This window comes from Ruditapes philippinarum, unplaced genomic scaffold (genome assembly GCF_026571515.1).
Source record: "Ruditapes philippinarum isolate M1 unplaced genomic scaffold, ASM2657151v2 ctg5365_1_1_1_1, whole genome shotgun sequence".
NCBI lineage: Eukaryota > Metazoa > Mollusca > Bivalvia > Venerida > Veneridae > Ruditapes > Ruditapes philippinarum.
The window spans coordinates 10,685-82,773 of NW_026856631.1; the positions used below are offsets into that span (position 1 = coordinate 10,685).

The 72,089-nt window shown below is 33.6% G+C and overlaps 7 protein-coding genes and 1 long non-coding RNA gene across 15 annotated transcripts in view; 3 read left to right on the forward strand and 5 right to left on the reverse strand.

Annotated features, from left to right (window-relative positions):
* Positions 1-520, reverse strand: part of LOC132747165 (zinc finger protein 93-like) — a 2,827-nt gene extending 2,307 nt beyond the window's left edge. The window contains exon 1 of the mRNA XM_060736486.1: positions 280-520. The gene's annotated coding sequence lies outside the window, so the exon portion shown is untranslated. The remainder of the gene's footprint in view (positions 1-279) is intronic.
* An 8,594-nt stretch (positions 521-9,114) lies between these two features.
* LOC132747167 (glycoprotein-N-acetylgalactosamine 3-beta-galactosyltransferase 1-like) lies at positions 9,115-38,019 on the reverse strand. Of its 5 annotated transcripts, none has more exons than XM_060736490.1 (5): positions 37,863-38,019; positions 22,878-22,964; positions 17,397-17,555; positions 14,015-14,673; positions 9,115-12,793 (listed from the first exon to the last, which is right to left on the reverse strand). In XM_060736490.1, exons 2-5 carry the CDS (start codon positions 22,957-22,959, stop codon positions 12,650-12,652), a joined length of 1,044 nt encoding a protein of 347 aa, XP_060592473.1. In that variant the 5' UTR covers positions 22,960-22,964; positions 37,863-38,019; the 3' UTR covers positions 9,115-12,649. The 5 variants fall into 5 exon arrangements, with proteins under 5 accessions (XP_060592473.1, XP_060592472.1, XP_060592474.1 ...); XM_060736489.1 differs by lacking the exon at positions 37,863-38,019 and adding an exon at positions 32,385-32,568; XM_060736491.1 differs by lacking the exon at positions 37,863-38,019 and adding an exon at positions 30,951-30,997.
* Positions 24,725-25,904, reverse strand: LOC132747162 (uncharacterized). Its single transcript, XR_009628089.1, has 2 exons — positions 25,667-25,904; positions 24,725-25,521 (listed from the first exon to the last, which is right to left on the reverse strand). It is a non-coding gene; the product is annotated as an uncharacterized LOC132747162 (long non-coding RNA).
* A 6,513-nt stretch (positions 38,020-44,532) lies between the features above and the next one.
* LOC132747169 (gastrula zinc finger protein XlCGF57.1-like) lies at positions 44,533-45,796 on the reverse strand. Its single transcript, XM_060736496.1, has one exon. It carries the CDS (start codon positions 45,666-45,668, stop codon positions 44,964-44,966), a length of 705 nt encoding a protein of 234 aa, XP_060592479.1. The 5' UTR covers positions 45,669-45,796; the 3' UTR covers positions 44,533-44,963.
* Positions 45,797-45,920: 124 nt separating this feature from the next.
* Positions 45,921-52,091, reverse strand: LOC132747168 (zinc finger protein 271-like). 3 transcript variants are annotated; one of them, XM_060736494.1, is made up of 3 exons: positions 51,957-52,091; positions 47,833-49,155; positions 45,921-46,088 (listed from the first exon to the last, which is right to left on the reverse strand). In XM_060736494.1, exon 2 carries the CDS (start codon positions 49,006-49,008, stop codon positions 47,956-47,958), a length of 1,053 nt encoding a protein of 350 aa, XP_060592477.1. In that variant the 5' UTR covers positions 49,009-49,155; positions 51,957-52,091; the 3' UTR covers positions 45,921-46,088; positions 47,833-47,955. The 3 variants fall into 3 exon arrangements, with proteins under 3 accessions (XP_060592477.1, XP_060592478.1, XP_060592476.1); XM_060736495.1 differs by having other exon boundaries at positions 51,981-52,073; XM_060736493.1 differs by lacking the exon at positions 51,957-52,091 and adding an exon at positions 49,867-50,292.
* A 7,441-nt stretch (positions 52,092-59,532) lies between these two features.
* Positions 59,533-60,528, forward strand: LOC132747170 (zinc finger protein 271-like). The gene has a single exon (XM_060736497.1). It carries the CDS (start codon positions 59,594-59,596, stop codon positions 60,389-60,391), a length of 798 nt encoding a protein of 265 aa, XP_060592480.1. The 5' UTR covers positions 59,533-59,593; the 3' UTR covers positions 60,392-60,528.
* A 6,228-nt stretch (positions 60,529-66,756) lies between these two features.
* LOC132747163 (uncharacterized) lies at positions 66,757-69,328 on the forward strand. Of its 2 annotated transcripts, none has more exons than XM_060736484.1 (2): positions 66,757-67,000; positions 68,304-69,328. In XM_060736484.1, exon 2 carries the CDS (start codon positions 68,318-68,320, stop codon positions 69,065-69,067), a length of 750 nt encoding a protein of 249 aa, XP_060592467.1. In that variant the 5' UTR covers positions 66,757-67,000; positions 68,304-68,317; the 3' UTR covers positions 69,068-69,328. The 2 variants fall into 2 exon arrangements, with proteins under 2 accessions (XP_060592467.1, XP_060592466.1); XM_060736483.1 differs by having other exon boundaries at positions 66,758-67,000; positions 68,299-69,328.
* A 699-nt stretch (positions 69,329-70,027) lies between these two features.
* LOC132747171 (uncharacterized) overlaps positions 70,028-72,089 on the forward strand; it is a 2,255-nt gene continuing 193 nt past the window's right edge. The window contains exons 1-2 of the mRNA XM_060736498.1: positions 70,028-70,426; positions 71,323-72,089. The exon at positions 71,323-72,089 is cut by the window's right edge and continues 193 nt beyond it. Coding sequence (XP_060592481.1) covers positions 70,090-70,426; positions 71,323-71,756 — 771 coding nt within the window. The 5' untranslated portion in view covers positions 70,028-70,089 and the 3' untranslated portion in view covers positions 71,757-72,089. The remainder of the gene's footprint in view (positions 70,427-71,322) is intronic.

Here is a 72,089-nt window from a genome sequence, read left to right on the forward strand (position 1 = left end):
TGAACTCATAGCAGTGAGGAAGTAAATGACTTCAACCAGTCAGTCATTGATGCCCCCCCCCCCCCCCCCCTCCCCCCTACACACACACAAAATGAGAACAAAGCTAGAAAGACAGAACTAATTTAATATGTGAAACACCTATTAATTACCCCACCCACTACTAAAATTACTTCGGGAATGTTTTTTATTTCAATAATACAATGACATCTATAATTAAATAACACTTATTTCTGTTCATAATTATGGAATAGTTTGCATATATTATATTTTGTTACTTACCTTAACATGTTATTTGATGGTGAAATATTTATTATCTTGATCGATGAAATCATTTACGCGGAAGTTAACCGGAAATCGGGCCTTACGTATCGACAGTCTCCGGTCTTCGACGGTCCCAATCGCAACTTTTCGGCTCTTTCCGTCAGTCTTTTAAAATAACCAAGATGTTCCGACAATCGCAACTAATCGGCCCTTTTCGTCAGACTTCGGATAAGGACCTCGAACACAATAGTATGAATGCGGTATTTCGGTCTAACCTACGCTAAGACACTAAACATGTAAACAAATAGTAATTTAATGCTGGGAGTTGTTGACAAGTTCATAAAACGATTGTATATATTTGACATCTAATATCTGTTCCGGTACTCTTTTGCTTGAAAATATGTCTTATATGCCCACTGATGTTCAATTTTAAACAAATCCAACTAAATGTCAACAGGTTGGTTTTTTGTACTTTCGGTTTATTTTTTTGTTCTTTCGGTTTATACAACCATAATAATAAATATATAAATAATGTATTGTTTGCTTTTGTACCTATGAATTCACTTACTTAAGGTGGACTTTTACTACATATGTTGGAAATAAACTTGTCAACAACTCCCAGCATTAATTTACTATTTGTATACATGTTTAGTTTCTTAGCGTAGGTTAGACCGAAAAACCGCATCCGTTCTGTGTATTCATACTATTGTGTTCGAGGTCCTTATCCGAAGACTGACGGAAAGGGCCGAGTAGTTGCGATTGTCCGATATTTGAATACTCTTCAAAGCGGAAGTAATGCATTAGGGAGTATACAATGGCATTAGAGGTCATACCTAAGGTAGAACTTCACAAATTTCACAGTAATAGAAGCTACAGGTTCAAATGGCCTTGAGGATTTTTATGAAAATAGTGACTAGTCTGGATTTTAATGACTGGTTGTTTTTAAAAGTGCAATTTAAGCATGAAATTTGTGTTTGTGACATTATTTAAATTATGATCACTGGCAAATTCGAAAACATGGCCAGAAATCACATGCTAGGTGTTAGTTTAAACAATATTTTATTTCTATTTTTACAACATATATATGTACAGTAAGCATATTTAAACACACTGATATATTTCGTGGATTGGAAAACAAGTCAAATGTGACTTATGTAAATTCCTTTCCACACATAATGTACTTGCAATATAAAATATGCACATATTTGGTTAGAATAATACAGAAAAGAGTAATCATATAAATAATTAAAATGAATAAATTTGTTAGAACAATATTATCTAGAGTAGCAGAATAAGAAAACTTCTGTTTCAAGATTGTTTCATATTGGGAAATTACTCCAAACAATTTCTGTTACAAAGTAAAATATTGTTTTTAACTAGTATTCGATTTAAGTTAGTTTTTTCAAATGATTATATTTAGAATGTTTCGAGAAAAAAGAGAATAAAATATTTAAATAAAGTTTTGAATTTAGGTAAAGAATAGAGAATATATGTCTGCACACAATATAATCGGGAAGTGATGGACAGAAAGAAAAAAGTTGATATTAGTTAGTAAAACGTTTGGAAGCTAGGATAAACTGTTGTACTTTAAGAATGATTTTTTCGTTCGTGTTAAAGCTCACGCGCTCGTCTCCGTACAGGAGATTGTTAAGTGTCAAGGGACATGGTAGGGGGCATAAATACATGCTTCTGATGATATCATAACGAGGACATGAAAAGAAAAAGTGATGCACGGTCTCTATTTCGCCACATAAACATAATGGAGACTGGACAATAGACTTTCTATGAAGGTCAAAGTTCAGGGAGCTACAATCTAAACGAAGACGTGCGTGCAATATTTGGCCTATACGACTTCCTACATTAAATAAAGGGGAGGCTTTTGTTTTGTTTTTATTAAGACACCGTTTAAAGGCAGCAACAGAAGATGAGTTTCTTGTATCTACAGGTAGTAAGTTCCATTCTCTTATTGCAGAAGGAAGAAATGATGAGCTATATATTTGTGTCCTTGAGTTTACTTGTCTGTGATTTCTGAGGTTGTAGGACTCGTTGTGTTGGGGTATCAGGTCAGAGAGATAGTTTGGAGTAATTCCATTGTACATTCTAAAGAATAAAACTAGTTTATGTTGTTTACGCCTTTCGGCCAGGGTATCCCATTTGAGGTCGTTAAGTAATTTACTAATATTGCATAATTTTGTAGCACCTGTTACTATTCTTGCTGCCTCGTTTTGAACTGCTTCAATTTCATTTTTTAACATGTTCGAGGAGTTATCCCATGTAACATCGGCATACTCAAGGATAGGGCGGATAAAAGACATATACATTCTTTCCAAGCTTGAACGATTAAGGAGAAATTTCAGTGATCTCATGATGCCTACTCTCTGCCAAGCTTTTCGCAGTATTATGGATATATGAGTATCCCATTTAACATTTTCAGAAAGGGTAACACCAAGATGTGTGTGATTTTGTACACGTTTGATGGGAATTCCATTCATTTGGATTGGGGGATGGTTTACTTGTTTTATTTTTCTTGAAAATATCATGGATTCTGTTTTGGACGGATTAAAAGTAACCAGCCAAGCCTTTGACCATTCATGAATTTTTTGAAGGTCGTCATTTAAATGCTTTGCTGCATCTATGGGATTCTCTACAATGATATAAAGGCTCGTGTCGTCTGCAAAAAGTCGTATGCTCGAATTTACATCGTCAACAATATCGTTTATATATATCAAGAAAAGCAGAGGTCCGAGAATAGAGCCCTGGGGGACGCCGGCATTAATTGATGACCAGTTAGAAGAACAATTAGCGTATACAACGCGTTGTTTGCGATCAGAAAGATAGGAAGTGAACCAGTTAAGAAGGGAGCCGTTTATTCCAATAGAGGTAAGCTTATGTAAGAGACCTTGATGCCATACTCGGTCGAATGCTTTAGAGATATCGCAAAACACAGCGCGAACCTCCAAGCCTTCGTCAAGAGCCTTGCAAATATCGTTATATATATATGTAATTTGATTAACGGTGGAGTCACCTTTGATGAAACCGGATTGATAAGACGTGAGGAGGTTGTTGGCAATAATATAGTTGTACAAGTATTTGTGAATACACCTCTCCATTAGTTTACCTATACAGCTTAAAAGAGAAATGGGTCGGTAGTTCGAAGGCTTAGATGGGTCATTCTTTTTAAATATAGCAGTGACATTAGCTATTTTCCAGGAGGTAGGAAAGGTACATTTTGAAAGTAATATGTTGAAAAAGTCAGCCAAAGGTTTAGACAGAACAGTAGATCCTTCTCTTAGTAATCGGGGATGAATAAGATCTGGGCCACATGCTTTCGACGGGTCGGTTAACGAGATAGCATATGTGACATCTTCTTCTGTAATTGTAATTTGGGGAAGAGATGAGTTTGTATGCAAATTCAGATTTGGGAGTTGTGTGTTTTGACTGTCAATGTTTGATTGTGTACAAAAGAAATTATTTAGTAGTTCTACCTTCTCTTTGTCAGTATTTGCAGTAATCCCGTTATCAAGGAGGACTGGGATTGCTGGTTTTGATTGTTTTTGTGTGAAAGATTTTGTTAGTTTAAACCAGTTTTTCGTTGAAGTATTTGATGAGTTTATTTGTTCAATTAATTTATGTTTATATTCATTTTTACTTTTTCTTATTTGTTTTGTAACCGCATTTCTGATTGTTCTAAATAGTTGCCAAGATAACTCTGTATTCATCTGTTTTGCTTTTTTGTGGGCCCTTTTGCGTTTTCTTATAAGTTTACGTATTTTATTAGTCATCCATGGAATATCATGTGGTCTTATTGTTACTATTTTATTAGGAATATTGTTGTCTGCGGCATTTAATATGGTACTAGTTATTCGGTTGACTGTTTCATCTATATCATTGTCAGTGTTTATTATGGATTGCCAGTCTGTTGAGTTAATTTCATTTCTGTAGCCAGAGTAATCACCCCTGTCATAAAGCCATATTTTGCGTTTGTATGTGGTACCTTTTGGTTTCGAAAAATTTCATTACTGTTACGATTGGACAATGAAAACGAATAACATCTGGAATGAATGGGTCTGCAACAAAGCTTGTTAAGATATGATTTGTGTTCTTTACGAACATTACATCGAGTAATGAGCAAGAGCTTTCTGTAAAGTGGGTTGGTGTAGTAATAAGTTGCTCTGCGTTGTAAGAGGCTATAAGATTAGACAATTTGTTTGAATTAGAATTTAGAAGATTTATGTTGAAATCGCCAGCAATCAGGATATTGTCGGATCTCTCGGAAAATGCTTGATCTATACACTGTTCAAGAAGAAGCCAATGCTGATTGTTTGAGTCTGGGGGTCTATAAATACCACCTAGAAGAAGTTTACGACTGTTTATATCAAGTTCCACCCATACACATTCGATACCATGAACAGATAAATCAGATCTTGTATGAAATCTTAAGCCCTCTCTGACATAGATCGCTACTCCACCACCGACTCTGTCTGTTCTGTCGCAACGAACCGGGCATTGGAAGTTTGGTATTTCAATGTCATTGTTATGCACTTCAGGACGCAGCCAGGTTTCAGTAAAAACAAGAATATCATATGGCTGTGTTTCGAGTTCAAGTATATCAAGCTTAGGTCTAAGACTCTGAATATTTAAACACATAATACTTAACCCACTATTTATAAGCTCAGAAGTAGAAGATGCAAAAGATGAGTCGGTGCTAGAGTTGCTTTCAACAGATGGACCAGGATTAGGATGAATGTCTCCAGCACAAAGTAATATTATTGATAGCCATTGAGGAAGTATAAGTACAGAGTAAAAAAGGGTGATGATTTCCAATGTGTATTTGTCATTGCTTCCAAGTTCTGTCTGTGACACTGTCTTATTTGCATGCATAAACGATATCATGGGGGATGGTATCTAACAATATTTAATAAGTAAGTTATCAGAGACAGAACTGAGGATATATATGTTTTATGTGTCACATCCTCCACGAAAATACCGTGTGCAGGTACATTAAAAATGAAACTTATAAAAAAATGAATAAAAAATGAATCAATGGTAGTCATAATAAGAGTGTTGGTGCAGCGTTAATGATTAAGATTACTACGGAAATGTGTCTTGAAAGTTATAGAGAATTGTATCTTTAGTGCCGATAAATAAAAATGTTTCCTATAAACTTTATATTAAGTCAGTAGCAAAATGCATGATGACACAAAAAGGGACAATTGCTAACATTTACAAAGTATGACAAGTACATAAAGACAAACAATTGGCATTATTTACAAAGAAAATCATATACATGTAAACAAAATAATTACAGGTAATTAAGTTGAGTATGGCTCTTTTGGTTTTTTTTAAAAAAAATGTTTTGTATCTTGTTAAATTTGAATTTAAAAAAGATGTAAATACTTAGTATTTTATGCAACTGAATTCTTTACCAAAAATGACTGGTGCATTATTACTTTTAATTTAAACAAAAGACAATATTTATCAGTTCAATAAATATGAAAAGTCTGAAAATTTTGTATAAAATTTTGCAATTATAAGTCCATTTTCAAAACAAGAAATAACAAGTTAAACAACATGGTAAAGACTAATAAAACTTTATCATCCATAATGTAGTATTCAGTTCAAAATAATTAAATTCAGAATCGAGGATGTTTGTAGAAGAAAATTATTACCTGGCACAGTAATTTATGAGTTTTTGGCGCCAATTTTGCATGGCTTAGCATGTAGATAAGATTATTTGATCATTTACAAAAATAATGGTTCAATATTAAAGCGGTACAGAAAAAAAAAGAAAAGAATAAAACAAACAAATAAAGCACGAGACAGGATAAGATCACTTACAAAACGAGCGGTTCAGTTTTAAGGTGGTACAGAAAGAAACAACAACAAAAAAATCAATATAGAAAAACAGACAAAACACGAAAAACAGTTAAAATTAAATAAGATAATTGTTATCAATTACATAATCATATGACAGGTATGGAAAGACAAGTCCATACTTTTTTACTGAAAATAAACAACAACAACAGATACTTATAAAGAAACCAACGAAAAAAAACAGACAAAAACAACAACAGGGATTTTACAAGTTTATGAAACTCGATTATATGTTTGATTCTTTCCATGTGTTATATTTTCATGATATATATACACATACACATTCATATATACATATAAACACACATATATATACACACATATATATATATATATATCTATATATATCTCTCTCTATATATATATATATATACATACACATGTATATGTAACAAGGAACTTTTAACTAGGTACGTCGGAAACTTCGTAAACAGGACAAGTCAAGGGAATCAATCCTGATAACAAAAATATAGAGTAAGCAATTGGTTGTGTCCCTTATATAATCGTCAGCGTACCGTCTATTATAATTGTACAATCAATAGTTTTACTGAATAAATATCGTTTTTACTTGAAATATGCTTCAAGGTTATTGTTATTATATTTCCCGTGACATTTTATTAAATGAGATATTCACTGTATGAAGAAAACATGTCTTAAAATAAAACTACACGTATATAGAATTACGAGAGAAAAATAGTCTATAATCTAGTTGAATAAGGATTCTAAGGCCTTCTTTAAAACGAAAGAAAATAATAAGCTGGTATATTCGTAACGGTCAGTTTGTGAAATATTTGACTTACTGTTATAAAACCGTTAAATGATCGGTATTACAAACACACAGGGTGATCAAAACAAAACAGATCAAACACAACGTGACATACTATATTTTACACTGTTAAGCCGTCAACATTATAACTTTGACAGGAAAGAGTCTAAGTCTTTCTTTGTTTCGATGCGGGCTTTGTTGTCAGACTTGTCTTTAATCATAATTACACCGTCTACCGTCCATGTTCCGCTCACAATATTGTCTTTGACTAATTTGCGAGTCTGTTGAAACAACAGGCTACGTGTATGTGTAAGGTCTTCATTGAGGTACACGCCTTTAAACTTTGAAACTTTTAATTTGCTAGGTGTTGATTATAGATTTAAAGACAAACATTGCTTTTAAACAGCATGCTTATTTGAAAACAAATCATTTTATAGTGGGTTCAAACTTTAAGCAGTAGCAAAATATCTGCAAGGCGTAGGACATTGGCAGCAGGAACTTGAAATTTACTGCGGGGTGCTACCTAAAGCAGCATGACTCCATGCAGTGTCATGTTAATTTTAATGAATAAGGAAAAAAGTTATATACTGTCGTTGAATGAACAAAGAAAGTCATTTATGCATTGCAAATACCACGTGCAATCCAAGTATATTACTATAATTAGGTAAAATGTTACAAAAATGACCAATGAACCCCATAGTCACACAGTAGAAATATGGTTATAGATACAGCAAATCAGTCAATAATCCCATACAACATGTAGGTTATTACTTGAATGTTTTTGATGTTTTTTTTTTTTGTTTCTTTGAGTTTTTTTGTTGTTGTTGTTTTAGTTTTCTCAAGTTTGATATTCTTGCAATATTTTGTCAAACAGATTTTGAGGTCAAAAGGTCAAGATAACCATGACCTATTATAGATAATAGGTTAATGTCAATTTTCTCAGAAACTGCCTTAGGTATGCGCTTTAAACTTGGTGTACTTGTTCATTATCATCATTTGATGTGATATCACAGGGGCAAAAAGTCTGAAAGGTATATTTTGCAAAGTAATGCCCCTTTCGTCTTAAAAAAACTTTTGTGTAGCCCATTATTCAAGGATATCATGAACCTTGGAATACTTGCTAACCTTGACAAGGGGCATAATAACATAAAAGTAATGTTTTTGAGTTATGCCCAGTTTGAAATTGGCTTAAATCGTCATAACATTTTTACAGCGTCATACTTGGACAAAAGAGAGCATATGACAAAACAGAAAGATAAAATTATTCTGAGATGATGTTTACCTTTAATTGACTTTGGTGGTCAAGGTCAAATTTTAGAAATTTGATTGTCATAACTTTATTATTTATTTAAGGTTTGCCTTGGTTTATTCTTGAAAAAAAAAGAACATTTTTGACAAACCTGACATGATGATTAATTCAAATGAGTCATCGGCTTTTGAATGACCTTGTCGGTCAAGGTCAAATATAAAATATATATTTTTACAAGAAAATTATTGAGAAGTTTTTACTACGATAAAATATAATTCAATACAATATATGCAATATACAATGAACAGAATACTTTAGACAAGACTTTCAAGTTGACCAGACTTAACTTGACCTTCACTCATGAATGTCCATGACCTTTAAAGTCATATTAATCAGTCGTGTATGATTTTAGCTTCAAGTGGCTACACTGGCTGCATGTTCAGTACTTTTAATATCTGTTTCACAGTAACATAAAAATGTTAAAAAATACAACGACAACAATATATTGTGAAGTATAGACAGGGTCGGTCTGCATTTGTTCTGCAAAGCGATGGCACATCTTTTCTTGTAGTTAGGTTTATTATACTGGTCGCCTAAATTAATATCTGGACATTTTTGGTCTGAATTTTATACTCTCACCATCGGCAACTGGACTTTCTATACCATCTCGTAGTTCGTTTTTGTAGGATGCGTCGACAACTCATTTCATTTAGTAAAATGACTCTTTGAAGAACTACCGTCCCATTGAGTCATGACAGGTCAGCCAATCGTCCTTTGTACTAAGGATGAGTGACATTGACCTGCCGTGTGCACGCTTCGTAAAGAGCCTGCCTCGGGCCGGTTGGGGGTAGAGTCTATCTAGCCCTCTTGTTTTAGGATGTAGTAAGGTAGGGGAAAACGGCTGATTGTGAGGGTTTTACTGTAACAAGGTATATACGATAGTATATAGATAAATAAAGTCATCTTAAAATACTTTAATTTTTATTTCACATCTCTATTTATACAAAATGCATATATCTAAAGCAACTATTGAACAATTTTCGTTGGAAGCAAACAAAACTACATGTAATTTTGAACCCATAATCCGCTGAGCTAAAGAATAAGTAATATGTCTAACAACTATCCCAAAAAGGTATTCACATTTTAATGGTAAATGACGACTTTTATAATTTAGTAAAAATAAAAACATATAGTTTTTATAAGTGTCTATTGAAACAGGTGTAAAATAAAAATGTATTTTGGAAGAACATTCAATATGACTAGAATTTAAACGCCATCCGGAATGTAACATACAGTTTAGTTAACGACCGGATAACGGAGTTTAGGTCTAGCTCCAATATGGTTTTCTACAGATCCATATATCCCATATCAGATCAGTTACTGTAAATGTGTAACAATTATATCCCCCTGACCACCTTCCTCAGCAAATTAGCTAGGACAGTCTATGTATCGACGATTCTAGTGGCAGTTTTTTCAACGTTTTTTCTTGCCCAATAATAATGAATATAATGATACATTGTACCCCAATATAGGATATATTTGGTCTCTACTTGACGCCATAAATATGTAACGACCAATGAGTGCGCAATATTTTGTAGTCGGCGTATGACATAATGTTCATATTTTAAAGGCACATTATGCCTCAGAAATCTATATTATCCTAATTGTTAAGAAATGTCAAAACATGTGTTAATGATGATTTAATAATTGAGTATGAAATATATTTAACAACTGAAGAAAGTAGCGCTGAAATGGAAGTAACGTGTCATATATAGGTAGCAAAATGTAAACAAAATAGTATTTTGACTTCAATACAAAATTCTAATTCACTAAAATTTTACCAATTGCAAGCAAAGAAAGCAAAAGATATATAGTTCTTCTATGTCGCAAATGAGTATTTGCTTTTTCAACTGGAACAATGAACCAAAATTAAAGTGTTTGAGAAATGAAAATGATTGATAGCATTTCTGTGGCATAATGGACCTTAGATGATTCTTGTAATGAAGGCTATTATGAAACTTTATTGGGCATCCAAATTGCTAATTTTGTGAATTCTACTAACTTAAGGAAAACAAATATCACAAAAATCACGCTCGAGGATATTGTTGTACAGAATTCTCTAAGAAAACATCATTTTGATGTTAAAATTTGATAGTCAAGGTCAATAACAGATCAAGGTCATATTTGAATTATTCAACATATGGGTGTCGTCATAAGCGTTGCTTTGTTCAAATATGCATCTAATCTGTACATAAATTACCGAGTTGTGACAAAACCAGACAACCAAACTTCATACAGTTCCATCTCGGTTTTTCATTTAAATACAAGTTATTATTTAGATTCTAAATGATAATTTCTATGACATTATAGATTCATAAAGTTAGTTGACAATACAAATGCTCAAGAAAATATTTTCTCTGTTGAATATCACAGTATCATGGCATTAACATTTAAGTTGTCTCTGGTAGTCTAAATGGTTTTTCAATTTCAATTGTTTTAAGACATTGTCCCCCAGGTAGTTGTGCTCAAGTATGAAGGCAATGTATTCGAAAATAACGAAGTTAGAGCAAATTATAGCAAAAATTAAGCAAATGTAATTAATTTGGCCTTTAAAGTCAAGGTCATTGATGAGTGAAGGTCATAATCAATTTGGACTACTTGACGGTTTTGTCAAAAGGATTATTGTTTCTTAGTATGAAGACAATTCATATCCATTCATTAAGTTGTAGCCAATTATAGCAAACTGAAGGCCTTGGCCTTGTGGGTCAAGGTCATTTATCAGTCAAGGTTAAGTTTTGTCTGGTCTACTTGAAGATTTTGTCCAAAGGTTTGTTGTTTCCAAGTTCCAAAACTAAAAACAAGGCGACCATTGGCCCAAAAGCGCTCACCTGAGGACAAACTTATTTGTGTAAAAGTAGTGAAAGCTAATATTTATTACAAGAATTTGAACGATGTTTTTAACTAGACTATACTTCATGCAAAATATAAATTTTAATTATACTATATACATAGTCGTTATTTCAAAGCTGTATATAAGGAAAATGTGTCACTAGGTCAATATTTAGGTCATTTGATATTCAACACCTGAAACTGTGCACATGGTGATGTCATACTTTTGTTCAATTTTACATCTCAAAATGTGCACAAGGTCTAAATTCCATAGATGTATATCTAAGAACAAGACAGTAGGTCACAGTGGCCCCTTTGACGCTAGAGGCAAATTTTGAACAACTTTGATAGATGATATATAGCTGATCTATCAAATAAAAAATATTAAAGCTCTAAGCTTTTTAAAAGTTTTACTATATATACATAATGATAACCAGTGACCCCCGGGGCGGGGCCAATTTTGGCACCAAGACTATAATTACAACAATCTTGGTAGAGTTCCACTTCATAATGTTTCATTCAAAAAATTCTAACCTTTAGCCTTCGTCAATTCAGAATTTTTTTTTAAAGTTTTTATTATATACATATAAGGAGAACCTATGTCCAAATTTTGACACTAGGGGCAAAATTTGAACAACTTTTGTAGATGACCTACAGATGATATTATATACCAAATATTAAAGCTCTAAGCCTTGCACCTTCAGACAATAGGGTCTTTTAAGATTTTACGATATTTACATAATGAAAATCAATGATCCACTGGGGCGGAGCCAATTTTGGCCCAGGGCTATGATGTGAACAATCTTAGTAGAGGTCCACTACACAATGTTTCATGCAAAAATCTAACCTTTAGCCTTCGTAAATTCAAAGAAGATTTTTAAATTTTTACATTATACATAATAGGAAATCCTATGGCCCCCGGGATTTGACCAATTTTGACAGTAGGGCCAAATTTAAATAGCTTTGGTAGAAGACCTGCAAATGATATCATTTACCAGATATTGAAGTTCTGTTTCTTGTACTTTCAGACAAGAAGATTTTTGTTTTAATTTGTATTCATGAAACTCCTTTTCTGGCCCGGTGACCTACTTATGCATCAGAGCACGACCATTTGAACAAATCTAAAAGGGGACTACCTAAGGATCATTCCTGTAAAGTTTGGTTACTAGACAAACATTGGTTTCAGAAAAGATGTTGTTTAAAGAAATTGTTGACGACACACGGCGACGGACGACGGGGGATCATAATAGCTCACCATGAGTATCTTGCGCTCAGGTGAGCTTAAAATGGCCAAAGGCAACGGCAGCAGGATCGACTTCATCACTGTAGCAAGAGCTCGAAATTTTTCTTCAAAAAAGTCGAGCTAAAAATTCCAAGTAAAATTTATTATTGTAAAATGCACGTAAAATGTGAAATAAAACAACAGTTTAGCTGTCGAAGGCGGTCACTTTCGGACCGCTGACGTCATCTTTAATATTACACCATTCAAATGCCCACTGCTCATTTATAATGTATAACTTTAGAGGGAACACATTTATGTAAGGTAGATAGTATAATAATGTAAAATATTGTGGATTTATTACAAATAAATTATCACATGTTTAAAAGCGCTATGATATGTCCTGGTTTAAATCCTGGTGTCCGGAATTTATTCCGTATGGTCGAAGATGATATACATAAAATTCGAGGCCGTACATTTTTGCTGGCGGAACATAATGAAATGAGATTGCGTAATCGCTTATACTTTCTTTCCCCTGAAATATAAAAGGATTGTCTATTAAAATTGATAAATATATAAATACATATTTTCAAGAAACATAGAAAAAAGATCAATACTCCATAAAAGAGATACAAAGGTAAAGTATTTTATGCATAAAAGAATTAAAACGATAAAAAAAACTTCCATTAATACAGATTTCGTTCGGTTTGTTATTTAACTACATGTACTTGTCACTATTTGCATTCAAGATGATCAATTTTGATGATCAAACAGATTCGTTGTATAGTTAGTTTACAAGACAAATGCACGAGAAAATTTCTTCTCCGTTGTGCGTTGAAGATCACAGCGGCATGTCATATCTTTAAGGTAGTCTAAATGGTCTAAGTGACTTTTCATGACTTTTAACGTTACACTAGATCTACCTCATAAGTTTTACATTTTACCGAAATTAACTTAAAACCTATGGTACAGTATGTGAGCATTGTTACCAATCACTACAAATAAAATAACAAGAGGACCATGATGGCCCTAAATCGCTCAACTAAGAATATCGTCTACATGGATAAGATTGCATTACCAAGATATTCCTTGTTCAAATGACCGGAAAAAAAATTGAGCAATGTTTGTAAAGGATCTACCTAATGATCATTGATGTATAGTTTCATCTAAATCTACCAAGTGGTTGAAGAGGAGATGTTGTTTAAATGTGTGGCTCTGTCGGCCATGTTATTTAGAAAACAACAGATCAATTTTGGCAATTTTAGTGTACGGCAGATATATCTTTTTATTTCCACTCAAGGTAACCATAAGGATCATCTCTTTAGATCTAACATGCTACTGAAGAGAAGATCAAATGAAAAGTGTATTTCTGTTTTTAGCTCTTGTGACCATTTTGTTCAACAGACCGAAAGAATCTTGGCATTTTTTTGTAATGAAATGCTTAATGATCGTTGCTGTACAAGTGTACCCGAATTAACCAAGTGGTTTAGGAGAAGATGTTGTTTTAAGTTTTTTTTCTTTTTTCAACTTGGGTGGCCATCTTGTTCAGCCGACCGTAACCATTTGAGCAAGTTTTATGGAGGACCTCCCAAGAATCATCCTGTATAGTTTCATCACTATTGGCCAAGCTGTATGTATACGAGAAATTGTTGTACAAATCAAAATGTTAAAGACTGAGGACGAACATTGAGCTATCACAATGGCTCACCTTAAGCACTTTGTGCTCTGGTGAGCGAAATATCAATAAACTTGGTACCTTTTTAGCACCATGAGCATCATATTTATAGTACCAGTCAGGATACCCTCCTCGTAAATGGGTTTCCGGGTCAAAACAATGAAATCTACTTCTTCCAAGTTTATCTGTGGAATTCCCAACTTTCACTCCTAAATTTTGCATACATTTGCCGAATTCAGCATCTTCTGCGCCGCCATCTTGGCGACATAATTTTGAATCGTTCCCGCGCGCGCCAAATCGCCGCATTGCCTCTTTGCTAAGAACATATCCCGCACCCCCACTAAAGTAACCTTGCTTCACAATAGTTTTAAAATGATGTCCAAAATAAATTGGGTCGTCTTTATTTTGACTAGAAAGGAAGTAACGTAAATTTTCTAAAATGACGTAGGTATCATCGTCTGCTTTCATAAACCAGTCTGCCTCATCGAAATGATTCTCAAAAATGAATCTAAACGCTTTCATCGTTTTACCAGTCAAATGATCTCTTCCTTCTGGGACATCAATACCTACAGTGGGAAAACTTGTGTTTGTTTCGGAACTGATGAAAATAAGTTTGTTACACCGATGAGCCCAAGTATTCCTGACGTGAATAGCTTTCTTCTGTAAGTTTTGTGGACTGGTCATTACCCAACAAAGGACCCGGATTTTGTTTTTTAAATCCACCGCTTCTTTGTCGTCGTCTGAAAGAAAAGAAGAGATATGTTGTTTTTTTATCGAAAACACATTTCGCACACAGAGCTATGGGGTGAACAAGTGTGTTAAAGTTAAAGATAACAGACTATCAGTGCAGCGGTTCATTTTAATTCCTTGACTGCTGGGACCAAAATCGATCAGTCTTTGACACCAGTAAAGAGACGGGGACGTTTGTAAATCCGTGACGTCTGACCACACTCTATACTTCTGCCTGACTAATGGACAAGCTGTATAGGCCACAGTAAGTAAGTACATTGTATCTTGTAATAAAATGGTCCAATACAATAAGGCATTTACTGTTAAGCAAATATGCTTGATTATATTAAAAGAGCCCACAGCGTAAAATGGATCACTAACTCTAAACTCAAAGACGGCAATGTTTTGATATTAGGTATTTGCATGAAAAGTAACTTTGTCCCCATTCATCGTAGAGAAAAATAATACATATATCCTAAAATCCGTAACCGGTATAAGATGATGGTCTGAACTAAAGAAATCGCCATCTGCCGCAAAATTAGAATAAAAATACTAGTAAAATCGACAAAGGAAATTAACACATACATGTACATTGTAATTTGAAAACAACGTAACATTGACGGAGGACAATAAAATAAATAATTTGAAAACATCAATTAGAAACATCGACAGAGGACAATAAAACAATAATTCGAAAACATTGTACTAGTAACATTTACGGAGGATACTAAAACATCATTGAAATGTAAAAAATATAATCGATGGAGGACAAGAAAAAAAATCAAAAACAAAGACAAAAGTCGCTCACCTGTATATAGGCCCCGGAGTGGGGCCAGTTTAAACCCCAGGGCTGTTATTTGAACAAACTTGGTAGACACCCATTAGGAGATGTTTCATGCTAAACATCTAAGGTCTAGCTGGTCAAGTTTTTTCTTTACACATATAGTTAAAAACAATGACACACCTGGGGCAGGGCCAATTTTGACCCAAGGGCTTTTATTTGAACAATCTTTGTAGACACTTACTAGAAAATGTTTCATGCTTAATATCTAAACTGTAGCTATTCAGGTTTTTTCAAAGAAGTTTAAGTTTTTGCTATACACATATAAGGAAAGTCAATGTCCCCTGGGGCGGGCCAATTTTGACCCCAGGGTTTTCATTTGAACAAACTTTGTAGACACTCACTAGAAGATGCTTCGTGCTTAATATCTAAACTCTAGCTATTTGAGTTTTTTCAAAGAAGATTTTTTAAGTTTTTGTTATACACATGTATATAAGAAAAATGAATGACCCCCGGGGCGGGTCCAATTTTGACCCCAGGGCTTTTATTTGAACAAACTTGGTAGACACTCACTAGAAGATGTTTCATGCTTAGAATCTAAACTCTAGCTATTTGGTTTTTTTCAAAGAAGACTTTTAAGTTTTGCTATACACATATAAGGAAAGTCAATGTCCCCCGGGGCGGGCCAATTTTGACCCCAGGGCTTTTATTTGAACAAACTTTGTAGACACTCACTAGAAGATGCTTCGTGCTTAATATCTAAACTCTAGCTATTTGAGTTTTTTCAAAGAAGATTTTTTAAGTTTTTGTTATACACATATAAGAAAAATGAATGACCCCCGGGGCGGGTCCAATTTTGACCCCAGGGCTTTTATTTGAACAAACTTGGTAGACACCCATTAGAAGATGTTTCATGCTAAATATCTTAGCTCTAACTCTTTGGGTTCTTTAAAAGAAGATTTTTAAGTTTTTACTACATGTATATGCATATAGGGAAAATCAATGACCCCCTGGGGCGGGGCCAATTTTGACCCCAGGACTTTTATTTGAACAAACTTGGTAGACACCCATTAGAAGATGTTTCATGCTAAATATCTTAGCTCTAACTCTTTGGGTTCTTTAAAAGAAGATTTTTTAAGTTTTTACTACATGTATATGCATATAGGGAAAATCAATGACCCCCTCGGGCGGGGCCAATTTTGACCCCAGGACTTTTATTTGAACAAACTTGGTAGACACCCATTAGAAGATGTTTCATGCTAAATATCTTAGCTCTAGCTCTTTGGGTTCTTTAAAAGAAGATTTTTTAAGTTTTTACTATATGCATATAGGGAAAATCAATGATCCCCTGGGGCGGGCCAATTTTGACCCCAGGGCTTTTATTTGAACAAACTTGGTAGACACTCACTAGAAGATGTTTCATGCCAAATATCTAAGCTCTAGCTCTTTGGGTTTTTTTAGAAGAAGATATTTAAAGTTTTTTCTTTTGGTTGCCATGGCAACCAGAGTTCTGCATGGAATGAAATTCTTTGAACAACTTTGTTAAGGCTTCACACAAGGAACATCCCTGTGAAGTTTCATTATGATCTGCCTTACGGTTTCAGAGGAGATGTCGTTTTAAAAGTGTGAACGGGACGACGGACGACGAAGAGTGATCCTAATAGCTCACATTGAGCATATGCTCAGGTGAGCTAAAAACACGAAAGAGGACAACGTCAAGAAAAGACATAATAGTAACAAAAGAAAACCTAATCTAGGGACAAAAAAAAACAATTGAAAACTAAGAAAACTTAATTGGAAGACAAGAAACAATTAAGTGGAGGATAATTAACGATTATTAAGAGAACACATATAGTAGGCAGAAAAACAAATCGGAAGATAAGAATAACTAACGGAAGACAAGGACTTGTACTAGTAAATGGAAGATAAGAAAATCAGATGATGTGATATTACCATGATGAGCGTGAGCATCTTCGAACTGGACTGGACGCACGATTTGTTGAATCTTATCTAGGTCTTCATGTGTCAAGACAGAATCTGGCACGTTGTTAAATTTGCTGACTTCTTCAACCGGTATTCGACGTGGTGTGTGTATGGAAATGCCGGACGACCCTGTTGGAAAAAAAATACGAAAAATGGAGAGTTTCTGATAATAAATAGAGAATTCTACAAAAAGGTTACAAATTGGTCATCACACATTATTTTTGTTGTTAAAATTATATTTGTAAGCACTTGAATTAATTAATTAATTAATGCAATGGAAAGGACGTTTTAGGTTTTTGTCTGGAAAGGCGTCATATGAGAGTTATAGAATTGGTTTGTCTTAAAGTTTAACTAAAGGTTTCATATTCCGACAGAACTTGAAAAATACTGGGCCAATATTGACGCATTAATAGTAATTATACATAGAGCAATTTAAGTATCAAATAGCATGCCTTTACCCAGTGTCTCCACGTGTCAATTTCAAACAAGCAAATTCGTTGAATTTATATCCCCCGCCGAGTACTGGTTATTATTAACACAACAACTGAAGACATAAGGCTTTATTTATATATTAATCATGGCATAAACTGTAATATTCTTTGAACTTGAAGCCTTGTACTTTCAAACAAGAAAAAATTTTAAGTTTTCACTTATAATATACATATAACATTGATTCTCCACTAAACGTGCAAATTAGAAAATATTTTGTCCCTCGAGTATATTTTGTTGCACTGCAGTTGAAAAATACTTTTTGGGCATTCTATTGCTTCATTACATAGTCATGTATGTAAAGCATTCAAATTAATGACTTAGTCTGTTGGATTTATACGAAAATATTATCATGCAAAGGTGCTGTATAACCCATTATGTAATGTCCCCAGGCTTGGGTCCCATATTACTGTTGGTTTTACATATTCTCACCTGAAACATGTGTTGAAGAAAAACTGCTTTAGTATTAAGTATTAGTTTAAATGTCTAAGTGAGCGATTTTTATTGTTTTCTACAGTGAATTTGAAAAAAAGTTACCAGCTGAAATGCATGTCCCTCATATATTGAACAGATACGTTACCAAACTTCAGGTAAACCTGAGTAAGAGTAATATGAACTTGTAACATATTAATAGTTTGCTATTGAACTCAAGTTTTATCATATTTCATTATTCAAAAATAATTTTGACGACAACATACATGCTAGAACCACAATGACTTTGCAATGATGAGGCAATTTGGATTATACTTTAAAGTGAAACAGATACGTTACCATGATATCCCACTGAGAAACATTTACTATTACCAGTACTTAAAAGTAGGATCGCATTTATGCATTATTCAAATATATGCTTTACAAAACTTAATATTTCAATATATTTGGCAAACATATGTGTAAATCTGATATATTTTAGTTTTGTGACCAACAGATACGTTACCAACAGATACGTTACCAATATTTATTGTTTGAATCTTAATTGACGATTTTGCTCAATTTTGAAATGGTTTTATGTAAAAACTTACAGAATAACGTACGTGTAGCCGATAAATGATGCTTTGATCTCGATTTTATTTGAAACTGAAAATGTGAATCAGGAATTTGAAATTCAAGGATTAGTTGAGTTTTCTAGAAAATAAAATGTTGAAAAACAGGAAAGAAACATTAGAGATTTACTGTTTTATTTCCTGGAATAATATATGTTGATATATTTTTGGTTTGCAAAATTTGTATTAAAAATAAAATGTAGAGGACTGTATAACTTCTGGTAACGTATTCTGTTTATCATAGTAACGTATCTGTTTAGAAAGAGATTTGAGTACTGTTTAATATATATAACTAAATCTTCAACGAAAAAAACTTTGGTTTAAATAAGTAATACATGTATATGGTTAGGCAATATATGACAGCATTGTAACTTAATGAAAAAACATATTAAAGTATTTTTAAATGAATGCACGTTAGTTTCTAAATTTTAGTCAGGGTCGTATCAAGATTTTCTGTCTATGGTAGGGATGGACTAATTGCATATAGCTCAAAATCTTGGAGGTGCACATATATATGGATTAATTCTTACTAAGTTGGTTTTCTTTAAGCGGTACCATTGTTTCTGATATAATTTTGTTAAATGTAGATAAGCAAATACATGTAGGCTTACTCATATCACGAAGTATGACAAAATCAAGGATCGAGATAGTACCAGAATATAAAGAAAAAGTATTAGAAAAAATAAAGACAATTGAACAGCAGATGAACCAAAAAGACAACAGAATGTCAATTCACACTAGTCTATGAAACACTCACATTAATCTAGCTAATACATATTCTAATAGATGAGTGTCTTTATTCAAATGTTCTTGTTAAGTTCAATCTGTTTCTTAAAGTCACAATGGTATTTGACTATTTGAAGCTACACATAAAACAATAAAACCTAAAAAAAACTTTAAATGATATTGTGTGTTCTGTTTAATATTAAAAGTACTGGTTCAGACATATTATTTATTGGTCAGTTGTTTATAAAACTTTATGGATATCTATCTATGTGTTCAGGGTTTTTCATAATTTTGTTCATAGAAGAACTGTGAAACAGATACGTTACTATGATTTAATATTTGTTTCCACTTAGCGGAATAAATTTATACTGTTAAATAAATTCGAGCTACATTTTGTCAATAGATAAGTATGGAACATAAGTATTTTTATTGTCCTAAAATGCTTTTATAAGTAACTCATGTATTTGGAATAAACAAGTCTGATTAATAAGTAACATTTTCATCAGCTTCAGTTCACAAGCTATTCATAGACGTTGATTTTTTTTTAAAATGCATATTAATGCATAATATTTTGTAATATATACTGGTGCTATAATGCTGAAAGTATGATAATAAATTTCTAAATCGTGTATATTCATGCTAATTATTTCTATCTAGTCTCTGAAAGCAATTGGAAAATGGTAACGTATCTGTTTTTGCACAAATCTCGAATTCTTGGTAACTTAATTTCAGGAAATATTACAAGTTTTTTGGTGAAATGTTAAAAGAACCAGTATGTGTTCAATGTTATACATGAGTTGTACCAACTAAAAAAGGTGTCTGGGTAACTATTCGCAAATGTCAATTATTCACTATTACTTACAGCCTAATTTGAATGTTTAGTGGAGAATCAATGTAAAGGAAAATCTATGACCCCCTGGAGTGGGGCCAATTTTGACCCCAGGGCTAAAATTTGAACAATTTTGGTAGAGGACCTATAGGTTATATCATATACCAAATATCAAAGCTCTAGGCCTTGTACTTTCAGACAAGATTTTTTAATTTTGCATTTTTGAAAACTAAAAATCTTTTTACTAAGTAAAGGGCAAGAACTTTACAAATACTGAATAAATCCCCAAGCAAACCCCAAGTTGAAAATTGCAAATTTATACTACTGTAATTCAAGGGCAATAACTCTAACAAAACTGAAAAAAATCCACATGCAAAGTCCCAGGTTCATAGCTTCACAGTGAGGTGAATCATTATTCCTGTAATTTAGTGATGTTGATCATTATTCCTGTAAAGTTGGTCGATTCTAACACTCAAGGATCAAATAACAACATAATGAAACAGTTTTTACTAAGTCAAGGAAAAAACTCTACAAATACTGGATAAATCCACAAGCGAAACCCCAGGAACACACTAAATATGCTGAGCAACTTTCCAATAAGGTTTAATGACTCTATGTCAAATCCTTTTTGAGTTTACATGCGACACATGTTAAAAATTGCAAAAATTTTCTAAGTCAAGGGCAATAACTCATAAAAAATACTAAATAAATCCAGACAAAAATACCCAGGTGCACAACTACACATGCTGATCAACATTCCTGTAAAGTTTCATGACTCTAGGTCAAATCCTTTTTGAGTGACGTGCGACACAAGTTGAAAATTACAAAATTTTACTAAGTCACGGGCAATAACTCTAAAAATACTTATAATATCCAGACGAAAATACACAGGTGCACAACTACACATGCTGATCAACATTCCTGTAAAGTATCATGACTCTAGTCAAATACTTTTTGAGTTACATGCGACACAAGTTGAAAATTGCAAAATTTTACTAAGTCAAGGGCAATAACTCTAAAAAATACTAATAATATCCAGACGAAAATACCCAGGTGCACAACTACACATACTGATCAACATTCCTGTAAAGTTTAATGACTCTAGGTCAAATACTTTTTGAGTTACATGCGACACAAGTGGAAAATTACAAAATTTTACTAAGTCAAGGGCAATAACTCTAAAAATACTAAAAATATCCAGACGAAAATACCCAGGTGCACAACTACACATACTGATCAACATTCCTGTAAAGTTTCATGACTCTAGGTCAAATACTTTTTGAGTTACATGCAACACAAGTTGAAAATTACAAAATTTTACTAAGTCAAGGGCAATAACTCTAAAAATACTAAAAATATCCAGACGAAAATACCCAGGTGCACAACTTCACATGCTGATCAACATTCCCATAAAGTTTCGTTGAATTCCAGCCATTAGTTGCAGAGAACTACTCCGGAAACGAAAAAAAAATTTTTACTAAGTCAAGGGCAATAACTCTAAAAATACTAAAAATATCCAGACGAAAATACCCAGGTGCACAACTTCACATGCTTATCAACATTCCCATAAAGTTTCGTTGAATTCCAGCCATTAGTTGCAGAGAACTACTCCGGAAACGAAAAAAAAATTTTTACTAAGTCAAGGGCAATAACTCTAAAAATACTAAAAATATCCAGACGAAAATACCCAGGTGCACAACTTCACATGCTTATCAACATTCCCATAAAGTTTCGTTGAATTCCAGCCATTAGTTGCAGAGAACTACTCCGGAAACGAAATTCGGACGGACGGATGGACGGACGGACGGACGGAAGGACGGAAGGACGGACGGACAACGTCAAAACTATATCCCCCTCCCGATTTCATCGGCGGGGGATAATTACCAGACTATTTTCCAATGCCAATTGCAAATATGCTTATTTTGTCCCAATCTTTAAAAATATTCCCAATCAAACTGAAATTCCCGTTATCTAAACTGACAGATTTTCTGATTATTTCAGTACTGTATGGTATTAAAAAGAATAATGATTCCGCACATTTCATCTTTGAATGATATTTGCAATCGTTGCACAATTCAAAATACTATGCTCAAAGAGCATGAAGGAGGTTTCAAAAGGTACCAAATATATTTTCCCAATTAAGTAATTTTATGACATAAATTTACCAATCTGGGGCTCTGGGCTCGATACTTTTCCCCAAAATGGTTAGGAAAAGGCCTGCCTCACTACAGTAGTGATCCATGCAAAATTCTGTAAATAATACATGTATACTCTTATAATTTAATCTTTATAACATTCTGTTATGACAAATGATGCAAAAGTTTGAGTCATTTTCAACTTAATTATCTTTGAACGATAACTTACCTGACATGTAAGACACTGCAAGGAATGCAAACACGAGGCCGACCGACAAACCCAACACAAAGTTGACTGTTGCATTCTGCATTGAAACTGAAAATATAACAACATTTTTTTTTATAATCTGTTCAGAAAACATTCGGACATGGCTTGCTGCTTTTCTTGCTTTGAAAATCAACATTTTCAGTGGGTATTATCATGTGATATATCAAACTCCTCACAGCGGTTACGTCACGCTTTGCTACTTTAACTGTACAGATCAGGGGAAGTAACCGCTGCGAGGAGTTTGGTGATATATATTTTAGACCGAAGAAAGCAGCCATGATGATTCCATGAAAATGTCAATACATGTATGACGTTTACACTACATGACGTCATATACATTACGGTGTACCTCATTTTTTATACGAGTTGAAATAATTAGAATCTATTTTATCGATTAATGTACATCAGAAAACAGAGAGAAAAAATATTCATATCTGATTTCTGCAATGTTTGCTATAATTGTAGAATCTAATGTTTGTTAGGAAATGACGCCATATCAATAAACCACGTGGTATTGCCACAATCTTTTAAAAAGGCCGATGCACTTCATACTGTAGATATGGTAAACTATGATACAGAGTCGATAATGTCAATATAACTACCTGGTTAAAAGCTTTTAATGATAGCCTTTTACAAATTAATTTTCAAACAGCTGTCGATAATTTTATACCCACTGCAATTTTCTAAATACCATTGACCAAAAGCACAAAAAATAATCATCATTTATAAATAACATACAAAATAAAGGCCTAGATCTAGGATTCACTGGAAGTAGGCAAAATATGTTGCGTAATATACAAACCGTGAAGTTTGTAAATGAAAATCTTAACAATTGTCATAATACGTGCGTTGCAAAATAACAGTTGGTGTACAGTAGGGCCGCTCAAACTCCGCCACGGCAATCTAATCATGTAAGGTGAGATGACTGCGTGGGAGATTCAGGGCCGCTGTCCAGGTTTACAACATGTTTTTCCAGACAACAGGAAATTATAATAGCTATTATTCTACGCGAAAATATTGCATACATTTTATAAGGATCTTAACCTGACTTTCAAATTATAATTGTCATCAAATGCTCTGGTGCATATTTCACGAATTTAAGGATTTGATAAACACTTATAAGTAGTAGCTGAGAAGAAAATGATATATGATTATTGTAATTATAATTATATCTGTTGAGCTGTTCTGCAAATGTTCGACACTGTCCACATATTTCATAAAGGAAATGACTTGGTGTTTCGAGTGTAACTATAATAGACGCTGTGATGAAATAATTGAATGCTTGCGTTACAGTACTCTCCTGCGCATGGGCCGGATGTTTCATTATCGCTCACGTTCTTGTGAAGCTACGTGATGGTATTCACTAAGCGGCGAGTTACAGATTATATATAAAAGTCGATATCTGCCATAACAATGGTGATCGTTTGCATATTTTATCTATGAAATAAAAAAAACCCTATACAAAGCATGTTTATGCTATAAACAAAAGTAGTATCACAAGATCAGATATGATATTCTTATTCTTGACAGACAGAGACACAGATGTTACATCTATTGACAGTTTAAAAGTGAGCCGTGCCATGACAAAACCAGCATAATGGGTTTGCGACCAGCATGGATCCAGACCAGCCTGCGCATCCGCGAAGTCTGATCAGGATCCATGCTGTTCGCTTACAAACCCTATAACAAGTAGGGAAACTGATAGCGAACAGCTTGGATCCTGATCAGACGGCACGGATGCGTAGGCTGGTCTGGATCCATGCTGGTCGCAAACCCATTATGTTGGTTTTGTCATGGCACGGCTCAAATATAAATTGACTTAACATATAACTAGAGGATGCTTTTGTAAAAAAGCGCATGTCTCCCCCACTGCACTGTGACCTTGACCTTTGACCTACTGACCCCAAAAACAATAGGGATCATCTGCTCTATAAGACCAATCATCCTATGAAGTTTGAGGGCTGTAGGTCAAAAGGAACTCTAGTTATCATGCGGAAACGAGAAATTGACCAACGGTCACTGTGACCTTGACCTTTGACCTACTGACCCCAAAAACAATAGGGATCATCTGCTCTATAAGACCAATCATCCTATGAAGTTTGAGGGCTGTAGGTCAAAAGGAACTCTAGTTATCATCCGGAAACGAGAAATTGACCAACGGTCACTGTGACCTTGACCTTTGAACTACTGACCCCAAAAACAATAGGGATCATCTGCTCAATAAGACCAATCATCCTATGAATTTTGAGGTCTGTAGGTTTAAAGGAACTCTAGTTATCATCCGGAAACGAGAAATTGACCAACGGTCACTGTGACCTTGACCTTTGACCTACTGACCCCAAAAACAATAGGGATCATCAGCTCTATAAGACCAATCATCCTATGAAGTTTGAGGGCTGTAGGTCAAAAGGAACTGTAGTTATCATCCGGAAACGAGAAATTGACCAACGGTCACTGTGACCTTGACCTTTGAACTACTGACCCCAAAACAATAGGGATCATCAGCTCTATAAGACCAATCATCCTATGAAGTTTGAGGGCTGTAGGTCAAAAGGAACTCTAGTTATCATCCGGAAACGAGAAATTGACCAACGGTCACTGTGACCTTGACCTTTGAACTACTGACCCCAAAAACAATAGGGATCATCTGCTCAATAAGACCAATCATTCTATGAAGTTTGAGGTCTGTAGGTCTAAAGGAACTCTAGTTATCATCCGGAAACGAGAAATTGACCAACGGTCAGTGTGACCTTGACCTTTGACCTACTGACCCCAAAAACAATAGGGATCATCAGCTCTATAAGACCAATCATCCTATGAAGTTTGAGGGCTGTAGGTCAAAAGGAACTCTAGTTATCGTCCGGAAACGAAGAATGGACGGACGGACGGACTGACGGACGGACGGACTGACGGACGGACTGACGGACGGACGGACGGACAGGGCAAAAACAATATGTCTCCCCCCGAGGTGGGGGAGACATAATAAAACATGTATAAGCCATACACAATGCCTTCAATGTGATTTTAACATTCTATCGCATTCGAAACATCCCGCCGATTGCACATCTGCTCACAATCATTCAATCGTAACTTTTCACCCATTTCCGTCAGTCTTCAAATTATGAATATTAGCCGAGGTCGTTCCGATTGACAATCAGTTATGACGGAAATTACCGAAAAAATATTATTGGTGAAATCTATGGGGATTTATTGCACGGATAAAAAAAAGACGCGGAACTTAGCTCTTGGAGTGTTTTGATCCTTCATTACTTCAAAATTCAGCTCCCATGTCGTGTGATATATTTTGTTGTTTTTCTTCAAAACAGTTTACCCAACTGGCTTTGAACAAAAGGAAATGAAAACATACCAAAATATAGAGGGCAATGCAGGGCACCAACAAAATACATACGAGCCGCGTCACGACAAAACCAACGTTTGTTTGTTTGATTGGGTTTTACGTCACACCGACACAGTATAGGTCATTTGGCGACGTTCCGGCTTTACTGGTGGAGGACCTCAGGTGCCCCTCCGTGCAATAATTCAGGCACGAACGGGCATCTAAGTAGAACCACCGACGTTCCGTAAGCTAGTTGGTTAGCTTCCTCACATGAAAGAATCCAAAGTCCCTGTCGGGATTCGAACCCACAGTGGTGAGGGGCAAATGGTTTGAAGTCAACGACCTTAACCACTCGGCCACGGACGCCCCCAAAACCAACGTAATGCGTTTGCGACCAGCATGGATCCAGACCAGCCTGCACAGCAGTCTGATCAGGATCCATGCTGTTCGCTTACCAACCCTATAACAAGTAGAGAAACTGATAGCGAACAACATGGATCCTGATCAGATTGCGCGGATGCGCAGGCTGGTCTGGATCTATGCTGGTCGCAAACCCATTATGTTGGTTTTGTCGTGACGCGGCTCATATGTAAAAAAAATATCATCAGAAGAAATTAATACTTGGATAGGCATAAAGTCGCGTGAGATTTCACTTTGGTCCTATTAGTATTAAACTCCCTCATGGACCATGTAAGATATATGTATCAAATATTTAAGACATATGCCGATAAATTAATGCTGGATGAGAAAAGAAGAAGACAGAGGAACATCTTTATTTAGCCGTTCATGTGCATGACCCTTACGAACATTGACCAACACCCTTTTTAAAGAATAGAGCTATAATTCAATTAAAAAAAACTATGAGAAAAAATGGGGAAAATTTATTTTTCCACACAGTGACCGAGACACTGTCCTATTGACATAACTTCAAACACTTCTGTTTGCTGAAGGCCAGTGAAGGGTCCAGGTAAGCTTCACGTATTCAATATATCTAAGATTTTGTCAATAAAATGTTTGTTCAATAAGTAATAAAGAAGAAAAATATTTTCAGTGTAGCCTTATCTATTATCTCTTACAAAAATATACACCATTAAAGGGAAAATAAATCTGTGGATTAAAGTCACACGCCTACAGATTCATGCTGTGATATTGTGAAGTAACCGAAAGGAAGCAATTTACACATTTCAAACGGCACTCACAAACCATGTAAATTACCAAAATAGGGTCAAAATATTTTGGAAAAAAAAGCCTTTACTACGTTAGTAACGCAGTAGAAATACGGTTATAAATACTGATAAAATCCATCATTAATCGCACGCAATATCTAAATTATTTCTTAAATCTTAAATCTTTTAACCATTCCTAAAATATCGGTATTTGATTTTACGGAAATATTTTGGCTCATCCTTGACCAATGAAAATTCTTCTGATATTCCATTCTTCCAGTTTTTACAAGAATGTCAAACTGATTATAGACGGTCTTCGGCCAAAAAAGAAATGGTAATACAAAAATGACCGAGCGATCGGATAAAATCGGCGCACATGTCCCATAAAAACTTAGACAACATAACAAGATAAGATAAGATAAGATAGTTAATTAAAGTGATAACATGATAAAAATTACGTTTTAAAAAAAAGTTGCTCACCTGCCCTTCTTAGCATATTGTTATATTATCATACAAAAAAAACTTCTTTTAAAGCAAACGTTTCATGTCATATTTGATATATTCTAAGTTCAACATTTATCGTTAAAAAAGTATTAGTTTAATCCATTTTTCCAACAAATTAAATCTCAACACCGAATAGCGTTTCTTTTACATCGAGGTTTTTTTTAAGATTACAAATTTTCCATCTCCGGTTAACTTTAAAGTTTCTAGTGAAATATGAACATCTTATTTACATTAGGTTATTAAAACCGTTGTTAATTGCCACATTGCTAGTATTATTGAAAAGACGAAGATTTCACTTTGTACTACAGCTATTGAAATCAGCTCCCACGTATATTTATTAAAGCTAAATACAATATCACAATATCTGAAGCTCATCCTTGAAGTTGTCTCTGACAATTTTCGACCTAGTACGAAATATGAGCATTCTTATACCCCAGTATTTAAACTTTAATGTATGGCGTACAAGTGGTACCAAAAGACAAGCTCGCGCAATAAAATTCATACCCTCATCACCAGTTAACTTTTTTAATTAATACTCATGATTATCGAATTTTGTGTTTATCATTATTAATAATTTACAGATTAAAAGTTAATTAAGAAATAAACAATCTACATTTGTGTATGTTAAACACCAACCTGTACAATAAAATGAAAATATTCGCAAAACTTTACTTTTGGCCCATATGCTACCCCATAAAATTGATTTAAAGCTGTAATACTGCTCTATGCAATCTGTGACAGAAATATAAATATTTACTGTTCTTATCTACAAGAGTATCAATGAGTAATCAGATACTTCTATGGTAACTTTATAGTCATCATTGAGATGCAACCACGTAACGTCAATATAATAATTATCATATGTTTTCATTCTACAGATAATAGGAACTTCTCGGACTTTATCCCCTCTCCCCATTTTTCCAGAGTTATCATTTTGCAAAATGACCAAAAAATGAAAAAGCATTGCTACGTCGTGTACTAATCGCACAAAAAATCGATTTTCAATCTAATTTTGAGTATATTTCTTTGTTATCCATTGCGAAGTTTTCAATTTTAAGTGTTTCACTTAATACATTTTCAATTTTTAGTTATAAGGCCTTTAAACCTCAGTGGAGTTCATTTAAAATATATTTATTGTTCATATTTTAGGGATTCATATGGCAAGAATAACATTAATATTGTACATTTATATAACGTATTCATACAAGGTGGCTAAATGTGAATTTGAAATATATTACATCGCTGAAATTACACGCACAATAAGTTCTTAAAATGTAATTGGAAGTCCTAGGCAAATAAAAAAACAAGGGTGCCATAGTCACAAAATACGCCCGTTTACGAAAGCTTTAGATGGAGATGGGGGCATTATGAATAAGTGTTATCTAGCAAGCAAGTTTTTATCCTTGGCACTGTGTTGTTAAATGAACCTTAAAACAAATCAGTAGGGAAGATAAAAAGTACATGTAATTGTAATTTAATAACTAAAAAATTCTGATTTAAGATTTTATTCTAGGGAAATACATTTCATTACAATTCTTAATCTTTGAATGAGCTGAACTGATATTTACTTGAAAATTAAAATATAATTAAATTTCTATGGGAAAGTATTTACATTTGATAAGGTAATTACTGTATGATCTTTATGAACAAATACCAAGTCTACAGAACACCATAGTTATCACAGTTAAGAATCTTGACCAATGAATGAAACATGTGTAAATGAATGTTACATTCTTTAGAACATACTCAAGTCCAAGAAAGAGGATTATTTTATGCCCTTTGATTAAATTCTAATTTTAGAATTGAAAGTGAAAGTAGATCAAGGGGAGTAATTGTGTAAGTCATTTATGAACAAAGTAATAACTTTGTTGTCGCCCTTTGATTAAATTCTATTTACAAAATCTGGATATTTCATCATCTTTAGTGACCTTGACCTTGTATATATTGACCTAAATTATATGTATCACAGCCATAGTCTTGATAATGACCATTTGTGTTACAATCCCTCAATAAATGATGACTAAATGGTCCATATACACATCTTCATATTTTTATCTGAACTTTGACCTCTATGTGTGACCTTGACCTTGGCCGCAAGGACCTGAATTTTGCGCGCGACACTCCGCCTCACAATGGTGAACATTTGTGCCAAGTAATATTGAAATCCCTCTATACATGTGGAAGTTTTGCTCCGGACAAGCATTTTTCAATGAGCTCTAAGTGTGACCTTGACCTTTGACCTAGAGACCTGGTTCATGTGCTCGACACTGCTCCTCATAGTGGTGAACATTTCTATGAAGTTTCATTAAAATCCCTCCATACATGTAGGAGATATGCTCCGGACAAAATTGGACGCCGCCCGCCCGACTGCCCGCCCGCCAGGGGCGTTCCCATAATACGTCCCGTTTTTCAAACGGGCGTATAATAGGTACCTTAAAATGTGAATCGATTAGCTGAAGATGTAATTGGCAATGACGAACTAATAATGAACCTTAAAATGTTAATATGTTAGTGGTACCTTAGAATACAAATGGTGATCCCGAACTTCTCATGAAACTTCAAATATTACAAGTAATTGATGATATAAATAAAAAGTCCTGTAATAGACTTGGTATCATGAATAATTGATCACAAAAAATACACTTTGATTTTGCCGGTAGACTTCGTGGCTATTTATGATTACTTATTTCCATCTGCAAGTCGCTTTTTATCTTAAATTACTAGCTATTCATTACTTTACAAACAGTTGTTTTTATCCTGAAATCATGTTACGTATATTCCTGTAAAAATCTATTAATTACTTTTCAAACTAAAATGTATCCAAAGAACCAATTATTGCTTTTTTTTAATTCATCCAACTATATTATGCCTTCTTACTGAAATGTTATGAAATATAAGTCTGAACTTTTCATTATTTTTCAAATCATTTCAGTGTAAACTATTCTATTCATTACTTTTTTACAATTTTCTTTCAATCCCCAGTTAATAATTGACCGAAACTATTCATCATTTTAAGTTTAAAATTACCTGCACGTTACGTGGGTGTCGTATATCACAGAAAGACCTTACTAAAGTTAAAGATAAACTTAAAATCCTTTTCATTCAAATATCGACGGATCCAGAAATAGCTAAAATATTTAATTTAATGTCCAAAGATATGAAAAGGTGGAAACTTTAACGACACTTTATCGGATAATGTAAATAAAATCTTATCTGTTTGTTTTTCTGAGTGTATAGGGTCGGGGCAAGTTCGTTTATGTTTACGCCCCATAAAATAAGTACAAAAATATTGATTAATGTTAGGATGATCCTGTTATTCGGTATGACGATAAAATTTAAATTTCATCTGTTGACATGGACTGTCAGGGGAGGTCACAAGAGTCAACTTTTCAAACTCCTTTTACAGTGATTACCTCCCTTGGTACAGATTGCCAACATTTGAGATAAAAATAGACCCTATGCGTTTCGTACGTATTGATAGATCCCTATTCTGACCTTTAATTGAAGAATAACAATAGATTAAATAACCACAAACATTGACATGTGCTCTTTTGTGAATAAATATGCTGTGGTCAAATTCAAATCGTATCCACTTATTTAGTCAGCTATATGCATTGATCGAGAAGCGGCTCCACGGACTAGCCCAGATAATAAGGGAATGTTTGTAAATATGAAGCTCGAACCGAACTTAATATTGTTAGATTTTTTAAGTACGAGTACGAGTGTATCTTTCATATAATTTGACCTTGACCTGAAAATAACTGACTCCCACTAGGGTCGCGTGTGTGATTCTTTCTCGTTTATTTAAAAATAGATTTGGTGTGGTAATTGCAATGATAAACTAAACCTTTAATTGATACCTTAATACGGATAGCGCCGATCTTGACCTATAAACTATTGACCTTGCAGAACTCACAGTACGGACACCGTGGGTGCCACGTCCATTTGTGGGTTCAGGGTTATTTGTATGCCTATTTCGTGCGGGCACTACTCTGTATATGTTGATATTCCATGCCACAGGTTATGTTTCATAGTTAGTATCAGCAATATATTTTTTTTTCGTTAGAATTGATTGATTTTGTATTCACATGTATTTTAAGTGGCTTGAAGTACATTTTGGTAGTATAGAGGTTCCTGGGGTGGAACCTTGGGGTGGCACCAAGAGGGTAGGGCTTGGTCTCACGGGGATAACCCATGTTCCATGCAAAATTTTTATTTCAATTGAGGCATCTGAAGAAATTCTTAATCATGTAACTAAAGTGTAAGAGCTAGCCCTACAGTACTGAGTTCAACAATTTGGTCATAATTATATGCGGCGCTGAAAAACGACAAAGTCAATTATCTAGGCATGTCACAAAATGTTTATAAATTATGTTAATTAAGAGTTATTCAATTCCATTTACTCTGAGATCATTACATACCGTCGTTGAACGTAAAATATAAAAGAAACTATATACTTACCAGACATTGTTTAACACCCTGACAGTTTATTAATTACATGTTTATTTTAGATTTTTCCATAAAATTCGTTTCAAACGGGAAACAATTTCACAACATAACTATTTTTTTCTCTCTCAAAATTTGTATTTTCCTTAAGTGTAAAACATTTTAACAGTTTCCGCTTTACTGAATAAATTTAAGCTTAACGTTATCGTCCGTTGATCATGATTGTGAAATCATTATATTTAGATGAAGTGAATACACCCGGTGCATAGCCGGGTATTTATAAAAATATTTATATCTAAAAAATGTGTTTAAACGGGTAAATCACAAAAAAAATATTTATTACAACGTAAAGCGACAGGTAACGTAAGTGTACAATAATGAAAATACATTACATCCGGGTTCACCATTTTGGTAAAACGTATTCATTTTAATAAACAGAGCGCACCCCAAGTTTCAAACTATCTTCTTGTAAATAAAAAAAAACATTGAAAACTACATGTCTATACAACACTATCAAGTGTATGAATGAAGGTAACTTGAGTCAGCACAAGGTATTTACGAACACACTCTAAATAAAAAAAAAATATCAGAAAAAATATGCCAATGATATTCTGTGCTCTCTACAGCCAAACCTGTGAAAATGACAACCTGTAAATTAAAGTTAAACCTGTAAATTACAGTCTCATTTGATAACCTTACTCGGATAAAATGGAGTAAATTTTCTTTTGATAAAATGGAATAAAAATAACCTCGAAATAAAAACCACGTGTATATCACATGGGTGGCCTTAGTTCACAGGTGTGGTATATAAGTATTGGTGCAGAAAAATATGACTAATTATGAATAAGTACATTCAGGCATTAAAAAGGCCAACATTTACACCGTAATCTATATTTTTCTAAATCTTCAATTTTTCTAAGTAGTGTGGGTGTGCAACTTTAAAGCAAAATAATCTATTACTATAAATAGATTAATAAATCAGTTAATTATAGCTGGTTAAACATTTCTAATATTTGTTTAGGACAATTGCAATTGATGAAAAAAACATTGGATGAAAAGATAACATCGGTATGTTACACGTTTGTTCGTAAAAGGAAAACCCTAAGCCAGTCTTTTTTGTTGTAGGTGTTGTTTTTTTAATTATTGTTTTTATTTACTGTTCATTGTAAATTAGAAGTCAACATGCTGCTGGACAGGTTGAGAAAATTATAATATTTTATTCACACAATTCCCTTTTTTTTTTTTTTTTTTTTTTTTTGTTGTTGCAAGAAATTTCTTTAACTTTTTTTTAAAAGCTAGCGTCTGGAAATAGATCCCGATTACACTGCCGATACAAAGTGGATTAGCCACCTGGATTCGATCCGAGGATATATTACCATCTTAATATTTAAATGCAAGTCAAGTTCAAAATACAGATTTAATATTTCAGAAAATGAAGTTGTAATTTAACAGACCATGAAATAGCTCAACAAAGGGAACTAAATCTAATAGAAAAAGTTTCAATGCATGCCTTAATTAGTTCCCTTAACTTCTTTTAATTTACAAATAGAAAGATGTACAAGTGAAAGTTTTTTTAGATGTTTCCCTATTTTTAAGATAAAGATTAAATGCATTTCTGGGTTCATCTTCACGAAAGCTCTGTTACATTTACCATGAAAAAACGGTTCAAAGTATAATGATACATCATATAATGACATAAACAACACTCCGTATAATGGACATAAGCGATTTATCGTACAATGATATGAATGGTACACCGTATACTGACATAAATGCTCCTCCGTATGACAAAAAAGAATTATTCGTATAATAATATTAACGGTACACCGTATATAATGACATGAACGCTTCACCGTATGACATAAACAATACTCTTTATAACGGATATAAACAGTTCAATGTATGATTACATGAAAGGTACGCCGTATATAATGAAATGAACGCTTTCAAGCTTCTCCGTATGACATAAACAATAAGCCGTATAAAAGACATAAACGACTAATAATATAATAACACGTAAGGGACACCTAATATATTGACATGGACACTTCTCCATATGACATAAACAATACTCCGTATTATGGAAATAAACGGTTCACCGTATGATTACATGAAAGGTACGCCGCATAAAATGATATGCACGCTTCACCGTACTCCGTATAATAGATATTAACGGTCCACCGTATGATTACAAGAAAGGTACGACGTATCTATAAATGACATGAACACTTCTCCGTGTGACATAAAATATCCTTCGTATAATGGATTTAAGCGATCGTAAAATAAAAGGAATGGTACGCCGTATAATGACAAAAACGCTTCACCGTATGACATAACAATACTTTGTTTAATAGATATGAATGGTTCACCGAATAATGACATGTACGGTTCACCGTATATTTACATGAAAGGTACACCGTATATAATGACATGAACGCTTCTCCGTATGACATAAATAGTATTCCATAATACTATTAATGGATATGAACGGTTCACAATATAATGACATAAACGGTTCTCCGTATAACATTAACAATACTCCGTATATAGATATCAGCGGTTCACCGTATATTGACAAGAATGCTACACCATTTAATTACATATTAAACAATTCTTTGCTCTAGCAAACAAAGCTTACAAAAGAAACATAAAAAAGTCATGCCGGAAAGATAACATTATATTGATTACTGGAGAAACAGATATTGTAACCTTACAATTTATAATCAATACAATATTAAATACCTGTTTGTTAAGGTAACAAAAGTTCTAATGCGTAAATGGGTCTAAAGGTGTTTAAATGAATACTCATTTTTCAGCCACTCACAAATATTTCTTCTTGAGAAGGAAGGATTATACATATAGTTACAAAATTGTCTCTATCCGATTTCTTGTTCGGTTTCCTCGGCGATTTTCGGTTTGTTTGTTTTTTGACGTTTGTCAATAATATATATGGAACATTGTCTCGTCTCTTGGGAACGGTTAAAGTTAAGGCGTGTTGTATATACTGAACTGTTTGTTATAAAAAAAAAGTTTAAACTGTCTTTTAGTTGCAGCATCCATATTAGCGCGATGATAACGGTAGATTGGGTTAACCTTAAATTTATGGCACACACAGTTTGTATAATACACAGTAAGACCGAACTTTAGACCCCGAGTGTTGGACTTTTCGTGACCAAACTTACTGAGCTTTCCGGCAAATTCAGCACATATAAATTGTAAATTGCCAGTTGCGTTAATATGACCATTTAACCATTTTACATATTTAGGGAGTTTACTCTAACAACGCTAGATCATTCCATAAACATTTGGCATCTTTGGGTGGGGACTGGAGTGTATGAGCGGGATCGGGGGAAGGGGTGGGGGTAGGCAGGGTATTTGATTGAGGATGGGCCGGGTAAGAAGGCGAGTCGATACTGTTAAGGTAATTGCTTGTCTGCTTCATTTCCTATCCTTGTTTACATGGATTGGCTTCAGTTTTTCTGGCCCTAGAGGACCTACTTTTGTTTGTTTGTTTTGTTGGACTTAAAGTCATAAAGATACTGTTAAGATCACAAAGTTAAATTCAAGCTTAACTGGTGGAGGAAAGTCTCAGGCGACCCTTTATGAAATTATTTTCGGCATGAGCAGGCACCGTAGTAGAGTATGCTTTCTGTATAGCTTCTATACCACACATGAAAGAATCCGAAGTCCCTGACGGGATTCGAATCAACAGCGGTGAGGTATAGGCGAGTTTGTTGTCCGTCTCACATGACGTCATTCAGCGTCATTGACTGAAGTCGGTAACAGTAAGCGAATTTGGAACTAATCGAAGTGAACTACCTTAATCACGGAAACTTCCGAAGCCCTATTCGAAGATCTGACTCTGATCGAGGGGTATGGCCTAACCCACGTGGCTCGGTAAGCGGAAAAACACATAAAACCATATACGAGTAGTATATACACATATATATAGTTTAAGGTAGTTATTTACACACGAATAAAACCAAGAGATAAGAATGATTTTCAACAGATATGTTAATTGTCTTCTAATTGTTGTTTAATTTTCACAATCGGTACCTTGCCATGCCATTCCGCTACTTTTAGTTGTTTGTATAGAATGACGAGGGAGAGTGATACAAAGAAGTTGTTGAGGGGATGTTGACCATGGTGTCAAATTTTGATTATAGTATAGTTATATGTATTTTGTTTTACTTTCCGTTTCTGAACTTTCTGAGCCATTCTATGTAATGGGGAAAATTTAACTGTACATTTTAATCCATGTGTGCACATACGTAAGTACAAGTACATAAAAGGTTAAAACCTAAATGTGAAAAGTCAAGTATCTCCTGTCTAGGATGTAAAGCTGGATTATGTTATCTTAACTCCAATTCAATGGATGTTTTAAAATGTCAAATTTACCTTCCAGTTCGTGATAAAGTAAAAGAAAATAAAGAACCAAATGTACGTGTCTGTCTTTAACCGATTTTTATCTTAGTGATGAAGTAACATCACATAACAAATGTAGAGTACTGATAATTCGCAATGACAAATGAGTCATGGTGGTGTTCGTGTCTATAAAAGTACACCAAAAAAAAAAGCTTTTGAGAAATAAAAATTAAAAACAGCATTCCTGAGGCATAGTGGGCCTTTAAACATATCAAAATTCTCGCGTGTTATCATACATTATCCCCTTACTTCACTTCAGTATTATTACTATGTAAATACGTCACACAAGATTGCTTTATCGAAGTGTCCTACTTTAACGACATTAGAAAATTACATGTGTAACTCATTTTTCAACTTCATGTCATAATTTAAGATTAAACCGGAAAAAAGACACGCTTAACATATTAATTTAATAATTAACCTCGACTATGCTTAATAATCTTAAATGATCTAGTCAATCTTTCAACCGTTAATGATACATGTATTTAGATTAAAATTCAAAAGACATACATGTATGTATTGACAGCAATAGCCAACAGTGCCGACCATGATTAAAGACGGCAAGGATGTACCGACTGGTCTGCACTAGCAGTTGTCAAAGTGTGTATAAAACGGTTACTAAAATTTTTTTGACTAGGTCTGTACTGGTCTGTGCCGGCGGAAGGCTAAATGCTAATTTATGGCAGATCCAGCATTATAACCCAGCCAAACCATTTCCCCCTTCCTTTCTGCTCGCCCATATGGTCTATTTCCGGTGGCGAGGGTAAACAAACCCAAACACACACTCCCCTTCCTTCCTTACTTCCGCTACGCCACTACGAGCAGATAAAATCATTAGTAAATGAATAATTAAAATAAATAAATATTCATTAGTGTCTTCACCAATATTTGCATATTAATGCATATAAAATTCTTACACTGTTATACATGTACCCACTAACACATGCATGTACAAATTTATTTACTGCCACATATAGTACACGTGTGTTTAATCAGTTAAACATACGTGTTGGGCACGTGTTATATTTTTGTGCGTCTGTGATTGATCGAGTGCGAAAGAAATCTTACCTGTTTTAATAAAATGTCCTAGTTTAATCCGTTAAAATATGTATATATGGTTTAAAGATGCACTATCCATTATTTCCAATTGAACATTTTTCAAGCGCACAATTTATAAAGTGATCTGAAGTGCCGTGTATATATATAGTTAGTATCCGTTCTATAATGTAAACATATAAAAGTATGCGCTGAATAAAAATCGTGTTAATTCAACCAATCCTTAAAAAGTGTACATTTCAAATGCGTTTCAACTATTATATTTCAAAATCTTCCTTTAAATATCTATTAAATACAGTATTTATAATTGTAGTAACATATTTGTATAATGGTCTAGTCAAACAGATCTGTTAAAAATCCGTTGCCGTGGAAACGACTGTGTTTACATTAGTTCATCTAACTCCGTTATCAAATTACAAACTGTATTTACAATATTATTCAAGACTGAATCTTGTTGCCAAGTGCATTTGGTATGTAAAAGTAAAATCAGGGGCGGTGCCAGCGAGAAACTTTCTTTAAAATCGCATTATTAAAGCGCGACTGTTGGATATCTTCACATCTTGCCAAATAACACAGATGATTGAACATGTATAAACCGTGTAAGCAGTTTGACTTTCACGAACAAATTATCGTCTGCATTACTGAGGCCAGATACTGAAAGTTAATAGTTGCTTTTTGTGGTAAACATAAATATTATTATGTAGATCTGCATCTCTTATATTATTTGTGGTAAAATTCAATTATCTTATACAACGGAAAACACCGACGGTTTCCGTCATCACCATGGTTATGAATGCGAACAATAGACAATAACTTAATATTCTATTGTCAATGTGATTCGCAACAACACATGGCGTGATGAGATATCTGATATACATGATGGTATGTCGTATTTAATTTTAGAATATCTGAGTTAATCTCGATCAATTGCGTTGTTTGCTTGATTACTTGTAGATGATTATTTGCCAGCCCAAACTCACGGGGGAGGAACTGTTACACGGAGTTCCTAGGATAACTGTCACAGAGTTCCTGGAAAACGTAACGGATTTCGTCAAAAATGGTAACTTTCATCTTTAAAAAAGAGAGTTTGAGGTGCTAAATTAATCTTTTATGATTAAGCTTGTCTTACATATTGTATTTTGTGTCGAAAAAAAAAACACTTTCTAGTCCATTTTTCATCGCCTTTTGTTTAAAATCTGGTAGTCTTAAATAATTTTATCCAAACAATTTGCTCATTCGTACATATTGACCTGTTCTTTTGTGATATTTTTGCCATGGAAATTTGAAAACTTAAAGCCTCGGCTAACAAATTTGATGCCCGATTTTTCAAAAGTCGTAGAGTTCTTCTGATAACTCTGAAGATGTCCTAGAGTTACTCTGATAACTTTTGTAACTGCCAGTGTGTTTCTTCACGCCCGTTTAACTCACAACGAGTGAAAAATGTCCATCGGTTAAAATGTTGTGAGCAACTTCCGTTCCTCGTTGTGAGCACCCATCTTTGACGTGTGACACGATAAACAAGGTGAGTTTTTCATAATTTTTGAAGATTACAGACATTAATGTAAAAATATCGAAATGCAGTTAGCTAGCGATGTGTTTTCCGCGTATGCACATGTAAAGATATTGCCTGTTGGTGGACAATTTGATGGAAATACCGTGCGACGCAGTCACTCGGGGTAGCTGGAAAACTGGAGACGACTTCTCTCCGGACCAAATTTAACATTGAAAACGTCGATTCTTGTGAAGTTTTGTGCATTCTAACATAAAACTGATGCCCAAAAGTCTTCAGCGTAAATTATTATCTGAAAGTCTTCATAGAAACGAAGATATACCCTTTTTTGCTTTAATCCTCGTTGTGAGCACCATAACCTCGTTGTGAGCAAGACAAGCGCAGTGCTTGTCTGGTTTTAATATGTAATTCAAATGGCAAGAATACAATTTTCAATCTACCAAAAGCAATCAAAACGTTTATGTACAATAGTTTTTCTTTGCAATAGTTCTTCTTTTTCTTTTTTGAAAATTATTCTTCATATTCAGAAGTCATCAGATTAACAGAAGAACTAATCAGTGGAGGTAAATCAGCTATTTTATTTCGTATACACTAGTGTGGTACGAGTGAACATCACGGGGAGTTTATGAATATTTCAACAATTTCACAATCTGTGTGATACACACATATACATGTGTTTATCCTGAGCTGAAGACTGACCAAGTTATGTAAAACAAGAACTATCACGGTAAGTTGACAATGGCCCTGAAGTGGTGCTTTGTCCTTTGATTTATGGACCAGATAGATTATTTGTTTTTGGACAATTAGATCTTCAATGTGAAGTTCATTCAAGGTCAAGGTGAAATAAATATAGGTCAGTTGGAAGGTCTTGTCCAAAGGGGCATTATGTCCAAATATGAACTCATTTCACCTACTTATAAAGAAGTTATGACCAATGTGAACTAATTCCACTTACTTATAAAGAAGTTATGACCAATGTTAAAGTTTTTGGATGTTCTAGAAGGTCATTCAGGGTACAAGGTAAAATAAAAAATTCAGATCAGTTTGAAGGCCTTGCCTAAAGGGGTGTTGTTTCAAAATATGAGTAGAATCTGTATGCTAATAAGGAAGTTATGACCAATTCTTAAGTTTTTGGACAATTTGACCTTCAAGGTGAAGGTAATTCAGGGGTCAAGGTCAAAAGAATATAGGATAGCTGAAAGGCCCTGTCCAAAGATGTGTTGTGCCTAAACATTATGCCAGGACATTATGGTAAATCACAAATGTTTTTGGACAATTTGACCTTCAAGGTAAAGGCCATTCAGGGGCCAAGGTAAAAAAATACAGGTCCGTAGGAAGTTCTTGTGCTAAGAGATGTTGTGTTCAAATATGAATCAAATCCGTTTACTAATAAGGAAATTTTGGCCAATGTTTAGTTTTCGGACAGATTGACGGACTGACAGACGGACAGTTCAAAACTAATGTGCCTCCCTTTAGAGTATGCAAAACGTCTTGCAAAGAAACGCTGCTGTGCAAAAACGTTTAAATTGCTGTGGTAGATTGAAAATTATATTTTCATCATCTGAATTACATATTTAAACCATACACGCACTGCGCTTGTCTTGCTCACAACGAGGTTATGGTACTCACAACGAGGATTAAAGCAAAAAAGGGTATATCTTCGTTTCTATGAAGACCTTCAGATAATAATATACGCTGAAGACTTGTGGGCATCTGTTTTAGGTTAGAATGCACAAAACGTCACCAGAATCGACGTTTTCAATGTTAAATTAGGTCCAAAGAGACGTTGCCTCCAGTTTTCCTGCTACCCCGAGTGACTGCGTCGCACGGTATTTCCATCAAATTGTCCACCAACAGGCAATATCTTTACATGTGCATACTCGGAAAACACATCGCTAGCTATAACTGCATTCCGATATTTTTATATAAATGTCTGTATTCTTCAAAAATTATGAAAAACTCACCTTGTTTATCGTGTCACACGTCAAAGATGGGTGCTCACAACGAGGAACGGAAGTTGCTCACAACACTTTAACCGATGGACATTTTTCACTCGTTGTGAGTTAAACGGGCGTGTTCTTGCGCTAAGTTACGACACGTTTTAGCGTTTTTTACTATTCAATGAGGGTGTAAATCATCAGAATGTAAATCTAATAAAATTCATAAAATCACAAACGGTAACGGTATACGCTTTAACTCAGTTATTAAAAAATGGGGGGGGGGGGGGGGGTGTGTTCAGCCACCGCATAGCTTATGGACAGGCTGTCAAACAGTTTACCAGTACTTGTCGCAAGGAACTGTAAAAACTTCTGTACATCCAGAGCAGAGGTACAGTGGAAATGACCGTAGAAAGGATTTCATGAGCAATCAGACAACGAAAGTGACCTGCACCGTCCAGGAATCGAACCCAGGTCGCCCGATCAAACAGTTCAACGCCATACCTATTGAGCTAACGGGATGACTCAATAATACATTGACTGTCTACAAACAAATGTACACGCTTACTTTTACATATTCCGTTCATTCATGATTTTCTCCTGTTATAAATTATTAACAAATTTCTTCTCTACTAATAACACATTCTTTACCTATTACTCCGCAGCTGCTCTCATGCAAATCATGTTGTTTCAGGCCATTGGTCAAGCATTACGAACAGCCTCTCTAATTAGTCACAACCAGTTTAACAACATTAAATTCCAATAAAATAAAGCCTGCATCCTGTCACAGTTTTGATCACCGGAGGTCAGAGATACGTTCTAATCTACGTATGTAGCAAACATCAAAATATAGAAAATTTTATTTTTAAAATGGTTTTCATATTTTATTCATAATTCATAAACATTGTAATATCGGATTGTTGGTGGAGTAGATGTTCGTAGTTTCACTCCCGACCACTACAGAAAGCCACAATGAATTCACCAGAGCACACTTCAACCACCGCATCGTTCCTGGACAGGCTATCAGGCAGTTGCCTTCACTTTCGCAAGGAATTGAAACTTCTGTACATGCCAGAACAGAGGTACAGTACGAATGACCGTAGAAAGGATCGATTTATTGATCAATCACAACGATAGTGACCTGCGCCCGTTTCACAGTCCAATGCTCTACCTATTGAGCTAACCGGACGGCTCAATATCGGATTGTTCTAAATTAAACGATTCTCCAAGCGTTCAATGTCGCTCATCTTTTGAGATTCTAAAAATAGGGTTTTACAGTTTGACAATTTATAGGGCAAATATGTTTCATTGCTGCCTTGTCGAGACTAATGTTTTAAGATCATTTATTTAATTAATCTTGATCTACTTGGTACTGCACCCACTGCCTTTACTGCATCTTTATCTCTTGAACACTTTTTATAAACTTCTGATCTTTTAAAATTTTTCTTTTAAGTATTCACGAGAAGATGTATAACTCTTAATTGAACATCAATATTAAAATAGTAGGAGTTGTTTCCCTTGCGTTGATAAAATAAGTTTTCAATATTAACCTATAAGTCAAAGAAGTTCTATAATATTGTAAAGGAATCTTTTCCTAATGTCATAAAAATAGATCTGGCATTAATAACGTTTTACATAATTGGTAAAATTACACCATTGAATTACTTTCTTTCTAAAAGATGATACAATCTTAAAAGAACTCTCTTGTTTCTCTTTCAATGTATATCTCAATATATTGTATGTATGTGCATAAATGTTTTGTATTGTGAAACAAATCTAAAGATAAAATAAAAAAAAAATAAAACAAATAAGTAAAAGGATTCTAATGCCGCTATTCAATTATTTTCTCCAGATTAATTTTTAAAAAAACCTGATCATGCATTGATTGCTTCAATATTATTATAGAGTTAACTATTTTATACGAAAGTTATTATTTTCTTTCAACTTGTTTTCAATGTTTTAAAGACAATAAAATAGTATATTTTATTTCATGTAAAATACATATTATGACAGTTCTAATAGACTATATGTATAAAATAATGAACAAATAAACAGAAGTCAGTGACACCCAACTTTTTTTCAATCAAAATATTTCTGTCATCATATTCTAACAAGATGTCAAATTTAAAGAAATTCTATTAAACAGTTTTAATTCTGCCTGTATGTGTAGATGAAAAGTCCTGAAAACGTCCATAATATGTATGTAAATGCAAATCACATTACAAGAAATACAGCAAAATATCATTAGACCTATATGAACTATCAATATTATACAAAGGGATATGTATACATCGCTTTCGGTTTGAGCTGGCGCCTTCTTTACAGGTAGCAACTTTAAATCTGTGTGATACCCGGCTTTTTAAGGGTAATTCTAAGATAACTACCGTTAATTTAACTCGCAAATTATAAAAATTAAAAACCTTAGCGTTGTTGTACATGATCAAATATCAAAAATGGCACATGAACATTGTGGTTGCTGACCTTTACGTCTCTCAAAAGAAACCAGCCTAATATATTCACTTGCTAGGCGAGGGTGATATTGCAAACACCCGTTCATATTTCATGCTTTCCAGCGTATTACTGGAATATATCAGATGATAATATTCTGATAAACGACTAGTGAAATTTATAAAATATAATTTTCACAGTAGCCGGACTATATTTGAATGCAGATGAAAAGAAAATCATAAATAAATGGAATAACAGGCAGAAATAAATGCCGTCTTACGTAAATGCTGCTTCTTTAGGAAAAGGAAGTCAATGTTATAATATATCATGTTAAATATGCTACAAAATTAATGATGTGACGTCATGATCTGGTGACGTCACCAAGGAGAATGCGCTACGTTACATGGCAAATTCAGTCAAAAATATCTAAAATCACTTAAAAAGCATGATATAAAAACGAAATTTATTTGTTTTACATATAAGATTGAAATGTATTTCATTCATGATATATAATTATTTTAATGATTACATATAATATGCACAAATATTTGCAGTTCATATTTTACATATTCTTCGCCACTCATGAAAATATTGCATTTGGTGTTCACTCATAGAAATATATTTCAATCTTACATGCAAAACAAACAATATATATGGTCAGGAATATGGTCAGGAATCTTTAAAATGAATTAATAATACACCAAACTTCCTTTTTTTTGAGAAAAAAGCGAGATTTCTATGAAAATTGACAGAAAACTATATAAACTTCATGATTATCCAATGAAAAAGTATTATAAATATTGACATATACAGTAATTGCAAATATTTTTTAGTAATAAGTTGTCAAAATTAAACAGACATTTCTGTCACTGCCTAAGTACTGCAAATTCATTTATATTTGTGGGCATGCATGAAAACCAAGAAAATTCGTGCCCCACGAATAATAATGATTTTACAGTAAAAGGGTTGTATGGTTGTGATATAAAAAGAAAAATTATGACACATTTAACATACTACAAACACATTCACACCTACATTATAAAATATTTGTACAAAAATTTATAATACTATAAAAAATGTCTTTCATGATTTGATTGTAAACTTAAGTTTTTTGATAAAGATGTGCTGCTTAGAAACTCCTTAAAACCATTATGATATCTAGTAAATATTGTCTGAGTGGGTTTTTGTTTTTTGTTATACTATCATAATTATACACATTCAGCTCTTGTTTCCGGTATGTTTTGTCATGTGTTTCAGAAGAGTGCTTTTTGCAGTATAAGAATTACCACAGCTTCTACAACTGTAGTTCCTCACTCGACCAGTATGTACTTTCATGTGGTTAGTTAGAGTACCTCTCGCATAAAATTCTTTACTGCACACCTCACATCTATACCTCTTCTCTCCTGTATGTATTGCAATGTGATACTGGAGACCAGTTTTTTGAGTGAATGATTTATCACATAGTTGGCATTGGAATTTTTTCTCACCACTGTGTACAATCATATGCTTCTTCACATCGTTTACCATATGAAATACTTCACCGCAAATACTGCATGGATGCACTTTCTCGTTGTAGTGGGTTCCCAAGTGTGATTTCAAAGAATCCTTTCGAGAGCATTCATAGTCACAAAGATTACAAGTATAGCTTTTCTCACCAGTATGTATTTTCAAATGCCTGTATACGCTGCTTCTATCGGCAAACGATTTGTCACAGATTTCACAACTATAATTTTTATCGCCCGTATGGACAGCCATGTGTCTTTTCAGATTGCCTTTCTGAGAAAACACTTGATTGCAAATTTGACATGTAAAACTCTTTTCACCAGTGTGTATGGTCATATGTCTTTTCAGCTTGTATTCTGCTGACAGCAATTTCCCGCAGACGGTGCACTGATACATCATCTCATTACAGAAATAATACATGTACGTATAACATCAAATTATCATTTTGTCATCTTTCATATACACCATTATTTGACATTTTAGTTTTTCTCTCCTGTATGTATTTTCAAATGCCTGTTAAATCGGTTTCTTTCGGAAAATAAAAATATCCCCGATTCACAATTTCTCTACCTAATCTGTCTAATATTATAGTATATTTTTAAGAGAAGCATGCCTTATTTTGCAGATGCTGCACCCAGAATAATTAATCTGCCCTCATCAATTCTTTATGGGTTTTTCTTTGTTTTTTTTATGTTTTTAAAATACTGCTTTTATTATTTTATTATTTTTAGATAATATCACATTAATTTCCTCCGTAAGTAGATTTCTTACATTGTATCTGTTTGCAGGCCTCGTATCTTTTTCTAAGCCTTCTCCTTTATTGCAAACTTGTAAATATTTCTGAAATAGAATAAACTATTGTAACACTATTTTTCAGTGTACATTTTGTATTTGTCAAGCACTGTTTTTTTACAGTGTGGTAAAAAGTTAAACTAGACTTTTTGACTTTACATGACTTTATAAAGAAAACAAGCAATTATCATAGTAATAGTAGTTATCATTGCAAGCAATCCATAAGTCCCCTACCGGTTTACCCAAGCAACATTCTGAAGGGCCATTGGCCATTCACTAATGTTTCAATTTTTCTCTATTTTAAGTAAATTTGTTGAAAGTGATCAAAGGAAACTGTTTTTAAGAACAGACAGACAGACGGACTGAAGGGCACTCTTAAGTTAATTTTTTAAACATCCCTGTTACCAAAATATAACATTTTTAAAAGCAAAATTCTTAAAGAGGAGATAACTCTTGAAATAAAGATACAAGACACCATATATATGATGTGAGTGGTAACAAAGAATAAATAGTAATGAAGCTGTTCATAATGAATGTTTATTTTGAATTTGAAGTAAAAGAAAGTTAAGAGAATCAATAAGAAAAAATCAAAGTTTAAGGAGGAGATAATTCTGGAAATATGGATGCTAGATTTATGAACCTTGTCATATTATTATGAGGTTGGAGTTTGAAGTAAATCCTATAAGTAATGAAGTAGTTGGAGTAAAATATACCAATTTCTCGAAAGTTCAAGGGGGACATAATTCTGGAAATAGTCTTGCTAGAGTATAGAACATTCTCACAAAGGATTTGAGTGATAATAAGAAACATATATGTGAAGTTTGAAGAAGATACATTAAGAAATAAAGAAGTTATTAAAAAAAAAAATTCATGAAAGTTCTAAGTTCAAGGAGGCAATTCTGATAATTTTTGTGCTCGAGTTGTAAACCTTGTCACATATGATGGGGTTAATGACCAGAAACTTATATTTGAAGTTTGAAATAAATACCTTAAGAAATAAAGAACTTATAGTGAAAAAGCCTATAAACTAGAATCAGAAATCTTGACGAGATTGCCGACGTTTGTTAAGTATGACAGCTCTTAATATACTCCCTATAGTCAAGATTAAAATGATGTGTATAATTTCCATTCTACCATCTATCCATATTTTAAGTTTCATAAAAATGTTCAGCTCTTCTTGACTAATCACAAATATTGTTATATTTGCCATGTTTTAAGCCTATTTGTTGTCATGGCAACCAATTTTTTTCATAATCTCCAGACTGCTTTCTACCCATATTTCAAGTTTCATAAAAATATTTTCAGTACTTTTTGCATTATCACTAGATCCAATTTATGTGTTAAATTTGCCATATTTTCAGTCTATTTGTTGCCATAGCAACCATAATTTTCAACAAAGGAAGAAAAGAAAAAGACGTTCATAATCTTCATACTGCCATCTATCTATATATCAAGTTTCATAAACATATTTTCAGCACTTTTTGCGTTAAAGGGGGATCCAGTTTTGTGGGCGGACTGACAGACGGCCAGAGGGTAAACCTAAAGTCCCCTCCGGTAAAACGGTAGGGGACTAAAAACTCATCCCTAAACAACAAAAACTAGGATGGGTAATAATAATTATGTCAGTTTTGATGAATCAAGTTATTTACAAGAGCAACTGCCAAGAGGGTGCAACGCTCTACTATTTTACTTTATCTAAAAGCAAACAAATAAATGGTTTCAAATGACCAATTACTGTTCTTAAAGATACATACATTGTATATATTAAACAGATTAAGAGAACATTTTATACCATAAATATCAAACAATTGGTGAATCATTCCAACCCTCAGCTGTCCCGCATGGTTTGTCATGTGTATTTAAAAGGAAAGTTTATAAGAGAATTCTTTATTGCAGATTTTCGCAACAATATCTCTTAATCCTCTCCTGTATGAACTCTCATGTGAGTCGTAACACTGCTTTCATATGAAAATGTTTTATCACAAATTCCGCATTCAAACTTCTTCTCTCCTGTATGAATTCTCATGTGTGTTGTAACACTTGCTTTATGTGAAAATGTTTTATCACAGATTCCACATTTAAAGTTCTTCTCACCTGTATGTAATAACATATGTTTCTTAATATAATAATGTTGAGTAAATGCTTTATTACAGATATTGCAATAATAGTTCTTTTCTCCAGTATGTATTGCCATATGTTGCTTTAGATTACTTCTTGTAGAAAATGCTTTATCACAGATTTCGCACTTCGAGATATTCTCTCCTGTATGAACTGTCATGTGACTCAGAAGACTGCTTTTCTGGGAAAATGATTTATTGCAGATTTCGCAACTACAGTTCTTAACTCCTGTATGTACCTGCACATGTCTAATTAAGTCACTTTTTCGGGAAAACGATTTCTTACAAATTACGCAACTATGGTTCTTAACTCCTGTATGTATTTGCTCATGTCTAATTAAGTCACTTTTTCGGGCAATCGATATATTGCAGATTTCGCAACTAAAATTCTTAACTCCTGTATGTATTTGCTCATGTCTAATTAAATAACTTTTTCGGGAAAACGATTTATTGCATATTTCGCAACTATAGTTCTTAACTCCTGTATGTATTTGCTCATGTCTAATTAAGTCACTTTTTCGGGCAAACGATTTATTGCATATTTCGCAACTATAGTTCTTAACTCCTGTATGTATTTGCTCATGTCTAATTAAGTCACTTTTTCGGGCAATCGATTTATTGCATATTTCGCAACTATAGTTCTTAACTCCTGTATGTATTTGCTCATGTCTAATTAAGTCACTTTTTCGGGCAAACGATTTATTGCAGATTTCGCAGGAGAAGTTTTTCTCTCCTGTGTGTATTGTCATATGTGCAGTTAGATGACATGCTTTAGAAAATGTTTTATCGCAGATATCACATCTATGTTCCTTCTCCCCAGTGTGTATTGTCGTTTTTGAACAAGAAATCATTCTTAATAAATCTTATCACTAGCATTATTGCTTTAGTCTGTTCAATATTCTTGTATATTAAAACTAGAAAAAGTCCTTTATAAGAGTCTCTTGAACATCTGTGCCGTCCCTGTTCCAATAGGTTTACTTTGTTACATATAAACACCTCTGAAATAGAATAAAATGATAACAAATTTTACATATTAAATTTAATTTGCGAGGAGAATGCTCAACATTTTTTACTTTTTCTACAAGCAAGCAAATAAACAGTTTAAACAAATGTTTGAAAAAAATTAAAGGAAAAACATTTTTTCCTAATTTAAATTTTAATAGGTCTGTATAGTCACACTTGTTGTCTTGACCAAGTATAAATCATTTCCATAAATAAACGAAAAAGTTAAGAAAATATTTATAACCAAATTTCAACCATTTGATGGTCAAGGTCATTTAAAACTCAAGGTAATATCTTAATCATTCAATAAGTATGTTTGGTCTCAAGTTCTGTTTTGTCTAGGTATACAGTGTTCGAAATTAGCATTCCAATAGCACCTGACTACTAAATTACTCCATGGGCTACCAACTTTTCACAGTAACATGCCCGACCAGGCTGCTCACGGTATTTTCAGAGGCAATATAAACAACTGTTTTGAACAAATGAATCGTGCTAGTGGAATGTCTTTTGGGCTAGTGAATATTCCAATCTGGTAGTCCGACCAGCCTAGTGGATTCAAATTCGAATTTCTTACACTGGGTATAAATCAAATCTGTACATAATTTCATAAATAACAAAATTATTACAATTTAACAAAAATACAATAATATGACCTTGATGGTCAAGGTCATTTTAATTTTAAAGCTCAATGTCAATGTCAGTTCAACCTTTAAGAAGTTCTTGTCCAAAAGCTTGTTTCATCCAAGTATGAAAATAATCCATTCATTAATTTCCAAAACTTAGTTGCAGTTAGTTTTATAGCAAATTTCGTGAAAATTCCATAATTTAACCTTACATATACTATAGACTTAATGGTCCGAATACACATTTTCATATTTTTATCTGAACTCTGACCCCTATGTGTGACCTTGACCTTGGCGGCAGGGACCTAAATTTTGCAATGTGCCACTCTGCCTCACAATAGTGAACATTCCTGCCAAGAATTTCCTCTATGCATGAAGAAGTTTTGCTCCGAACAAGCGTTTTTCAAAGATGCTTAACTGTGACCTAGACGTTTGACCTAGAGGCCTGGTTCATGTGCATGACACGGCTTCTCATAGTGGTTAACATTTCTATGAAGTTTCATAAAAATTCCTATACTGGTTGGAGTGATAACTTCGACACTAAATCACTATTTTTTTAAAATAACTTTTTTATTTTTGTGTATATTTTTAATTTTTACCCACCTAAACAAAGTTCGGTTCAAACATTTATAATCACATGCAAATTTCTTTTATTGAAATGGAAACTGGTACTTTCTTAAGGTCCTGAATAAGGTATCCGAAACATGATATTTTTAACCCTGGACAGTAGATAAAGTAGATATTTTAATTTCAAAGTAAAAACTAGCTTGAAAAGTAGTATAAATCAATCGTTTTTACATTTTATTTGCTTTATGCCTAATTGATAATTTAACAATTTTTTAAAGAAATTTTCCCATGTCAGTACCCTGTGTTCAAGGCAATTCTAACTACTGTCTAGAAGATTATATAAGTAAAAAGAACATTTTGTGACCGTTTTTGTAAGAAAAATTGTGGTCAACATAAACACATTTAAAAGTTTACAAAATTTAAAAATCTCATCACAGTCTGTGCTTCTCCTTTATTAATAGGTGACCATGTGCTTGTTTGTTGACAAAAAAAGATAAATAAAATTTTTTAACTAAGTGTCAGGGTTATCTATGCGTCGGAGTTATCTCTCCAACCAGTATGGTATGGGTGTAGGAGATATGCTCCAGACAAAAATCGGATACTGCCCGCCCATCTGCCGCCAGGGGGGAAACAATAATATGACCTGTTTTTAAAACGGGTGGATAAATACGGTATAATCTAGTATTATCATTTATAAATTTAATCTTTTAAATGTTTTAGATGCCACAAGATGAAAATAAATCATGTTTTTATAGAAAAATCTTGAATTTTCTGTTTATTATATATATACATTTTCTCTTTCAGGACATTAAAATTTGCAAGAATTTCCCTTAAATTTTGAGTACTGGCAGAATTTAAAAGAAAGTAGTCAGGCAAGACACCAGTGAAAATACGGAAAATATGTTTCACTGCAGTGAAAAATAAATTTTTACAGTGAAAATACGGAAAATGAAAATACGCATTTTATTTCATCAATATTTCATTTAAAAGTATATAATAAAGATATTTCTTTTAAACTTTTTTGTTTATTTAGCATAATACATGACTAGTCCTATAAATATGACGTCGCTTTGAGATATTTTTGCTTCTGGGCAAAGCAAAGCTTGAAAGGTAGAACAATAGACATTTTTTGAATTTTTTATGATGCTATGCGTTTTTGAGCAATAACTATTAGACGTCAGGCTTGACCGACAAAAACTATAACAAGCCTGTAACGTTCAATATATTGGACTAAATACATGACATAAACAAAAAGAAAAATATTTAAATCATGGCTCTAGACGCTTGCAGAAATCATGATCACAAAATAGACAAATATCGTTTTTTTGCCGATTTTTACATTTATCATCATGCATAAATCGGTGTGAAAAAATGAATCAGACATGTTGAAGTTCATTCCGTTGGGTAAATAGGCAAAATTTTAGCATTTTATCATTCAAGCGCCTTTTCCGGTATATACCGGAATACGGTATTTAGTGTGGTGCTCCAATGTCACTCTCGAATCGTAAATGGGTCGAATTGTCAAAGGGGCGAATTACAGAATCAGTATAACTAAATCAAACAGCTTAACAGGTTAGTTAACTTGAAATAACTAGATGTAGGCCTACCAAAATAATTCTTGGATGTCAGACCTTGAATAGGTTTAAAAAGATTCCAACGTTGGATATGTTTTTCCTTAAAAAGAAATTTGAGAGATTAATCGAAACACCTTGGTTATTAAGGACCGAGATGATGCGGCTGTCAAACGGTAATAGGACAATTCGGACCATGGACGTTTCGGACCAGACATTTCGGACCAGATTTTGGGACACTTCGGACCATATTTAGGGCCATTTCGGACCAGATTTTTGGACATTTCGGACCATGCGTTGGACATTTCGGACCATGTGTTGGACATTTGGGATCATGTGTTAGACACTTCGGACCATTGTTTCGGACATTTCGGACCAGAATAAATATCATTTTATATATTATTATGCATCAATTATTCTATAAACTAAAGTGTAACTTTAGAACTATATATATATATGAGACACCATGGGAAGATCTTACACTTATCCCTATTTAGATTTTATATGTTTTGCACTATAAATGAAAAAAATTAAAAAACAAACTAGCAATGTTTTAATGACACACGTTTGCAGACAATTTATTATGATATGATCAACTTCCATGGCTATTATTGTTTTATTTTGTTTGTTTATTTGTTGGTTGTTTTTTTTTCAATATTAAAACATATCCAGCGTATAGAAATACATAAATCGGCCGATTGTATTAATAACCTGGTACCACAAAAAATGACAATCACATTTATGATGGACGTTTACTCCGAATGACGGATTATGCTAAATGCTGGATCCTTAACCTTGTCGTTATTATATAAATACATAAATATACATTTTTTCTGTCTTACTTATTTCTTACATTGTTTTAATTTTTTATGTTAATCTGTCTTTATTTTTTTTCTTTGTTCGCTTTATATGTATACATGTCACACTTTCTCATATAAATGCCATCAATGTTAATTAATATATTTTTTCATGGGGAGGGCCGATCGCTAATGTTGTAAGAACTTGGGCCCAACCCTTTTGCTATTTGTTATTTCGAAATCAATTTGTTTCTCTGTATATTTACATGTATATATTAGCAATAAAATATGATTAAACTAAATACATAAATGAATTATGATAGAAATATTTTACATGGATAGTCAAAACAATGGTAATATAAGCTTGTCAGAAAAAGTGAAAATCTCGTCGGACAGGTCATAACTGTATACATTTGAATGTCATAAAATATAAAATGTCAAATATTTGTTGCATTTATTTTTAGAAAATATTGTAAATACATCCTGAAATAACAAACAATTACATATAAAAAGGAATATATGTTCTGGTCCGAAGTGACCCATCATGGTCCGAAATGACCATCACATGATCCGAAATGTCCCAAAATCTGGTCCGAAATGACCAAAAAATATGGCCCGAAATTAAGTGTCTGGTCCGAAACGTCCATGATCCGAAATGTCCGTAATTCTGTCAAACGCAGTGATCTCTTCGTAAACAGGACGTTTCGGCCCAAAACCAAATCGACTCCTTTGCGAAACGTTTCGGCCCTTTTCCGCGAGACGTTTCGGCCTTTTTTTATTACAGTTTTATTAAAGAATTAAAGGAATTTTTAAAAATTGTAGAATATTGATTGATTGATGGATGGCACACTTAAGACACTTAAATCCTTAATTAATAATCCATTATAGATCTATCGATCTCTTTTTTAACTATTGAGATAAATGCTATTTTTTTCAATGTGTAACTATAAAAGACAAATCCTTGATTAATAAGACAGTTGACAAAGTGCAAAAACTATTTGATTAACAAAGTTAATTACAATTATACCTAAAAAATTATTATCTTTTGATCTCTATTTATCATTTAACAGCTATTTAACTATTTAGATATGTTTGCTTTTCAAGGTGCAACAAAACGATTATTCATAGCTTATTGCTAATAAGAGGTAAGTAATATCAAAGAAAACTTCAAAAGTTTTTTTTAATTTATGACTTTTTATACGTAGACGCTGATGAAGAAAATATAGAATATCAGTCTCTACGAAAAACTTTAAATAAATTTATGGTTAAAGGAAAGCACTTTATCATGCTTCCCTTGGTAATTTTGAAAGAAGCATATTATATAATTACTTCTTGTATTCTGGGCCATATGTTGACAGCTTTGGAAAATCTATACAGTAAGGACCAAGTGTTTAGGTATAACTGACTAGAAATAAACATGAACAATGCTTTATTATATAAATGTAAAGTTTCATGAGTTCGTTTTCTCTCTCTTGTTTTTAGACATTTTGAAGACAAGTTGTATTGTTAGCAAAACAAAATAAAAGCTTAGTCTACGAAAGGTATCAACAATTACGAAAATGCATAATTACTTAAGGTGATAAAAACATAACAGGTTTTGATATAAGTAATTCTTACATAATTATGTAAGCCTACTAGAGCTCTAGGTCATAAATTTATATTTTTGTCCCTTTATATTTTGTTTTTCATAACCTTATCGAGTCTGTTTTTTAGCGAATTCAGCGTTTGTGAACATACTACAGTATCTGGTAATTTATTCCATTCTGGTATTACTCTTAATGAGAAAAAATGTTTTCTTATTTCCTTTTTACATGATTTTATTTTAAACTTCATGGAATTTCCTCTGATGTGATGAATATCAAGTTGTGCTTTTTCAAAAAATACATTATAATCTATATCTTTTAATAATTTCCATGCTTGTATGATATCACCTCTAAATCTTCTGTAAGCCAAAGTAGGAATTTCCAGAATTTTTAATCTTTCTACATACGATAAATTTCTGATACAATGAACCATTTTTGTTGCTCTTTTTTGAACTCTTTCGATTGCTTCAATATCTTTTTTAAATCTTGGACTCCAAATAATATTTCCATATTCAAGGTGTGGTCTTATAAGTGTTTTATAAAGTTCCGAAATTGCTTGATATTAACATGTAAGAAGGTATTTCTGACCAATCCAGTTATTTTATTTGCTTTATTGATACAATTACTTATGTGATGTCGAAATTTCAAATCCTTATCATATAATATACCTAAATCTCTATTTGCAAAAAGATAGATCTTTTTGAGAACCCTGCCACTTTTTTTTGATGATTTTTTTTTTCTTATTTTACTTTTTCATGGCCAAAAATCTACTGGCCCAACCTCGCAGTAATCACAGACACTTGGGGTTTGGAGCACAAAACGCCTTTAAAATCCAAATAAAATGCATATTTGTCAATCCCAGCACATGTACTGATCATATATATCAAAAAGACTTAATATAAGCCGTTTTGAAAAAAAATCAAATTTCAACATCTATAATAATAGATCTACAAAAGATAAAAATGTTCGCCGGAAAAAATCCGCACCCCTTCCGTCATAATCACCATGTATTTTATTCCATTTCCAATATTTCCACATAATCCTTTGGTCCATCGACACAGAAGATATAATTCTTCACGATGATGGTCAATTTTTAACTTCAACGGTAATATAAACAACGCAACAGCCGAAATAAACATCAAGATTATCGCCGTTTTCCTTCGAACAAGTGTCTGTGGCAATAATGCAAACAGGACGTTTCGGTCCCAAACTAAATCGGCCCCTGTGCAAAAATCGGCCCCTAGACGTTTCGGCCTTTTTCCGTGAGAAATTTCGGCCCTTTTTTAAAACAGTTTTATTTAAGTATAAAAGGAATTTTTATACTTAAAATCGTTAAAAATTGTAGTATATTGATTGATTGATGGCACACAAACAATTACTACATTTTCATCCTTTTTAAATTTGAAAAAAAAACATCTTGATAATAAGCAGATAAAATATGTTCCAGTGTTTGTTTATTATGTTTTGTTTTTAATAAAGTTTATATTCTGTTCTGTTTGTTTTGATTACTACCATTTTAGTCTCATTCAATTAAAAATCATAATTTAATTATTCAATTAATTCTCTCATTCCTTTTATTCTTTCATTTATTTATATGCTATTAAAATTCTGGTATAAAACACGATAAGGTAAGACTCTCTTAACTAAATAAAGGGCTGTCATCATTTGGTAAAGGGCCGAAACGTGCGGGGCCGAAACGTCTTGGGTAATTTGGGGCCGAAATGTCTCAAAATCGCAATAATCACCGGACTGATGCTAAATTTAGTGGCCTCTGGCCGTGGACTGGCGATTATTTCGAAGACTGTATTGAATATATAGTTAAACGCAGACAATATAGATCTATAGTCTAGAGCAAAGGGGGTTGTAACGGTGCCTGGACTCTATATTGGGGTTAATTTAGACCAAAATTGTGACCAAAACAACAGGTGACAATCCTTAGTCCGACAATATAATATGAAAAAGGCAATTAAAGCCTCAAAGGCTGAACTCGAGCTCAATTTACTTTTTAATACCGTGAAGTAGTATAAAATAATCGTTCATTTTTATTTTCCGTTCGGTATTTTATTCACTGCTTCCGTTTATTCTGGTTCCCTGTCCAATTAAGGTTCCCATATAAGTGTACATGACACCAGCCTACGTTTCCGTTTTCAATCAGAACATCTCGGTTTTTATCGTTATCTTGTCATTCAAAAAGTTGCGATGTGTCACTTCAGTACTTCGGACGAAAGTTTTCAAAACCATCACTTTCTAGTAGGTACTCGCGTTACCGTAAAGCTTGCTCGTTGAGCTCGCTATAAAACATAAACAAAACTTTTAAAATTCTTTACATTTTCAATGTTAGGCATACATTTTACATAAACATGTTTAATTTTTGCATGATGTTACTTTTTACGTTTTTTCCTCTCATTAAAATATGCAAATATGACGTTTCGACCCCAAAGTTGAAACCAAATCAGCGCCAGTGCAAAAAATCAGAACATAGATGTTTCGACCCTTTTCCGCGAGACGTTTCGGCCCTTTTTAATTACAGTTTTATTAAAGATAAAAGAAATTTTTATACTGAAAATCGTTAATAAGTGTAGTATATTAATTGGTTGATGTCACACAAACACTCATTACTGCTTAACAGTGAAAAATAAAATTGTGACCTTTTCTTTAGCATTGTATCCCAGGGGAGCCATCCAGGGCCATCATGACCCTCTTGCTTCATTTCACCCTTTAACCCATTACTTCATGAGCATTTTGTGAAAAATGACTGTTTTCATTGAAAAGTCTCCCGTTGCAAGTTAAATTGCTATAAAACTATAAAAACTGCTTCAATACTTATCAAGCTTGGCACAAGTGTTGACTGGACCATTGCCTTTGCAACAACATGCTCAGGCTTAAATTTCCTGTCACCATGGCAACGAGGGGACATTTCCAGGGCCCTCGATCAACCAAATCTGCGACCGATATTCGGCCGCAGTCCCCCACCAAAATAGTATGTTTTTTCCCCCTAACAGAGGTAAAAATTCCCCCTCAAAACATATAAAGTGTTAAAGAGAAAAAATGAAAACTTATGTTGTTTTTTAAATAAAAATCCATCTATTTGACGTTTATTTTGTAAATGGAATATCGTACAGTACATGTCTGCACGTTTCCGTTTGTTTTTCCCCCCAAAATCTACCGTCACATATTGGCCTTTCATCCTGTAAAAATGCTAAAATTTCAACAGAAATATGCAGAAAAAATCACAATTCCCATCAACAATTCGATTTCAATTTGTTTATTCATGAAATCATTTTTTTTTTGTCTTCAAATGTTACATCAACCACGGTAAATTTTGCCGTAAATTACAAACTTGTAAGTTTTGTTTTCATGATACTTTATTAAATAACTGAGGAAAAATGATCTTATAATAAACAATCAATTTAATTTTATATAATTTACATCAGAAACAACTAGAATTGTGGATGTGTAAACAGAAAACAAACAAATTTTCATTTGTCACATATTTTCGCGATGCCGATTTTTACGAATGTTTTCCAAAGTCAAGAAAAGGAAGCTTTGTCTTATAAAAGGGGTGTTAGAACACTAGAAATGTAGTTTATGAATAGAATTTACTTTATGTCCATGTATTGTTCATATTACTGGAAATGGAGAAATTTGTCTGAATGTGTTTCTAAATGCTTATTTTTTTTATTTTTTTTTTTTGGGGGGGGGGGGGGTGAATCATAAAGAAAGATAAGCAGCATAAAGATCTGATGGTTTAAGGTTTTAAAAACTTGTCTTCAAATCTTATCAATCACTTCTGAACAGTTTAGTGTTACCTATTTGGGATTTTTTTTAAAAAAATAATATGCATGTAAATAAAAAACAGCTGATATTTAAATAAGTTTATTTGATATTTGACCATAAAAGAAAAAGAGGAAAATTCCCCCCATACACCAAAATTCCCCCTGCTGAGGGTAGCGACCCGCTTCCCCCAAATTGGATTGAGGGCCCTGATTTCAAAATTCCCCAAAATCAATATTTTGCGTTGATTTTTTCCATCAAAATTGACTTCAGAGTTCTGCAACTTCTCAATTGATTGAGATAGAGACAAATGCTTTTCAGCGTTGGTTACACGTTAACTTAGGATCGATCTGGGGTCATTTTTAGCCTCTCACAAGTCCAAAATTTTCTTTGGGATGAGGGGGACTCGGCCCACCTTTAAACAACATTTCTCAAACAAAAACAAGTGTTGGGACTAAATTAGGCATTTTTTCACCATTTGAGACACCAAAAAAAGGGGGGGGGGTGAAAAAGGCGTTAAAAGAACGCCTTTAAAGGCGTATATATCGCGTAATGGGTTAAGTGGAAATTGTGGTACATATTTCCACAAGTGTCAAATATCATTTGAAACACTCATTTAATGACATGCACTTAGACATGTTTTCACATTTTTGTTTCACACAGTTCTGTTACTCAAAAGTCTATGTAATTGGTTAAACCACCTTTACATTTTATTAAATCTTAGCATTTGCTTAGCAAATTATTGGACAATAAGTGAAATGTTTATTGCTGTTTTCTACTTCACAGATATCTACAAGTTCGTAATAAAGTAACAAAGAAGAGATCTATAGACAGAGCTGTTATTTCAGTAGTTCCACGTAGAGCCTGAGAAACAATAGCCAAGAATTTACTTAGATGAGAATATCTAAAGAAAGCCGCTATTGTAACCAAAAGAAATTTAATCAACTCTGATCCAAAGTTTTGATTCAAAATCTATAATGTGGAGTAACAAGTACATAATTATGACAATACATACTGGAAGGACGGCAAGTGGATCCATGAGAATCATTTTCGTCATGAAAAACACATCCTGATAGTTATAAATTTGCATATATGAATTGTATTCATTTACTAAAATTGAAGCCATATTATAAAAGTAAACATGGAAGTTTACACTGAGGAGAAGTTTATATGTGATGTATGTGGGAAGTGGTTTTCTGACAGGAGTAGCCTTAATAGACACAAGGTGGTACACACTGGTGAGAAAAATTTTATGTGTGAATTCTGTTCGAAACGATTTTTCTATGGGAATACGCTGAGGAGACATATTGAAATACATACGGGAAAGAAGAACTATACCTGTGATAATTGTAACAAAGCCTTTTTGCATAGGGGTGATTTAAAGAAACATATGATTAATGTCTGTAAAAACATGTTTCCAAAAAGTAGTGATGATACACTAATGGCTGTCAAGAAAAAACGCTATAAATGTGATATTTGTGAAAAATTCTTTACTAGCAGAAGCGTCCTTGAATGTCATATGGTTATACACACTGGAGAGAAGAATTATAATTGTGACCTCTGTCATAAAGCCTTTTCTCAAAAAAGTCATGTTAAGAGACACATGTTAGTACACACTGGCGAGAAGAATTTCAAGTGTGAAATCTGTTCCAAACAATTTTCAGATAAAGGTAATTTTAAGAGGCATATAAAAATTCACAGTAGGGAGGAGGATGACAAAGCATCATATGAAAGAGAGGATGCATGTATTACAGGAAATCATTTAAATACTAAAGAGAAGAAGTATAAATGTAGCCTCTGCCTTAAAACATTTTCTCAAAAAAGTTATGTAAAGAGACATATGGTAATACACACTGGTGAAAAAAATTTTGAGTGTGAATTCTGTTTTCAACAGTTCCCAGATAGTGGTAATCTTAGTAGACACAGGGAAATACACATTGGGGAGAACGTTACGAGTGATAATCATGACAAAGCCTTTTTGGGGAGATGTCAATTAAAGTTGCATATGGTTAAACGCACTTGTGACGAGAATTATAAATGTGATATCTGCAAGAAAGGATTTTCTCGAAGAAGTTCTTTAAATGCACATATATCAATACATGCTAGCGAGGAGAATTTTACTTGCAAAATCTGTTCAAAACAATTTTTATATGGTTGTAACTTGCGGAAACATATGGTGATACACACTGGGGAAATGAAATATACATGTGGACTCTGTAAAAAGACGTTTGCCAGATGTAACGATGTTAAGAGACATATGTCAATTCACGCTCATAAGAGGTGTCAGGGACCGGAAGAACTAGAAATTAGCTTATAATTGAAAAGGATTTGTTTTGACACATTGTCAAGAAAAGTTATTGTAACTTCCCTGTCAGAAGAGCCGTCAAGGATGAAGACGATATCGATGTATCTTTGATTATTTTTTGATTATTTACATTAAAAATTTAAAATGTCTATGAATTATTATGAAAATTCACCTAAAACATATGCAGAAGCACTGAGTGGCCATATCTAAACTTAGCTGTTGTTACATGTTGGACACATTTTATAGCAGTGATGACAAAAAATGGTCAGAAAAAAAACATGCATAGAACATTAATTTATAAACAGGACACAACATATTTGTATGATAATCATATTTTACTAAAATCATTTAAACAGGCATGAAAGTGAGATATATACAAGCAATTAGTAGTAATTATCATATATCGGTGTATCGCTGATATTTTGTCATCCGATATCAAGGTAACACAGTAGCACGGGGGAGGAAGTGTTACACGAAAGATGGAGTTCTTATGATAACTTGTTTGGAGTTCTTATGATAACTGTCACGGAGTTCCTGGAAAACGTTACGGATTTCTGTGGAAAACTTTTCTATATACTTGAAGAACTCGCGTAAAAAATGGTTATTTTTAACTTTAAATGGGGAGTTTGATGTGCTAAATGAAACTTTGATAATTAAGCTTGCCCTACATATTGTATTTTGTTTCAGAAAAAATCGTTAAGTCCATATTTTGTCGCCTTTTTAAAAAAAATCTGGTAGTTTTGAGAAAAATTACCAAATTACTTGCTAATTCGTACATATTGACCTTTTCATTTGTGATCTTCTTCGTTGCTATACTTAATTACCTAATAATTATGGAGAGATGCAAACATAAAGCCTGAGCTAATAAATTTATACCCGACTTTTCAAATGTTACGGAGTTCTTGCGATAACTCAAAATATGTCCTGGAGTTCTTATGATAACTTTTGTTTCTGCCAGTGTGTTTTGTGCTTAATCACGGCACGTTTAAGCGTATTTTTATTAGTCAATAAGTGTGTAAATCATTATGAAGCATAGTACGCTTATCATTTGCAAAATAATTTGGTTATATAACGTTGGTTTTGATCATGTTTTTCAGTTCAAGAGATATTTTTCTTACCTCCGTTTCTTGTGGTTTTTTTTTGTGTTTGTTTTGGTCTTTGTGTGTGTGTGTGTGTTTTTTTTTTATTTTATTGGAATGACTGTAAACATACTTGATGTAGAGCATTTACTTACAGGATAAAAATACGCTTTGAATTTAATACTCAAGCATGATTTCGTCATATATGCATTATTCCTGGCAGTTTTAGAGAACATTAAGTAACTATGCTATCGGTATGCATGTAAATGGTTATCAGCAAAATAGTAGGTAGTGTGCACTACCCTTATCTAAATTTAATGAGGTGGGTGTCGTCTTTATGTATTCAACGGGTATTTCAATTTCTAAAAGGTATCAGTTTTTGTCATAGAAACGTATAAAGTTCTATGAAAATGATATGACGATAGAAAGTAAGTCTTTAATAAGATATGTGAGTCACCGTAAGGTTCATGCCGTTTATCGACCTTGTTCCTTTCTCTATTAAATCCAATGTAGCATCACGTGACGTATAGCAATTTCCATATTTCGGAAAATTACTGCATACATTTTTCTTATCAAAGTTGGAGTCCTAGTGGAAATTTTGCAACAACTTTTGCTGTAATTGATTACAAAAATATATTGTCGAACTTCTTTCGCTCGAACAAATCTGTCGAAGAGATCGGTAGTAATCGGTTGATTTTTTATTCATAAAATATCATACATTTCGGGTGCATGGGTGTGAAGGATATCCCGGTTATATACGTTACATGGTATATAATGATACAATTTACTTAGCCGCTTCTTGAGGGAAGCCCAACTACTTATTGTCTGCTTTAGAAAGGCGGTTGCTTAAAACAAGTTATCTGAGAAAAAAGTGTAACTTTTAAATATTTTTTCCTTGGCGGTTTAAGCCATGTTACTGCTAAATACAGGTGACCGCTGATTCAGGTTTTCCTGAAGAATTTTGTTTGTTTGTTTATTTGTTTCATTTTACGCCTTTTCCCAACAGTATTTCAGTCATATGGGCGGGTAGTTTCCATCGTTCCTGGAGAGTTACACCAGTACTAGACTACCTTCCTCCGTGCTAAACTACCAAAGCATCTCCCGGGGATCGAACCCACGCCAGAGAGGTAACTGGATTAGAAGTCATCGACTCAAACCCCTCGACCCACGGAGGTTGTCGTTCCTGAAGATATAACTTAGCACCTGTTTATCCTATGTAGAATGTACACCAAAGCAGTTTCATGTCTTCTCCAGATATATTCATTGATCGTGTTTTAATTTTGCCACATGGCCTCAATGTTGCATTTGCGGAAACTTATGACATAAAACTTTTGTTGACGAACAGTATACACAGAAACATTTAGTGCATTCGTTGGGTTTTATAATGTCAATATGATTTCGCACAAATTTAATTAGGAACTAAAACACGATCAAAACCAACGTTATATAACCAAATTTTTGTGCAAATGATAAGCGTACTATGCTTCATAATGATTTACACACTTATTGACTAATAAAATACGCTTAAACGTGCCGTAATTATGCACAAGAAACACACTGGCAGTAACAAAAGTTATCATAAGAACTCCAGGACATATTTTGAGTTATCACAAGAACTCCGTAACATTTGAAAAATCGGGTATACATTTATTAGCCCGGGCTTTATGTTTGCAACTCTCTACTATAATTAGGTGATTATGTATAGCAACGAAGAAGATCACAAATGAAAAAGTCAATATGTACGAATTAGCAAGTAATTTGGAAATTTTTCTCAAAACTACCAGATTTTTTTAAACGGCGACGAAATATGGACTAAAATATTTTTTTCGGAAACATAATACAATATGTAGGGCAAGCTTAATTATCAAAGTTTAATTTAGCACCTCAAACTCCCCATTTAAAGTTAAAAATAACCATTTTTTACGCGAGTTCTCTAAGTATATAGAAAAGTTTTCCACAGAAATCCGTAACGTTTTCCAGGAACTCCGTGACAGTTATCATAAGAACTCCAAACAAGTTATCATAAGAACTCCATCCTTCGTGTAACACTTCCTCCCCCGTGAGTAGAAATATGGTGATAAAATACTGCAAATCAGTCTTAAACAACACATAACATGTAAAATATAACTTGCCGTTGGATCATGAATGTTTTTATCTTTCTTAAAATTTTAGTACATTTTTCTCAATATTGATTTTCTTGAAATATTTTGGCTCATCTGGAGGCATGCAGCTTTAAATATTAAACATAGACAAAGCAAGATATTTTAAAATTACTGTGGCATTGTCTTCTTATTTTAATCAAAATTGTTTACAAATTGAATATTCCTGGTCTTCATTGTATATAGTAAACATGTTGCCTAGAACTTGTTTTGCCAACATTTTTAGCTCACCTGAGCACAACATGCTCATGAGCTATTGTGATCCCCCACCGTAGGTCGTCGTGCGTCGTCAACAATTACTTTAAACAACATATCCTCTGAAACCAATGACTGCACAGTAGCCAAACTACAGGAATGATCTTTTAAAAGTTGTTGAAATGGTTCAGGTCTGTTGCATAAGTTGGTCACTGGGCCAGAAAAGGAGTTTCAAAAATGCAATTTCAAATATCTTTTTGTCTGAAAGTACATGGCCCAGAGCTTTGATATTTGGTATATGTTATCATCTGTAGGTCCTCTACCAAATTTTGTCCTTAGTGTCAAAATTAGCCCCGACCCAGAGGGTCAGAGGTTTTCCTTATATGTATTTAGTAACTATCTTCTCTGAATTGACAAGGCCCTCCACCGAGTTTGTTCAAATTAAAGTCCTTCGCCCTAAGGGTTGTTGATTTTTAGCTTGACTATTCGCAGAATAATCGAGCTAATGCAGTCACCCATTTGTTGGCGTCAGCGTCCCTGTGGTTAAGTTTTTGCATGCAAGCTGGTATCTCCATAACTACTGAAGGGAATGGATTGAAACTTCACACACTTGTGTTCTGTGATTATCTTACATGATTGGCACAAGTCCCATAACTCTGATTTGCTTTTTTGCATAATTATGCCCATTTTTCGAGGTTAAGTTTTTGCGTGCAAGCTGGTATCTCCATAACTACTAAAGGGGAGGGATTGAAACTTCACAGACTTGTTCTCTGTGATTATCTAACATGATTAGCACAAGTCCCATAACTCTGATTTGCTTTATTACATAATAATGCCCCTTTTTCGACTTAGAAATTCTTGGTTAAGTTTTTGTGTGCAAGCTGGTATCTCCATAATTACTGAAGGGAATGGCTTGAAACTTCACAGACTTGTTCTCTGTGATTATCTAACATGATTGGCACAAGTCCCATAACTTTGATTTGTTTTTTTTTTGCATAATTATGCCCCTTTTTCGACTAAGAAATTCTTGGTTAAGCTTTTGCGTGCAAGCTGGTATCTTCATAACTTCTAAAGGGAATGGCTTGAAACTTCACACACTTGTTCTCTGTGATTATCAAATATGATTGGCACACGTCCCATAATTCTGATTTTTGCTTTTTTGTATAATTATGCCCCTTTTTCGACTTAGAAATTCTTGGTTAAGTTTTTGCATGTAAGCAAATATCTCCATAACTATTGAAGGGTTTGTGCCTTTTTTGGAACAATTTTATGCATTCAAAATAATAAAGCAGTGATTAACTCGATAAAACATCTTAATAACAAGCCTTTGTACCTTTTCGGACAATTTTATGTATTCATATAGGTAAGCATTATTATACTCAATGAAACACACTTGTGACAACTTTTCGAATAGTCGAGCATTACTGTCCTCCAACAGTTCTTGTTTTATTAATTATTAATTTATGTACAATTAGTAAAATCTAAAATCTGAAAAATTATTCTCTTCATCTTCAAAGATAAGAGTTTGGATACTTAATTAGCATGAGGCACTATGGACCTCAACAAAGATTGTTCAAATTATAGTTGAAATGGGTATCATATGAGTATTCTTTATATACATTAAAATTTGGACCATGTGCACAGTTTAAGATGTAAAATTAAACTATTATAACAGATGATCTAGATTTTGACCTAGTGACCATCTGTCTTGCCTTTTTAGTACAGCTATGACATTTTGACCATGTGCACAGTTTTAGGTGTAGAATTGAAATTTAGATGATCTTAATTTTGACCTAGAAACCCACTTTTATTTTATTTAATTCCCTCAGCATAGCGGAAAGGGTTTATAGGAATGTCATCTGTCAGTCCGTCCGTCTGTCCATCCATAATACTTTCATGTCTGCTTCATTACTTTTTAACAGCAGATTTTTTTTTTTTTAAATAACATGGCACAAGTGATCACCAATATAAGACGATGTGCAGATCGAGCGCAATAATTGTGTTGCAACCTCCCAAGGTCAAGGTTACACTAAAAGGTCAAGTGTTAATTTTTTTAACATTTTGTGTCTGCTCCATAACTTTTAAACTGTTGCATTTTTTTTAATAACTTTGCACAAGGGATCATTGTTTTGAGACGATGTGCAGAGCGCAATCATTGTGTTGCTACACTCAAGGTCAATGTCACACTTAAAGGTCAAGTATTAATTTAAGTACATGTGCATTTTGTGTCCACTCCATAACTTTTAAACCGCTGAAAACTTTTATACACCTACAAGAATTTTGGCATATATTGATATGCACCTGGTTGTCCCCCCATCTGTCTGGGCGTTAGCTGGTTTTTGGATTTGTGTGCGGTATGTTTCTATTGAACCAGTGGAAGGAAATTGAAACTAATTGGCAGAAATGTTAACCAGAATGAGACGATGTGCACAGCACAAGTTTGACCTTTTAAGGTCAAGGTCACACCTAGTCATTTTGTATGAATATCAAAAATGTGTGTCTGCTTTGTGTCTTTTAAACTCAATCATAGAAAGAAATAAAAAAAAATTGGCAGAAATATTACTTATATTGAGACAAATATGCAGAGCACAAATATGTTTTTTTTCCAAAACAGCTTATTTTAAGATTTTTGGTATATACATGTATGATAAGTACATGTGCCAGGATCTACATTTTATTTGGATTAAAAAGGCATTTTGAGCTTCTGTGAACCATTGAAAGTGTTTGTTTGCTCTTCAATATTTCGACTGCAAGACCGACCGATTTTATAATCTGATATTTCTTAAATGTCTGCGAGGCAACCATCGTCTTTATAATAAAAAGCCCTGAAGCGCACACGATGTTGGGCTAGGACACCTTGGTATTATTTATTTTCGTGTAATCCATTATCAAAAAAAAAGTTGTTAAGCTTGAACTTATAACGAATCATTTCACTACGCAGTTACCCCCCTTTTATACATTACCGTCGTTTGAAATCCTAAATGTGCATTAACCATAGAATTTTATATTTGATTATTAAGGTTGACATTAAATTGCTTGCCAATTAAAGTGGAACGTTATTTTTTATGCCGTGACGTGGCGCTTGACTCATAGATCTTTTTGTAGATTTCAGCGTGACTTTAACCATCAAGTATTTAGTTTAAGAACATTTTCGGATGATACAGACTTAGTTTCAGTTAAACTTAAAGGTAATTTAAACCTCTATTGAAATGAATATTAAATATCTATGTAATTTGTCAGTAAGCTTTGAAAATGCAGCAGGCTTGCGATATATAGTAGGCTATTCTTTTTACGATATACAAAAATCTGGTTTTACTATATGCAGTACATTCTTTATATATCAGAAACTACCAGGCAGGAAGTAGATCTTGACCTACATAAATTATGTTTATAACGCATTTTATCTTCAAATATATATAATAAATTTTATGCCAATAATATAGACCGAGTTTACAGCGATGACTGAAAAAATTTACAAACCGAAACGATCTGGGTAGTTTGAAGATCTACTATATAGATCTATTCTACTTTAGAATAAATAGATCTAGGAGAAATATAGATCTATTGTATTTTAACTTTAAAACAGAAAGGTTTCGGGGAATGATGTTGTTGTTTTCTTTCTGTTTGTTTGTTTGTTTGTTTGTTTGTTTACAGTGGACAGTTTGATATATTTTTTTTTTATTTTAAGATTATGATGGCAATGTGATTTTAGTGTCATCCAATGAAAATGCTGTACATTGTATTTCTTTAAAATCATGTGTGTTAATTTTCATAGAAAAGATTCAAAGTCGATATTATATCAAATTCAATTCATAGTCGCTTTCTTTTTTTCATAGTTCGTCATAGAACCGCGTTCATAATATAGTCGTGACGTGATAAAGTGAATATTAAGGAAGCCAATTAAAGCTTGACATTAAGTATGTCAGTATTCATCTTCAGCAGAAATTCGTGTCCTTATTTTTTTGTCATTTAATTAAAACACTGTATTAAAAATTATCTGTGTTAATTTTCATAGAAGAGCAAAAATCGATACTATATGTAATTCTGTTCATAGTCGCCTTCTAAGTTCATCCGTGCTGTTCTACAGAAATTAGAAGCTTCGACGGGAGCCTGAATATCACTATTTTAAGAAGCTTCAAGAAGGCGGGACACAATGATTGTCAGTTTCAAACACAAATATGTATTCAGAGTTTGTTTACTAATTGGGAAAATGACATGCATTTGATAAACCTGGGTAAAAATATAGCCGCAAAAGCGAAGTTCTGATGCAAAATATTGACTTATATACATTAAGTTTGAATGAGAGTTACAATCTAAATTTTGACTCGATGAAATAAACACATTAATATTATGCAAAGGGAACGACGTATTTTTAAGGGTTTATCTTTGCAAACAAGTAGAAACACATGTCTGATCTTTAAAATGGATCGTTAACTAATTAAGTCTATTAAGGTTCTAACTATTAATAAATGTTCTTATATTGCAGTTTAGACCTGAGCGTAAAAATGCCGAAGAAAAGAACAACTAAAGCTGCAACGGAAAAAGGCATTAAGAAACCTTACTCGAGGTCAGTTGACAGTGGCACATCTAGTGCTGGTAGTTCAACGTCACAAAAGAGATCGGCAAACTTAACCTGGTTTCTTAAAATATACAAAGGTCTGGACGATTGGCATCTTTCAATATTTAAAGCTACGCAACAGTGCACAAAAGCGAAGACTGTTTTGTATCCAGGAAGTGACAAGCACTTGACTGCTTCTCTTTGTTTTCCAGACGTTACTTATGTTGATTGCAACAAGAAATTGGAACCAATCTTTAATGATGATAAAGTTCTTGGATGGGTCCATGAGAACAAGCTGTACAGTGAAGAAGCGAAAATAAAGTTCTTGTGCAAAAATTTCGAATCAAATTTCGCAAAGCTAGCGTCTTTCGATCTGATGATATCTGCATGTGCCGGGATCGTTTCCAAGTCTTGTTGCAAATATGTGAAATCAGGTGGTTATTTCCTCGTCTCGGATGCCCACTTTGATGCTAGAGCAACATTTCTGAGACAGGATTTCGAGTTAGAGGGAGTGTATGATATGGAAACAAGCAAGTTCCTAACAGGTGAAAATGATCTAGCAGGACACTTTCATACCAAGGAAGGAAAGCCTTTAACTAATACTGAAGTTGAAGAAAGTATGCAGAAACCTAAAGCTAGACGGTCCTTTAAACTTCAAAAGGAAGCAATGTTTTACCTGTTTAAGAAGACCAAGTAACTTTTCTTGCTTGTATCACTGCATATGCATGATTCTTTGATTGTGAATTCGGAGACAGTATAGATTATAAAATACTCGATTTCTTAGGAAAGCAACCTTTTACCAACTCCATATTCCGACCAAAGATCATGTTCATGTACATCTAAACTTGACATAACCATACATATTATACATGTATATACTTTGTATAACTATACATATTATTTTTGCTCTGCATTAATTATTTTGAGGTTTGTAGATGTAATTAAATGCATAAGAATACCACATTGTTTTGTTGAAATGCAGAAAGAGATGTTTATATAGTATTTTGAGCAATCTGAACATTTACCTTTCATTACTAGTATTATCAACTTGAAGTCACAACATTCCTACTTTGTTACTCGCCGACATGCTACGACCTCCACTTAAGCAATGTTATTAACAAACGCGTTTATCTCGTATGTTGCGCCTTCAAGAAGGTTTCATTTTTAGATCCGTAAGTGATTCCATTTCTGGTTAAATTTATCAGGAAATCACTGATAATGTTATTTTCTATATTGAACAAGCGTATATTTCTAGTTAATGTTATTGAAAGGATCGAAAAATAATATTTGAGTCTAGGTTCAATGAGTTCAGTTTAAAATTCTCAAGTTTAAAACAAGATCATCAGTATCTTGATTGACCAGTAACTGTCAGAAAATTCACTAACCAATTGTAATCCTGAGATTTGAGACAGAACTAGAGAAAAATGCTTTATAACTTCAAGAAAAGGTACAAATTCAGAGAGTAACGATTTGAATGATAAAAGACCTTAGATTCTTGTGGGAAACGTCTTTAGTTGACTATAAAGTATCATGTTCGACAATTTTACTTTGTGTCTTGTTGTGTAATCTGTATAATTTGTCAATTTTAATCTAGACGTTTTATTGGTTGAAATGAAAGTGCATACTTCCGTAAAGTAACCGTTTTAATACATATAATTATGAAACAGTCTGCGCTTTTATCAGTCTTTACATTTCTAAGTTTAAATAACTTACAAGTTCATGTATTCCATAAAGATGAGAATAATAAATCTGATTGTTGTTACTGTGCTGTGCGTCTTGTCATCGACAAAGGGGGATGATGGTCTAGAAATGTGCCCCGTGTCAAAAGAGAAACAGCTTATAGGGCAAATGGTTAGAACAGAGATAAAGGTAGAGTCGATGTTACAGGAGACCAGGAAAACCGAGGAGCACGTATTGTCGGTGCTAGAGTATCGTAAGAAAGATTCGCAGAAATCTTTGGACGCGCTCAAAGAAACTCAGGATACTCAAGCAGATCAACTTCGTAATGTTACTGAAAATAATGCTGACTTGGAAAGAAGGGTCTCGGTCGTAGAAGGTATGTTACTTATCATTTGAATTTAACCTTCCATGACTTACAATCTAAGCGTGTTACTTTTGACATTTAAAGGGGCTCCACTGAGGTTTTTTACATGACTTGACTGGAATTTTTTACGAGATTTATGTTCCGTTTAATATATCCTGCATAATTTTAGACCATTCGCTCTTGCTTATAATTATTCTTATTGTGAAAAATGCCCTTAAGCGTTGCAACGATTTTTTACTCGAATTTGGATACCCGTAAGAAGAACAAAAATACGATTTTCAATCTACTTCCGAGTATTTTTTCTGAATAGATTTTGCATATCTTTCTGTTTTAAGTGGCCCAGCTGATCTATGTAAAATTCAAATTTTAGGCTGTTGGACCTCAGTGGAGTTTCTTTAAAGAGATATATACAATGAAAGTCAACAAATCTGTTCTTGATGAATAAAGCGGACAACATATATGAGCTAGCCGTGTCACGACAAAACCAACATAGTGCGTTTGCGACCAGCATGGATCCAGACCAGCCTGCGCAGTCTGATCATGATCCATGCTGTTCGCTATCAGTTTCTCTACTTGTAATAGGTTGGTAAGCAAACAGCATGGATCCTGATCAGACTGTGCGGATGCGCAAGCGGGTCTGGATCCATGCTGGTCGCAAACCCATTCTGTTGGTTTTGTCATGACGCGGCTATATAACCCATGTCCACTATAAAACCAGGCTTTTTAATTAAATATTACAGCTGTAATCGAGAATTAAGAAATATTTTCGATAAATTTTCGTGAGGGATATTAAGAGTGCTGTTGATCAGTTTATCGATCGGATGGATAGTACTAGTGTTCGATGTTTTCATTCACTGCCAGCCACTTTTCGTCATTGTGTAAAACAAATATTTTTCGTTTCTTCTCAGATACAGTTGCACCAGTGGCAGTGGTAGCGTTTGTAGCGAGACATTTGAAGAACGTAGCGATAGACAACGGTGAAACATTGGTCTTTTCCACGATCGTTTTCAACAGTGGTGCTGGCTATGATAACAGTACCGGGATATTTACGGTTCCAGTAAGCGGTCTGTACCAATTCAACGTGCGACTGTGTATTTTTGTGAACACATTTGCTCATATTGAGATTGTTTCTGAAGATGTTATCATCACCAGGACGCGTATGGTTGACGAGGGGACCCGGTTTCATTCATGCAGTGAGCTTACTGGGTTTGCTGTTTTAAGTGTTGGGAAACGAGTAAGGGTAACAAGTTCGCTTTCAAGTGATGTAAAAACAAACTTCTGGTTTAGTCCTGGTATAGTATGGAACACATTCTCCGGGGTGTTGATTAACAGAGACAACTAACAATCGTGTTAGAACACTGCAGTACTGGATTTGTTGTTTGTTTGACATCAGTATCTTGCATTGACTAGTTGTTGTTGTTTCATTCAGAAATGTTAAAGGTATAACCTAAACAAAAACAATTAAACTAAGCAAAAAAGACGCAAGTGCATAATTATAGAATGCACTTTGTCCAAAATTCACCAAAATTAATTGGGATTATATTAGTATTCTTTCTCGTGTGATATTGAAGTTATCCCGCGCTGTGAGTTGCAAAATACATGGCCTAATTTTTAAAAGCTTAACAACATGACTCTTATACAGCTAAAATTTTTATGAAAGACACTCAATTGACAT

Coding starts and splice junctions, on each gene's coding strand:
- LOC132747170 (XM_060736497.1), top strand. CDS start 59,594: ATGGTTATACACACTGGAGAGAAGAATTATAATTGTGACCTCTGTCAT.
- LOC132747163 (XM_060736484.1), top strand. CDS start 68,318: ATGCCGAAGAAAAGAACAACTAAAGCTGCAACGGAAAAAGGCATTAAG.
- LOC132747169 (XM_060736496.1), bottom strand. CDS start 45,668: ATGTATTATTTCTGTAATGAGATGATGTATCAGTGCACCGTCTGCGGG.
- LOC132747167 (XM_060736487.1), bottom strand. Junction 14,674..17,396: donor AGATGCTCACGCTCATCATG/GTAATATCACAT, acceptor CTTTTCTTTCAG/ACGACGACAAAGAAGCGGTG. Junction 12,794..14,014: donor ATGCTCATGGTGCTAAAAAG/GTACCAAGTTTA, acceptor TTTATATTTCAG/GGGAAAGAAAGTATAAGCGA.
- LOC132747168 (XM_060736494.1), bottom strand. CDS start 49,008: ATGATTTCTTGTTCAAAAACGACAATACACACTGGGGAGAAGGAACAT.